We start from the raw sequence: 72,089 nt of genomic DNA, 5'->3' as shown, positions 1-72,089 counted from the left end.
TCTCAAGGAATTAGAAAAACAAGAAAAAACCAAACCCAATATCAGCAGAAGGAGAGAGATAAAAAAGATCAGAACAGAAATAAATGAATTAGAGATTTAAAAAATACAAAAGCAATAAAAATATTGGTTTTTTGAAAACATAAACAAAATTGATAAACCTTTAGATAGACTAATAGAAAAAGATAAAGATGAAAATAAATAAAATCAGAAATAAAAAAGGAGACATTAGAACTGATACCAAAGAAATACAAACGATGATAAGAGACTAATCTGAACAACTATGTTTGCTAACAAACTGAAAAATCTAGAAGAAATGAATACATTTCTGGACACATACAACTTACCAAGGTTGAATCATGAAGAACTAGAAAACCTAAACCAAAAATGAATAATGAGATTGAAGCAGTAATAAAAAGTCTTCCAACAATGAAAACCCCAGGACCAGAGAGCTTCACTGTTAAATGCTACCAAGCATTTCAAGAAGAACTAATACCAATTCTTCCAACGCTCTTCCAAAAAATGAGAAGGGAATACTTGCAAACTCATTCTATGAGGCTAACATCACCCTCGTACCAAAACAGAAAAAAGACACAACAAAAAAAGGAAAACTACAGACCAATATCCCTAATGAATATAGATGTGAAAATACTCAACAAAATACTAGCAAACCAAATTCAATAACACATTAGAAAGATCATGCACCATGATCAAATGAGATTCATCCCAGGGACCCATGGATGGTTTGACATATACAAATCAATAAACCTGATACATCACATTAACAGAATAAAGGGACAAATATGATAATTTCAATAGGTGCAGAAAAAGCATTTAATAAAATACATGACTTCACAACAAAAACACTAACAAATTAGGCTTAAAAGGAACGTACCTTAACACAATAAAGGCCGTATATGACAAACCCATAGCTAATATCATACTTGAACAAAAATTGAAGGCTTTTCCTCTAAGATCTGAAAAGGGACAAGGATGCCCACTTTTCCCACTCTTATTCATCATAGTTCTGGAAGTTCTAGCCAATGCAATAAAGCAAGAGAAAGCAACAAAGGGCACCCAAATCAGACAAGAGGAAGGCAATCTATCTTTATTGGCAGATGGCATGATTATATATATAGAAAACCCTAAAGACACCACCAAAAAATTATTAGAACTAATAAATGGATTCAATATGGTGGAGGATACAAAACAAATGGAAAAAAATCAATAGCATTCCTATATATCAATAATGAAATAGCTGAAAAAAATCAAGAAAGTAATCCCATTCACAATAGCTACCAAAAAAATCAAATACCTATGAGTAAATTTAACCAAGGAGGTGAAAGACTTCTACAATGAAAACTGCAAAATATTGGTCCAAGAAATTAGAGAGAACACAAATACATGGAAAGATATCCCATGTTCACGGGTTGGAAGAATTAACATCATCAAAATGTCCATCTTACCCAAAGCAGTCTATAGCTTCATTGCAATCGCTATCAAAATACCAATGACATTCTTTTTGATAACAACAGTAAATTGTTGCAATTATAGATGCTTGGCACTACTGTATACTGGTAGAACTTATTTTTCTTATCTAGCTGTAATTTGTGTCCATTACCAACCTCTCCTTATACCCCCGTCCCCAGCCACCAGTAACCACAATTCTGCTGTCTACTTCTCAAAGTTCAAATTATTTTATTTATTTATTTGTTTATTTATTTTTTAACTCCCTCATATGAGTGAGAACATGTGGTACTTATCTTTCTGTGCCTGACTTATTTCACTTAACATTTCTTCTAGGCTCGTATGTATTGCCACAAATGACAAAATTTCTTTTTTTTTTTTTTTTTTATGGCTGTGTAGTATTCCATTGTGTGTATCTACCTATATATATATCACATTTTCTTTATCCATTCATCTGTTGATGGACACTTAGGTTGATTCCACATCTTGGCAATTGTGAATAGTGCTGAAATAATCATAGAGGTGAGAATATCTCTTTAGTATGCTAATTTCCTTTTCTTTGGATAAATACCTAGTAGTTGGATTGCTGGATCATGTGGTAGGTCTACATTTATTTTTTTGAGAAACCACCATTCTGTATTTCATAATGGTTGTACTAATTTACATTCCCACCAACAGTGTATAAGAGTTCCCTTTTTTCTGCATCATCACCAGTATTTGTTGTTTTTTGTCCTTAATAATAGCCATTCTAACTGGGGTGGGATGATATCTCATTGTGGTTTTGATACGCATTTTCCTGATGATTGGTGGTGTTGGGCATTTTTTTGTATGCTTGTTGGCCGTTGGTATATCTTCTTTTGAGAAATGTCTATTCAGGTCAATTGCCCATTTTTTAATCAAATTATTGGATTTTTTGCTGTTGAGTTGTTTAAATTCCTTGTATATTCTGCATATTAATTCCTTGCTGGATGAATAGTTTGAAAATATTTTTTCTTATTCTCTTGGTTGCCTCTTTGCTCTGTTGATTGCTTCTTTTGCTATGCAAAGCTTTTTAATTTGATGTAATCCCATATGTCTATTTTTGTTTTTGTTACCTCTGCTTTAGTAGTCTTCTCCACAAAATTTTTGCCCAGACCAATGTCTTGGAGCATTTATGCTGTTTTATTTTACTAGTTTTATAATTTCAGGTCTTACATTTGTCTTTAATTCTGAGTTGATTTGGTTATATGGTGACAGATCAGAGTCTAGTTTCTTTCTCCTGGATGTGAATATCCACTTTTCCCAGCACCATTTATTGAAGAGGCTGTCCTTTCCTCAATGTATGTTCTTGTGACTTTGTCAAAGTTTAATTGACTATAAATATGTGAATTTATTTCTGGGTTCTCTATTCTGTTCCATTAGCCCATGTATCTGTTTACATGCCAGTACCATGCTGTTTTGATCACTATAGCTTTGTAGTATATTTTGAAGTCAGAGGACATAATGCCTCCAGCTTTGTTCTTTTTGCCCAAGATTGCTTTGGCTATTTGGGGTCTTTTGTGAATTTTAGGATTATTTTTCTATCTCTGTGAAGAATGTCAATGGTATTCTGATAGGTATTGCATTGAATCTGTAGATCGCTTTGGGTAGTATAGTCATTTTGACAATATTTGACAATGTTTCTTTGCTGATATTTTTGTTTAGATGTTCTGCCCAATGCTGGGAGAGGGGTATTGAAGTCCCTAGTTTGGGTCTATCACTTCCTTTACATCCAATAATATTTGCTTTATATATTTTTGTGCTCCAATATTAACTGCATATATATTTATAATTAAATTCTCTTTATGTCTTTGACTTTGATAATTTGACTATGATGTGTCTCAGAGAGGACAATTTTGGGTGAAATCTGTTTTGGGATCTTTTATCCTCTTGGATCTAGAAATCTATATCTCTTTCAATATCTGGGAAGTTTTCAGCTGTTATTTCATTAAATAAGTTTTCAATGCCATTTCCCTTCTCTTCTCATTCTGAAACATCCATAATACAGATGTATGGAAAAGCCTGGGGGCTCAGGAAGAGTTATGTCACAGGCGCACAGTCACTGCATATAGCCTTCACTAAAGCAATGCTGAGTGGAAATGTAGGGTTGGAATTGCAGCAGAAAACCCCCACCAACATCATGCCTAGTGGAGCTGTGTGAGTGGGACCTCCGTGGAGACCCCAGAATTGTAGAGCTGCAAGCCTGCAACACCTGTTGTAGAATTATGTCCCCCCAACACTCACTGAAACTTGAATTGTGTCCCCCAAGTTTTATGTATTAGAAACTTGGCCCCTCTGTGACTGTTAATAGGGTGAGAAATCCTATTATTATAATTGAGAGGTGGAGCCTTGAAGAGGTCATTAAAAATGGTGATCAGGGGTGTGGTTCTGAGGTCTTTAACAGAAGAGGAGAGTCTGTCTTTTGCTCTCTCTCTTCTTCTCTGCTTCCACCATCTTGCAATGTGAGACCCCTGGGTCACTGTCACCACCCCCAGAGACTTGGCCTTCTCAGCCTCAGAAACTATAAGCAATCCATTTCATTGTCTTTATAAATCACCCAGTTCCAGGTATTTTGTTATAAGTAACATAAATGGACTAATACACCAGCCTGGGAAAGCTAAAGCATGTCTGGAGACCAGGAAAGTCATAGGAGCAGAGCTGCCTGAAGAGGCCCAGCTCCCACACCAGTGTGCAGAGGACATTAAACATGGAGTCAAGGTACATGATTCTCCAGCTTTGAGATTTGATGCCTGCCCTGCTGGGTTTCAGACTTGTCTGGGACATGTTACCCTATTCTTTTGGCCTATTTCTTTCTTTTTGAATGGGAATATGTATCCTATGTTTGTTCCACCATTAGGGATCTTGAGACTTTGGACTTCTGTGTTGAAACAAGTTAAGACTTTTGGGATGGAATGAATGTATTTACCTGGGAGAAGGACATGAACTTTGGGGCCTGGAGTAGAATGCTGTGGATTGAATTGTGTCCCCCAAAGTCCATGTATTAGAAACTTAATCCCCATTGTGTCAGTGTTAAGAGGGTGAGAAATCCTATTATGGTAATAGAAAGGTGGGGCCTTGAAGAGGTGATTAGATTGTGGGGACCATGCTCTAATAATTGATTAGTCCATTGATGGCTTAATGGTGATCATGGGCATGGTTCGAAGGGTTTAAAAAGAAGGAGTGAAGAGTTAGCTCTCTCTCTGCTTCTGCCATCTGCCATATGACCCCCTGCTTTGTTGTCACTGTCCACCAACAAGACTCTCACCAGATGTGTTCCCTTAACTTTGGACTTCCCAGCCTCTGAAACTATAAGCAATAACTATTACTTCTTTATAAATTACCCAGTTTCAGGTCTTTCTGTTATAAGCAACAGAAACAGACTAATACAAAGACTTTTTTATTTTTGACTGGTAAGAGGATGGCAACCCTTGGCACAGTGTGGTCCGCACCACGCTCAGCCAGTGAGCGCACCAGCCATCCCTATATAGGATCCGAACCCATGGCCTCGGTGCTACCAACACTGCACTCTCCTGAGTGAGGCACGGGGCCGGCCCTACAAAGACTTTTTTTAAAAGAGACTTTTTAGGTCACAGCAAAATTGAGTGAAAGGTACAGATTTCCCATATACCCCCTGCTCCCATACATACATAGCCACCTCCATGATCAACAGCCCCCAACAGAGTAGTTCATTCCTCACACGTGATGAATCAACATTGGCACATCATAATCACCAAAGCCCACAGTTTACATTAGGGTTCACTCTTGATGTTGTACATTCTGTGGGTTTGTATGAATGTATAATCACATGTATCCACCATTATAGTATCATATAGAGTATTTTTACTTCCCTAGAAATTCTGTGTTCTGCTGACTTATCCCTTCCCCTCCCCAATCCCTAGCAGCCACTGATCTTCACTGTCTTCATAGTTTTGCTTTTTCTTTAATGTCATATAACTGGAATCATACAGAGCGCAGCCTTTTCAGATTGGCTTCTTTCACTTAGTATTGTGCATTTATGGTTCCTCCATATCTTTTTGTGGCTTGATAGTTCATTTCTTTGTAGCTCTGAATAATATTCCATTGTGTATATGTACCATGGTTTATTTATCATTTACCTACCAAAGGATATCTTGGTCACTTTTCAAGTTTTTGCAATTATGAATTAAGATGCTACATGTGTGCAGATTTTTGCATGGACATAAGTTTTCAACTCCTTTGGGTAGATACTAAGGAGTACAATTACTGTGTCATATGGTAAGAGAATGTGTAGTTTTTAAAGAAACTGCCAACTGTCTTTCAAAGTGGCTGTACGATTTTTCACTCTAAAGAGAAATGTATGAAAGTTTCTGTTGCTCCACATTCTTGCAAGCATTTGGTGTTGTGTTTTGGCTATTTTAATTGACATGCTGTGGTATTTCCTTGCTGTTTTAATTTGCATTTCTCTGATGACATATCATGTGGAGCATCTTTTCTTATACTTATTTGTCATCTATATATCTCTTTGGTGAGGTGGCTGTTAAGGTTTTTGGCTTATTTTTAAATCAGGTTGTTTGTTTTCTCCTTGTTGAATTTTAAGAGTTCTTCAACATTTTGGATAACAGTTCTTTATCAGATTTGTCTTTTGCAAACATTTTCTTCCAGTCTGTGGCTTGTCTTCTCATTCTCTTGAAATTGTCTTTTGCAGAGCAGAAGTTTTTAATTTTAATAAGGTCTAGCTTACCAATTATTTCTTTCATAGATTGTGCCTTTTATGTGCTAAAAATTGTCACCATACCCAGGGTCATCTAGGTTTACTACTGTGCTACCTTCCAGGAGTCTTATAGTTTTGCATTTACATTTAGATTCATTTTGAGTTACTTTTTGTGAAGGGTGTAAGGTTTGTGTCTAGATTCACTTTTTTTTCTTTGCATGTGCATGTCCAGTAGTTCCAGTGGTGCCCAGTAGGTCATGGATGGTGATGGGTCCAGATAGGCTGAGAAGCACAGAACTGAAAGATGAGTCAGCCTAGTTTACTCCCTTCATCTCGTCTTATTCTTCACAAATTCTGCACCATAGAGACACTGGACAGATGCACCTGAAATGCCAAGCTGAACATGTGTTTTCCTTCCTTCAATCTCTTCAATGTCTCCCCAACTCCCATAAGATAAACTTTCAGTTCTTTAGAGTAGGCACATGGTTTTCCATCATTTGGTCCAATGAACATTTCTAGTCTCATTTCCTGCCCTTTCCCAGCTAGCATGCATTATATGCTCTTCATGCCTGGGTCACACCAGACTGCAGACTGCTGGTGGTTGCCCACCCTCATCCCTGCAACGGCACTTCCCACCTCTCTGCTACCTGCCTCCTTAAGACTAAGCTCAGGATTCCTCTTCTCCAGGCATACATCTCTGATCTCCTAGACTAGCCTATGCTCAGTGTGTGCATGCCCATGACACCTGGGTAGAACTTTCTTAAAGGTTATACTGAAATGTTTGCTTAAATTGATCTCTACTATTAGCCTGAAATATCCCCAAAGGTGAGGATCTTGCTTTGTTTCTCTTTGTACTCGCAGTGCCTAGTCTGTTCATGGTGTATACTCAATTAATATTTGTTGAATTGAAGTGAATCAGTGTATTGAAAGTCCGAGCAAAACGTGGGCTAGAAATCATGCCTCTGAGGGATACATCAAAAAACAGGGCTGGGAGACCTGGGCAGAAATCTAAGATTAGAGTCAGAGATAGCAGGTCAGACAGCTGGATATGGGCAAATTTCAGGGTCTGAAAAAGTTTTTAAGTCAGCATTCAGAAATCCAAGTCAGGTATAAGGTGAGATGCAGCCAGAATAAAAACTAAAAGTTTGGAGTTTAGGACTAGCTTGAGGGAAAAAAACCCCAGAAACCCAACGCCCCCGACCCCCCCCCCCCCCCGCAAACAAAACCAAAAACTAAAAAGTGGAAATGGAGTACAAATTAGGAGCAACACTTCAGAAATCAGAACAGGCAGCTATTTAGTTCATCCAGCTCCCAACCAGGAAACAACCGTCTGTCCTAGAACAAGGACTCTCCTCTGTTCTGCGTCCCGTGGCTTCCCGGTGAGGCGGGGAGGCTGGGCGGGTGCGGCTGGGTCCAGAGTGCGCAGGGGCGGCGAGCACAGGCTGCCCAGCCCTTCAGCTGTGCGTCCTCCCATCTCCCTGCAGGCAGCCCGCTCCCACCGTCCTTTCTACTCTCAATCCTTCCCTCTCTTTTCCTTCCTGCTGCTTTAGTCCCCCCCCCCATCCATTCTTTCTTCTCTTTCTGTGTTTTTTTTTCTATTATTTCTCCCCTTCGTCTTTTCCCTCTTCCTCACTCCCTCTGGGCAGAATATAGATCTGAAAGTTTGTACGAATGTCTTTACCAGAGGAAATTTTATGTTTTGTATTTTTGCTTGAAAGAGTAAATGCCTCCAAATAACTTTTTTTTTTCACTCTTAAAAGATCAGGTAATTAAATTGCTTCATAATCATTTAAATTTACTTAAAACCCGCTATGCTAGAGCTTGAAGAAAAGCAGGCTACTGTGTGGGGGGGTGAAGGGGATGGGTGGGTGCTCTGAGCCTGACCCAGTAACATTGAGAATGCTGGAGTTCAGGTCCCCTCTCTCCCAGCCCATCAAGAAAGACACCACAGGGTAAGAGGTAGGGATAGCACAAAATCCCAAGGAATTCTGGAGGTCCTTTCAGAAAAGTTGTCCCTCAGGAGATAATTGTTCGTGGCTGTCCAAGAGACTTCATCTCCAACTTTCTCAATTGACACGAAACATCCTGGGGATTACATACCTGAGCTTTTATTCACAAAGAGCATCCTTCAGAACTGGTTTCTTCTCGAACAAATTGCCTGAATGCCTCAAGTTACTTTCATTATAGGAAAGATTTAGTATCCAGCAGGGATTATCTTGTTAATAGAAGTAGGTGAGAACTAGGTAATTTCATACCCAGAAACCATGTCAAACAAAAAACTCACTTTTTGAAGGTGATGACCGTGAAGCCCAGAGAGGTAAGTGACTTGTTCACCACCGCATGGCTCATCAGTGGTAGAGCCTAGGCCAGAATCCCATCCCCCATTTTCAGGTTATGATGACAAAGTGCCACTGGGTAATGGGCACATGTGTCAACATCTACAAAATACAGTCTAGTTCATACTCCAAAAGTTGAAGATCAAAGCTAAGAGAGTCAAACATGGGGTTTGCTAGACTTAATTTAAATGAGTGAAGAAATATGATGTAGCTATAACCCACTGCCTTCCATCAAGCAGATGAACTGTAAGAAATACAGCAAGCCTGTGGTAGATGAAGATCACCAAGTACTCATTGTTACAAATTCCTCTCTTGAACCCCAGGATTTGATGAATTCCCTATTTTCCTAGTGCTTTCCAGGAAGAGGAATTCTGTTTAACGATCTACCCAATGCTTATCTTCATGGGATGTGAATAATATCAAGTGCACTGAAGTGCTTCTCATACGCACAGCTTTTGCTCTGCTCTAAGAGGCACTGCCCTGTGACTATTGTGGAAGCTATTGATTCCAAGCACTAAAATACTTCCTATGTCCCCCTCAACTTATTCACAGAAATCAAGCATTTGAGAGCCTGACCAAACAAGATGAACTAGTCCAGTGGTTTTCAAATTTCATTTAACCACAGCCCGTGGTCAAAAGCTGCACAAATGCATATACAGAAGTGAATCAAAAGGTTTTTTAACATGATACTTAACTCTGCACTCTGATACTTCCCTTTCTTTTATATTCTATTTAATTTTATTAAAAATGTTTATCTAGATAGGCATACTAAATTGATTTCATGACTCATTATTGGGGATGTGACCAACAAGTTGAAAAACACTGATTTAATCCAATTCTCTAATTTTATAAATAAACAAAGTAAGGTAAACAGATTTTACCAGTGATTTATCCAAGTGTTGGACCCAAATATGAATAGAATTCTCAATCCAGTTAGTCAAGAGCTGTAAACCTTGGTAGGCAGAAGTTGAAGCATCTAATCTCTTTTTCCCTCAACAGTTAATAATGTCTATTTATGATTTATCTTTTAGAAAGATAGATTTTCCCATAATCTGTTATGGCTAACAGAAAAGATAATTTTAATAATAGTATTAAGAAGTATCAAAGAGGGATAACTCAATCAACAAATATTAACTCCACAAGCATTTATTACGTGCCTAATATGTGCCAGGCACAGTCTAGACCTAGAGATACAAAAGTAAATGAGATAGTGGTGCAATCTTGGATCAGGGTGTACCCACAGGCATGGAAAGAACGGAACAAATTCAATTTATGCTGTGAAGAATTATACAAGACTGGTTGGTCATGTGAAATTGACAGGTATTTAATGAATGCCCATTATGGTGATTGTATTTTCTAAAACTCAACTTGATCTAACAAGTAGACAATTTTGGGGGTGGTGATAATAATTATGAACCTGTCTTAGAAATCTAGGAAGTATGGTTACTATTAATTATACACCCAACTTGAAGAATCATCAATTGCTTCAAGTTTCAAAACTCATTATAAAGTCTTTCCTTATTTTGATCAGATTTTCTAGTTGACAAATTGATGAGTGTTTTCTCTTTCAACTATTCACTGCTAATCAGTCTGTCTATCATGGGGCTTAGTGGTTTCAACTTCAGATTTCGTTTCTCAGCCTTTTTCCTGTTAAGCTACATGCTTTCCTGTCTTAGCTGAAGGTGCTTGACACGTACTTTGCCAGAACATGCAGTGATCTGAACACACCCTTATCCTCAGAGAAAGGACGCCCATTTTTATTTCATAGAAATCATCATGTGTAAGCCAGTGAGATTTTCTGAGGTCTTTTCTCTTTCCCCTCCTCCCTTTCCCCTGTGGGGGAGGGTTGAGTGTCGGGGGAGGAATCTGGGAAGTGTGGTGCCCTCTCGACCTGCTAGATTTTGTTTTCAAAGGTAGCCAGTGGTGCAGGGCAGAAAGGAACAGTTGCCTTGGAGAGAGCCTGGGAGAGGCGGGAGTTACTGGAGGGTAGGTGTCCTGTTCCCTCTTGTTCTGCTAGAGAATTGCTCCCTTTTTCAGATTCCCATGCTTCCTTTCTTCCTGTTGAAAACAAGCCTCCAGAGGCTCCCATTAGAAAATCTGAAGATTGAGGAAGGAAGGCACTTAATCAGGTCGGGTTACCACAATATGATGAAGGAGTTTCCTTTACTTTTCACTTCTTCAGATGATTGGTTGTTTTTTTCTTGATAAATTTTATGAAATTGGGGTGGGTGAAAAAGTGTTAAGGTTCCAGTTAACTTTTTGTAGCTCTTGCTGTGTGACCTGGTCCTCAAGTACTACTGGATTTCAGTAGCTGTTGGAGGCATCTTGAGTCTTTGGTAAAGAAGGATTCTAACCATTCTGTGGAGATTATGCTGCTGTGTGAATAGATAACAGCCAGCAGGCAAAGTTAATGAATGTGACATTTGTGATATCTGTTTGGTGGAGTTTGCACCCCACATTGTAATTGTTATGAGTTCATTCGCTCACCTGTCAAAATCTTCCTTCTTCTCTGTTTGGGTGATAAGACAAAACATTTTATACTAGTTTTTCAATGTCACTTGTCACAGTACCTTCTCTCCTGGCCAATACCTTAGTGCAGGCGAGAAAGAGAATAAATTCCCTAAGTTAAAGGAGGCAAGGAGAAGGGTGGAAGTGGAAACTATGGAAACGGAAAATAACAGGCATTAGGTTAAGACATGAAATCCACAAATTGTGGAAGATTAGTCATAGTGTGATGTATTCTGGACATCTACAAGTGTAAAAATCTACAATTTTTAAAAATTAAGAATAAAGATAAGTACTAAGTGCCACCTCAGGATGAGATCTACCATTATTGTGTCAGACCATGTTCTATCTTGGCTGGGATATGTTTTTTCCCTCTAAAGCATGTATTTGAATCTAAGGATCCTTTTTGATGGTTATCTAACCTAGTTCTATCAATCAGTCCATAGCTGGTAAGTGGGAGATGCTAGTGAGGCATTGTGGTTCAGAATTTTTCCATGCCTTTTTTGGGAGGAGAAATTTTTTCAGGACTCAAATTGCCAGATGTAATTTGATACTTTCTTAGAAAATTATATCCTGTAACTTTGTTCTAGGGTTATAGTCTGCATAGACAGGGGCTGGACACATTGTGGATAGCAGAGCCCGTACTGTCTTCAGTCCAAAAAGTGAGTAGGTTTTATATCAAAAACAGCCTACAACAACCTAAACCTTAATGGCAGGGATTATCTGCTTAAATATTCCTCTATAAAAACCAGCATCATTACAAACAAATATAAGTTTCATAATGATGTGATACATCTATTGAATTCACAGACAGACTTAGTCTCAGAAATGGAAGAAAAACTGAAACTCCAGAGATTAGGAAAAATTTATAGCTATGGTTATTGCACTTTGATGTGTAAGGTATTTTTACTACATCAAGGACAAGTTTATTAATAAGGTGTTGTAATATACAGATTCTTAAATATGTGCATAGTCTTTGACCTAGAAATTTAAATGCCAATGGAAATAATGTAACATGCATGTAAAGCCCTATGCACAAATATATTAATCACATCATTATTTACAATATAAAATGAGTGGGCGGGACCACAGTGTTCATTCAAGGGATGAAATATCTCTTAAAATATGTTTGAGAAAAATGTTAAGTGTAAAAGGTAGGCACACATTTTTATATACAATAATATCAATTTGAGAAATGTGTGCAATCAATAAGGATGTAGAGAAAGACTACAGTCATAAATTTGGGTTTCTTAGGCATTGCCTGTCAGCTGAAGGATAGAGCTGTGTTACCATTGAAAAGGAAAACTATCACAGTGTTAGCAGTCATTGTCTCTTGGAATTGGGACATGATTTCCATTTTCTCTTCATATTTTTATATTTTATAATTTTTTTTTTACCATAAGTGCACATTAATTATATTCTAGATAAGTAATCTATACTACACTAACAGAAAAAAAAAAAATAGCTTGAAATCTTAACACTGAACTGTTTTCTTTTGATTTGATTTTATTCCCATAGAGGTAGAAAGCATTCTATTCTGGAGGTGAGGGGCCAGGTCTTAGTCCCAGCACATAGAACTTCGGGAAGAGCCCTCCACTGTTAAGGGCATTTACTGGGCTTGGTGTTTCTAGGTTACAGTGCCATCTCTGGGACACAGTTGGCATAACTGGTTACCACTACTGGCTGATGTGAAATGCACAGTCATAATTCTGTGATATAGCAGTTACTCATTCACTTACTCCAGGGATGATGATTTGTGAATAAAACTGGGATCATTCCCTCACTGCCTTGGTTCATTAAAATAACTTCCTCACTGGTCTCCTTGCCAAGAGTTTCAGTTCCCTCCTATTCACGCCATAGCAAACTTCACGAGTGATTTCAAGTTCACTGTTCTCCTTTAAATATTACAACGGTTCTCTTTAGCTTGCAGATTAAATTAGCAATTCCTTAGCATGTCATACACATTTAGGCTTCTGTTTCTTGTCTGTATAGCCATCTTCCCTAATTCTCAGCTTTACCAACTACTCCCAGTTTTTTTTTTTTAAATACTACTACTGCCGTTTTATTTATTTTTATTTATTTATTTTTACCGTGACCGGCACTCAGCCAGTGAGTGCACTGGTCAGTCTTATATAGGATCCGAACCCGCGGCGGGAGCGTCGCCGCGCTCCCAGCGCAGCACTCTACCAAGTGCGCCACGGGCTCGGCCCACTACTCCCAATTTTCAGGGGAGCTAATCTCTTTCTCCTCCTTCCTTGTTTCTTCCCTCTCTCCCTTCTGTTCTGCTGGCCTGAAATGGCCTTTGCATTTCTTCATTTGGCTATTTCCTGTGGTTTCTTCCATATTTGGCCCAAAGGTCATTTCATATGAGAAGCTTTTCCCAACTCCAGTAGGCCAGGTGCTCCTTCTCGGTTCTCATAGCACTGTCTCTCATACCCCTTGTTTAACACTTACCATATTGTATTTTACCCCTTACTTCTTCCTGCATCTGACTGTGAGGTCCTTGATGGTAAAGACTCTAGTTCACCTTTCTACCCCTAGCACTTCGCTCACAGGCAAGTGGTGAAAATGCTCAAAAAACATTTCATGAATGAATGAATGAGCATTGGAAAAGGATCACAGATGTTCCCAGTTTTTCTTTTTCTCAATTTCCTTCATCTGTAAAAGGAAGATCCTAAGGTAGATTAAATGGGAGAACATTTAAAAAGTGATTAGCGTAGTACTAGACACATAATAATAAATATTTGTTTTTTACTTTTCTCTTTTTATAATACCTATCTAGTTTCATGTTTTCCATACTGGGTGGCTCATGCCTCACTGATACCAAAGTCTCCACCCAGTCAGTACCTTCCTGTAAATACATAATTAAGCCTTCCTAGTTGATCAATATTTATGCTGATTCCATACGTGTACTGTGACTTTTGTACGAACACCTCACCATCACTCACCACACAAACTCACTCTGCCTCCTTATTAAACGCACATTCAGCATCTCTCTTTCCTTGAACTCAGTCATCTTACTAATCACAGAGAAGCTTAGCGCTGTGGATCTCTAACAAAAGTGTAATCCTCTTTTTAAGAAAATGTTTTTCAGTGGGTCGATCTTATATCAGCACCCCTCTGCTACCTTTCTTAAGCACAATTCAGCTTGTACATGAACAATCTGCTAATGAACAGATTGTACCAGCACATGCCACCTGCCTGCTAACACCTCAGTAATCAATTGCCATCATTATCTGTAAAACAGAGCTTAATGTATAGTGATTTGGATAGTTTTATTGCCTTTTACCTTATTATTTTAAAAACTAATAAGACGTCACAATTTCTTGTTTATTCACTTTCTTGGCAATACACAAAAGCACTGACAAAATCACCACCAGTGTAAACTCAGTTCCTTCAGTGTAAACTCGGTTTCTTCAGTCTACTGTTATTTCAAGTAAGCGGAAATAGAATTTAAAGAAGTTGTCTCAGCAAATTAATTTTTATGATGTGTATTTAATATTCAGTCTATGTTTAAAATATTACAACAATCATTTACACATTTTAATGTTCATGAAAAAAGTGAAAAATGATACCATATTTAGTGACAATAAGTTGGCTTTCTGGGAATGGAATTTTCCCATGTAACATGTAAGTCTAATACTTAGAGTTCATTTATTTGGCTTTCATGGTTGCTGTGAGAAATATATTATGAGCAAAAGTAAATAATTTTTATCCTGTTCTTAATATTGGAATTTCTATTTTGTTCCTTGCTGTATGATTTCTTTTGTTACTGGATTTGTATGTAAGAAATAGTTTTGAATGAAAACACAAACTATCAATCAATAGCTATAATAAAAGGCAATTTTATTTTCAGCAATCTCTCTCACTGATCTGCAATTTCCAAAAGTTTTAACATTCTTCTGAAGTATTACCCTGTATAAAACACCATACTAGAAAAGGCAAAAATGCAGATTAATGCTGGAGTTTTGGAGTTCTCAAAGTTATTAATCTATAAATTCACTTAATTTTGATTCTAAGAAAAATCTTTAAGTTTATTATTTTTTTCAACTTGAGTGTATCAGACATGCCAAGATAAAAAAAAAAATAGAAGTAATGAATGCATCTACCAGATATCACAACATACTGAAAAACTGCATTTCAGCTCTAACAATAGTCAGAATTTTCAGCATACCTAATAATACATTAATGTGATAGGAGAGAGTCTAGAATTGTATTTAGGTATATATGCTAATTTGTAATATTTATTTAATGATTCATTATTTCATTTAGTCAACTTCTATTTACTGAGTGCTAGATTCTGTACAATGATGGGTAACATCAAGTAATCGTAATCCTTACTAGATTATCAAACATTAAAAAAATTGATAACATCAATTATTACGAAGTTTATGCTTGATCAAGTCCTGTCTAGAATAGCTGGTGGCAGTGTAAGTTGACATTCTTGTTGAGAGGGAAATTTGGGAAAACTCTATAAAAAATTATTTGCATATATCCCTTTGCATAGCATCTCCCTTCTAAGATCTGTCCTACAGAAATACTTCAATTTCTGTGTATGAGTGTGTGTATGTTGATTTACGTTTATATTGTGTATATATAGTAGGTATGCAAATGTTCATTGTAGCATTGTTTATGATAGCAAAAACTGGCATCAATCTAACTTTCTGTTAATAAGGGAATAGCTAAAAATGTGTGGTGCAAATTATGAATATCATGCAGGTTTTTGAAAGAGTGAGGTAGATATATATGTACTAACATACAATAATGTTCATGATAACGTGAGAACATCAAATTACAGAAGAGCATAATAGAAAAAATTTAATAACAAAATCTTGGTGCTAAATTCACATTTTAATACCTTGGTTTTGGCTAACTGTAAGAAAAGCAAATCTGCTATCATTGCTTTAAAAACTGGCTATTTTGGATATATGTTTATACTGGATTGCCAATTGTCAATTTTATTTCACCATCACCTACTTTTAAGGTCTTAGAGGAACTGTATTTCCCAGATTTATTTTCTCTGTAACATTTCCAGAATTTATTTTATTTATCTATACCATAATTTCTTTCAAAAATCCTGTAAAGTTAATTTCCATAACTTTATTTTAGTACTGTTTTGGCATGAGAGCAACTTCTCTTGAAATGTAGTTGTTGTCTTGAGTTATATACTTGCATTCTCTTGCTCAGGGTGACAGCTACACAAACTTTTTGAAGATCATTCAAAAGGCTGCTGTATAGGGCAACACCGTTGAACTGCAGACACTTGCTTTTAGGTGCTTGGGAGAATTTGACTGTATTTTTCCCTTTTAAAATGAAGAGTGCGTGCTATGTACTAGATATTCTACAAACACTGGCCATACAGAAATGAGAAAAGCATGGTCCTATTCTCAAGGAACTCACAGGTTAGCAGGCATATGAAAGTAATGTGTTAATTACTGAAGGGAATAGAGAGGGAGAGCTTGCTAAACAAGCAGGTTGGGACAGTGGAAGAGATATCAAGAAACGCTTCTGAGAAGTGGCAATGCTTGAGGTGAGCCTTGAGGGGTGAGTAAGAAAAAGCTAAGCAGATGATGGGAATGGAGGTTTCAGATTAAGAAACTAGGGTGGGGCAGAGTGACAGAGGCATGAGAAAGCATGCGTGTTCTAGGAACTACAAACAGTCCATATGCTTCACTTAAAGAAATAAAAAAGGTCAAAGGCATCCCATGTGCAAATACTCTGACTAATATAAAGAATGATTAATTGTAGTCACTTTTGACAACCCATATGGACCTGCTGCACCTCAGAGGTGACCTAAAGGATCTACTGGATGTGGAATGTTGGCTTATCAAAAGATCCTGACTGCCAAGGAAACAAATACTGGGTTCTCTGTCTCAGTGATCTGGCCTTGAGGGTGTCTCTGTGTTGTGGTGATCAACAGCACACCAACTCTCATGAGGATTCCTGAGGGCTGTCCCAGTGTCATCTCATAAAATAGGACCTGGCCAATGCATGGCAGAAAAAATTCCACTGGTTCTCCATTTTCTACCAAGTTAAATCCAACCCCCTAATGGAATTCATGATCCTCTGCCGTATCCTTGTGGAATTAGATCGATAGAATTTGGTGAGTATGAATAGGTCTTTGGAGTTGAATGAGACTAAGTCTTCGGAGTTAGACAGTCCTGGGTTTGAATTTTAACACTGCTATTGACTTAAGCTCTAACATAAAAACGATGATTTCCCTTAGTTTCAGTGCCTTCATCTATTCCATGGGTATAAATCACTCCTCATGGTATTGTTTTGAGAATTCAATAGGATAATATATTTTGAGTAATTACTGTGGTAACTACCATTTAAAAATGACTGATTATATGATAGTTTTGTAATACCTATTTTGCTTCACACATTTTTTATTATATTTAATTTGACTACTTAATAGTCTTTGGATATATCCCATGTTTTTGGCTTTAATGCATCTGTAATCCCTCTCACACAAAATTCTTCTTGGCCTAGCCCAGATTTCACCATCTTCAAGGAGCCTTCCTCAATTTCCCTAACTGAAATTAATTATTCTTTCCTTATTTCTACGGAAATTGGTACCTCTGGTACAGAAACAACAGCAATAATTTTGTTGAATTTAATCTAGTGGGAAGAGATGGTATTTAATTCTATAATTAAAATGTCTAGAACAATTTCTGGAGTTTAATTGATTTGTTATTTTATAATTAGAATTACTAATAAAATAATGCTTCTAATGAGAAATTCAACCATTAATAAATAAATTAATTATTATGAATTTTAATTTACAGATGAATCCATACTCCTCTATTGTGGACATAACGATAAAGAAGATAATCACCTAGTAACGCAATGGGAAAAGATTTTTCTGAAAATGTGCCTGTCTGTGCTTATGTATGGAATACTACATGTACCAAGAATAAACTGAAACATTTTTTCCTTATCACATATTTTTTAATTGAACAAATATACAAAACATTATTACATTTAGTAATACATGACAATTAGAAATATCTAGTCCAAAAGAGGAAATTTTTTAAAAAATAACTTTTTTTGAACATGTTTATAATATTCTCTATGTCCTTAATGTTTTCCTTTCCCTTCACCTGATAAGACTTTTTTAAAAAGAGAACCCATTTATTCATTTAATAATGCCATTCCCTCAAGTGATTCCACAAGGCAGGAAGTATGACTCAAACTGTATGCCATTATATTTATTTCTTACATCTCTCTCCCTGGGCTTCTGGTTTCATTTTCAAGTCTTAGCATAAGCACTGTATTATCTTTACTTCCCAGACAGATCAGTACCCCGAGTCTTAAGCAGTAAAGGGAGATCTTGGTTTCTGCTTTCTATTTTGTTTGAGATGATGTATGAATTGCATGTGAATGATACTGATGATCTTAGCACAACGAAGAAGCTCCGCTTCACTGATCATTTTGAGAGAGAAAATGAAACGGTTCTGATCTTGTTTTCACACATAGTATGGAGAGAGGCATCCACGAGAGGTAGATCTCCTCTTTAGGAAGCACCTTTAAATCTTTGCATATTGACCAAAAGAAGAAAACAAAAAAATTTATTCTCACAGGTGGTTTCACCTCCTTTTAAAATTTTAACCTATGCTACGTGACTTTTAATCGATGCTATGTGACTGGTTGTTGATCGAACATTAAATCACAATCAGTGTTGATTGTGGCACCAATCTTGTTGCCTACCCCATGGGTTTTTATCAAATTATAGAGTAGTAATATGTAGCAGAATCTTTAATGTGAGTAACTAAAGTAAAGAACGGCTATGACAACTGGCAGCACACATAATTTGGAAAATATTAGAAAATACATAAATAACCCTCTAGCAATGTGATGTTTTAGCCATTTTGTACTTAAACTTCAAAAACCTATTTTTGTGAGATAAACTCTTTTTTTTCCAATTAGGAAATAGCAAAGACCGTGCATCAGACAAAATTGGATCATCTCCATATCTGATGAAGTTAACAGTAATGAAATACTGTCCAGGGCGTCTGAGCAGTGGGTTCAGGGTTTTGTACCACAGCTAGCTGGTTGTGGTCATTTCACTGCTCTATTTTTAGATTCTTTGTCTACAACATGAGAGAACTGGGCAAGAGATTATGTGAGATGCCTCAAATCTTACAACAGTTTTATTCATAAGGGAACAAAAAATAAGCAAGCAGTACTACAATTATTTCCTATCAAAAGGAATAAGCTCTGAAAATAAGTTCATTTCATTTACATTACCTTTCTGGTCACATTATAGTTGCTACCTATATAGTTTACATATTTTACAGAATTAAATAAAACTACCTTGCTAGAATTACTCTTTCCTAAGCCAGCTTTATGCCTACTAAAAATAAACAATCATCTGTGTATGTGTTTCCATTTCATTCATTCAACATAAATAGTAGTACTAAAAAGAGAAACACAACTTGGTAATGAACCTAAATATTTTGTTAATTATTCTTCGTAGAAACTCAAAGCCATATCGCAGAGTTTTAAGACTGGAAATGAATTAGAAGCTCTATGGAGGCAGAAATGATGTCTGTCTTCTTCATCTATATATTGTCAGAGCCAAGATTGGTACTCAACACCTAGAAGCTTCTATAGAAATATTGTTGAATATATGAATAATTACCAAGGTGCTTTTGGAGAATATCTGGTTGCCAAATGAAAGCTCTATGATTTGGGTTAATGAAATTGATTAAACTATATTTCATATATTTTTCTGATATAATTAGCAAGAGTAGGGAAAAAAAATTCCCTGTAAAGGGGAAAAACTAATACTTCCCCTAAGAACTGTTTCTACTGTGTGGTTTTCATAATTTATTTTTCTATTCTAAATTAATTTACAGTTAATGATGTAAATCAATAAAGTGCAATAAAAATTCATATATATGTATATATGTATGTATATTTCCTTTTGATAAACCATTTCAGCAATGCATTCAACTGACGAACTCTTCCCCTGTATTATATTAAGCATGCCTTCAATATTGTATATCTTGAGAAACCATTTGAAGAGATAAATGACTTCAGATATCTATTAATAGAGACTCCATTTTCCTTTTCAATTTTCTTTCAGGAATGTACATTTCATTCGCTTTTTTAACTAGAAAATTTTAATAGAAATATTTCTCTAAAGATAAATATGGCTGGTGAATGCTGACAAGGTTCCTTTTGCAGTGTCTAAAAACAAGGGCATCTTGGTTTACAAGACTGGTTCTGCAGGCCTCAAGACCTCTAAGATTTGCTATATGAGTTATATGCTACTTATTAGACATTATCAAAGAATACATTTTCTTAAAGTTTTGGGGCACATTATTTAAAATGAGAAAGAACTAAAAAAAAAAGGCTTACCTAAAGTGCTTAGCCATATTTGCCTCCAAAAAGATATAATCAGAGAGTGACACTGAAATTAAAATATATGAGTATTTGTTGACTGTTAAAATGCTAAATATAGTACATTATGTATCTTTGATGGATATATTGATGATTACAAGGTGCAAGGTCTCCCTATAGAATACTGAGGAATTAACACTTACTGTTGGGAGTAATGTATGTTACTATATCGTGTTAGTCTGTGCCGAGATGTCATTGGGGATGTAGTTCGGCTTATGTGAATGTCTGGACTCATCACTTGCGTCACTTGAATTTCTGGCCCTACCAAAATACCGCCACTCATCATGGGCCCCATACAACCGTCAGTCATGTTACTGTTGCTCATGTCAGGCATCCCAGGACTGGAAAGTACTCTCTCAGCATAGATTACATTGTGCGTACTGGCTAACTCAGCAGGTACACAAATATTCCCTTGAACATCATAGACAGGTGCCATTACTGTTTCGGTCACTACAACATTGGGTGCAAGCTGAGGGTCAAAAACAATTGTGGTGGGTTGTACGCACTGATCAGTAGTGGTGTAAGTCTCAGTCACTATAAAATCTCCGTGGATCATGGGTTCAGATGCTGCCATTTCTGCTTGGAATTCAGCCTCTGAGAGAGTCATTCCTGAAGATTCATTAACAAAGTAATTAGGTCCGAGCAGAGGGAGGTCAGTGCTGATAGGTATACATGACTGGTGGGAAGGAAATGGTTCAATTTCCATGTCTAAGCAGATTTCAGCAAGAGTCCTAAATTTTGGATCTATAGTTTCCATGCAGCTTTCATCTAAATCATCCACAATCCAACTGCAGCAACCAATAGAGCCCACGGGAGACCCTACTCCCTCATGGTCATAAATGAGCAAGCAGTCGTTGGCTGGTCGGCCTTCATCTTCATCTGCATAAGCATATGCTTTCTACAATTGAAAGAAAAATGGGGAATTAGAAGTTTCTTTTCCCCACAGAAAGAGAAATGCCACGTTCTCACTTATTTGTGGAAGCTAAAAATAAATAAATACGCAAACAAATGGGGGAGTGGGGTTGGGAAGAAGACACAACAATCACAATTCCTTGAACTTGTTAAGACAAGTGAGCAGATATGATGCTGGTGGGGGGAGGGGTGACAGGGAGGAGGGAGGGAGAAATCGGTAAAGGGACACAAAAATCAACTACATCGTATATTGATAAAATAAAATAAAATAAAAAATAAAAAAATAAAATCAACGAAAAAAGGAGTTTTTTTTCCCCCTTAAGATAATTCAAAGAAGAATAACAGCAATGCTTTAGAGACTTCTGATCTAAGATGATTTTATGGAATGAACTGAGAAAAAAACTTGTACTTTTATGTATTTCTAAATAATTGGGGTTTTTCTAGATCAGTATGCATTAATAGTGTATAGAATTTGAAGAATAAATATGATTTTCTCTTATTTGAAATCAAATAATTGATAATATCTATATTTTCTTCAGGTTTTGAATCAAAGATAATGTTTAAATCTTTCAGATTTATAGTCTTTTGTTTCTGAGGTGATCTAGAAATAATAAAATGTATTTAGTTATGTTCAAAATATTTATTTGAGGAGAGATATTTGATCAAGTTGGAATCAAAACATGTGCAAAGATGTAAATATCTTTAAGCCTCAGAGACTTAAGTTGGAAAGTTCAGTGAAGTTTTATGTGGCTTGAGTGAAGAGAGCTGGGATAATCTCCCAAGTTAGGCTTAACAGAAGAAAGGCACTAAAAGGTTATCTACCAGGATTTCTAAATTATTTTTAAAGAAAGAACTTTTAAATAAAATCTTAGATAGGAGCCCAATACGTAGAATGGATGAAAGTGGAACTTCCCTGTTTGAAGGGGATGGGGTGGGAGCAGAGGCCTGCTGGCTCTTTCCTTTTTCTTCACCTGTTATGGTCCTTGAAGGATTCCATGCAATTCCATAGGGCCTGCAGAGCACCATTTGAAATCACCTGTGGTTAGTCTGATCCTCTCTTGATTTTATAAATAAGGTAACTGAAGGCTCAGAGATGGTGAATTGCATGCTTAAGACCCAAACAGTTGTAGGATAAAACCTCAAACCCAATTGTCGCTTTTATACTACATTATGCTGCTTTCCTTCTGCTCTGTACCAGGATCTAATTTCTACCATAGAAAGGCATGATTTTAGGTCTCAAAATCAATTATTCATGAGTTTACTATTACCTTAAGCCTTGGTCGTTTAATATTTTGATTGACACTTTGGTAAGAGGATAATCACCTCCTGCATGGAACACAAGTTAGTTGCTGGGATGGGTGGTGGAGGGGATATAAAGGGATAGGAGAGAAGCACTGGTACAGTTTTGCAGAAGCTTAACCTGAGATCGGGAGGGGCTGGGACTCACCACCTCTGAAATCTAGCACCATTTTAAAACACGTTTTAAGAAGGATGCACAGTTCCCATAGAGAAAGGAGAATGCGTTTTGATTTCATTTGTCTCATTGTACTGATTGTACATGGCGCATAGATTGTAACCAAAGGAAAAAATGGAAAGCACAATTTTACAATTAATGGTACAGCTCTTTTAATATTAGAATGGTTTTTATAAATGATTTAAAAATATTATTTCTATGACACATGTATAATTTGGGCCCATCTGTTGAATAAACTGATTAGTGGTATGGATCATTCATCCAAATAACTGTTACTATTCATGCATAGTCTGTGATAGTACTGAAAACTACCAATTTTAAGATATAGTTTACAATTGCAACAACATCTTCAAAATTTTTTGTAAAGCGCAGTGGTAAAATTCATGTGTGACCATACAGAGTATGAAACAGGCTAATGGAAATATGGGATAAAATAGGCTGCTAATTAAGCAAAGGAGACTCACTAAATGGAAATTCCCAAGAGTATTTATTTACTCTTTATGCTATCCCTTTGGGCCAACCCAATGCCTATGGATCTTGCTGTTTTGGAATGCTCAGACTGATGACGATCCCTTTTCTTAATGAGGGACACTTAGTCAATGGGGCACTGGACAGAGAAGAGGAGACTTAGCCCCTAGGTCCTGATTTATCTTCAAGTTGTAGTGATGCTGAGTTCTCGGGTTTTAACTCCCTTCTTTCCTAGTCCTGTCTTTAAATTTATTTTTTCTCCTTTCTACTGGAGGCACCTGGAGGACATGAGTGCACATATTTTTTGAACTTGATCAGCATTCTCCTGCTTTGCTGTTGCTATAGGAACCAAAGCTGGAAATCAGAAGGAAACAGAAGACAGATAAATGAAAAAAGGGAAGTGCAGCATGAGGAGGGATGCTAGCCTTTTTCACAGTGTGGTAGTAAGATGTTAGGCAACTGAGTACGAAATACTGCTGCAGATTGGCTTTGTGTATTTTAAAGATAAGTGAAATATTTTTTATTCAGGATTTGGATAAACTTAAGAATGACTAAATATATTTAGGTAGAGGCCTACTGCCATTGTTACTATTATTACCATGACTTTTACTATTAGTCAGTCTCAGGACTATTTTATGTGTAACTGTGTGTAAGAGGATTACCTCTGAGAAGTAGCTGTCCAAGAAAGCCATGTTCATGCCGGTGTCTGCGTATTCCCGCAGGGTTCCCATTGTGGAACTTCTCCTCCTCACTGCTCCTCCGGCCATGAGGCCAGCAGCTGTCCCCAGACCTGTATTGAGTTCCACTCCTGATATGCCCCCTTCAACCGTGCCTCCGCCCGCATAGGTGTTGGTGTAGATTTCTGAAAGGAGAGGGTGTTCTTCTATAGTGTTTGAGTTGCCTGCACTGGTTATCCATCTAAAACACGGCTGGCTGCTATCTGCTGGTGCCACCACCACCACTGTCCCCACCCCTGCCACCACCACCCAACAAAGATCAGGTTCTGGAAAGCTAGGCAAGGAGCCATAGGAAATATAATCTGCTGGCTTGGTGACAAAAGTAAATGAATGGTGCCGAGGGAGTCAGCTATCAGAGGAGGCCTTCTCACATTTGCACAAACAAACTTGACCCCTAGACTTGAATGTGTAGAACTTGCAAAGTGAAGCTTGGCCTCTGAGCAGGCACCAGTTCCTGCCATTGCTGCCTCTGGGAAGCCACCCAGCTCATCTGGGAAGGCTTGACTCATTCGGGAACCTTCCAAAGCAAGGCCAGCGGCGTGATGGCAGGAATGGAAACTCGTAGTCCCCATTTGCCTTAGCACTGGATGGAGAGCTGGCTCTCACTGGGATGTTCTGTCACCAGTGTTCTATGCATGGAAAAGAGAAGGCTTGGGATACTAAGGAACCATCACTAAAAAATCTCACTTCTGCTCCAGAATTTGGCAACCTCTCTACTTGTTCAATCACTGCTCAACAGCTGGCTGGGTAAGACACTGGTGAGACAAAACCATGTGTACGTTTAAGAAAATTTCTTCAGTGTGTTATTAGAACACATTTGCTGCTTTTTCTTTTCATCTGTTCTTTTTAAAAACACTTTCTACTATAAGTAATCACTACAACAGCATGCACTGTATGTCAGGCATGATGTATATTTTGTGATACATATACACACATATACCTACATACGTACACATAACCTATATATGTATGTGTTTATATCATACATAATGTGTGTGTGTGTGTGTATACCCATTGACTACTCACAGCAACATTTAAAGTAAGTACTATTAAAAGCCCAGTTTCAAAGATAAGGAAACTAAGGCTCAGAGAGGGTAAGTATCTTGCCCAAGGACTTGTTGCTAGTAAGCAACAGAGATGGGAATCAAACTCAAGCATTCTGGTTCCAGAGTTTGCCTTCTTAATTGCTGAATCATGCTTCACTGCTTATAGCTTAAAATAGAAAAATAAGGCGGCTACTTCAATATGTCCCTTTCCCTCTGATTATACTATTATCTAGGGAGAATGACAAATAATGCTTTTTTTCTATAAGGTACTTTAACATGAGGTTGGTCTGGTTGAATAATTATACACAAACAGATTTTGGTGTCCACTGACCAGAGGAATCCATACGATCCTGTGTATTAGAGGCTGTCATGGGTACACATATATTTGACACATCCTGAAAAGGAAAAACAAAAAAGATTTTTAAAATAACTGCTTCACGTTAAACATTTAAAAACTGACATCTTTTCATTTTTGTCTGGTGTGTAATCGTGAAGACATGCTCAATTTGCACTAAAATCCCATGCTTCTCTGGAAAGTGACGGTCCACTCACCCTGTCCTCAGGATGGCCCCCTTCTATTCTCCAAGACTGTATCACTCCTTCTCCCCCCTCGGGCACAGGAGCAAACCGTGTCCCCAAGCCTTCTGGCTGTCTTCGTTTACAGCAACACATGAGCAGCAACAGGGGTACCACTGCCCAAGCAAGTGACAAAGAAGAGTAAACACGTATTGCTCAACTGAGGAAGTCATTGAATGAATCATTTTTTTTGGTGGCATTATACTTAGTACCAAAGGGATAAATACAAATGTAAGAAAATATCAGTTTTTCCCCTGAAGGATTGAGTATACACATCCAAGTTTATAAACACAAAGCCACCAAATCACATAGAACTTTAGAGCTGGAACGGAGGGAGTTTGAAATCTTGTAATCCAGGTTAGTTACTGACAGATTAGGAAAGTAAGGTCCAATCTTCCCTCTAGTCCAAGACTTCTGAGCCAGTTGGTGGCAGATCCAGGATTCAAATCCAATTTTCTAATTCATAGTCTTTCATGTACATGCACACAAATTTACATATGTGTATGTATACATATATAAATGTGTATCTATATGTATTTTAAGCATATTTATATGTATGTATACACATGCATAAATATGTATACCTCCATGGGCATGCATACATGCCTGGGTACATGAATAAATACATATTTATGCACAGAACATCTCTGTGGATATGGATATGTATTTGCATACCCTTGTACAAACTCATATATATACAAACACCAAAGTATACACACATTTCAGTTACACGACATCATCAAAAATGAGGGTACTTCAGAAAGTTCATGGAAATACAGAATTAAAAGATAATATGAATCCTTCCATGAACTTTTTGAAGTACCCTTGTATGTTATCAAGAGGACTGCATACAGGATTCAGCTGTACGACCTAGAGATAGGACCCTTCTTCAACTCTTATTATATTTACATTTAAAATAAAACAATCAAATATCACTTGCTAAATTTAATTGCACTATTTACATTTATTATTTTAAAGACTTTGTCTATACAATACATATAATGGAAAATTAGAGCTACCACAAAATTTTAACTGTCCAAATGTTTCTGCTAACAGAAAATCTTTCATTTATCATCCTGATAATCACTGGAATTTTACCTTTTAATCCATAATTATAGACATTTCTTAAGTTTTCTAAGATTCTAGAATACACTCGGTTTCGTTCTTTGGGTTCACTCTGATTGTTACACTTTCCTAATTCCCTAGCACAACGTTGCATTTTGCTGAATTATATTTAACAACATTGAATTTAATTATAGGTACAGAAGAGAATATGCAAGCTGCTATATGAGCTTTAATTTCATTTAAACAGTTAACTTGGCAATTTTACCATCTGTACTATGAACAATGAAAGGTCAAATTATAGCTTTCCAGAGAAGTTTCTGGAAAAGGACTCAAACTAGAATTGGTAGCCTCTAGGTAACTGCTCCACTCATACTATGTATCTGTGAATTGAGATGTGTGCTAGGTCGTTCACCAAGGTGGGCATGAGCTCTGTCTGACAAAGGTGCATCTAACATATGAAATGTTTTTAGCACATACCAAATACATTTACGGTGTGCATAATCTCATTGGGAACTAACATCAAAAGTCTTAATTTGAGGCCCTTTGGGAATATAAGATTTTGGCTAAGACCTCTCTCCCCACTATGACACCTCCCCTCTCCCTGATAATAGACCGTGGGCTTCTTCTTTGAAAACAAGTGTCCATAGGGCTATTCCCTTCCTATTCTACAATCAGCTTAACAACTCTCATGCTTTCTTTGCTTGGGTCAGGAAAAGTCATGAAATTTTGAGTGCTGGTCTGATGGAAGCGAGCTGATACGGGGTTTTTAACCCTGAACTGCTCATCTACCTCAACAGAGAGTTTGAACGTGCCAATACTTGGGTCTTATCTTGAGTAGGGCCCAGGCACCAGTAATTTTTAAAGACCTCCAAGTGATTCTTATGCACAGCTGGATTGAGAACCATTAACAAAGGTTAGCTGATACCTCTGCTCAATTGCTGTAGAATCAAATTCTGGGAAAATATCTCTAATATCATTTTGAGAATCACTCATGATCTTTGTGTAGCCTTGAAAACTCAAAGATTATTTTAAGAAAGCAAGCTTGCCCAAAAGTCAATTGTTATTTTTTTATACCTTGAAATGATAATGTTTTAATTTGTGCTCATCCAATCAAACATACAAACAGTTCCACAAGTTTAATCCTCTAATTTGAGAACCCAGATTTTGATTCCCATGAAATCTAAGTACTGCAGGGGCAACCTCAAATGCGTGAAGTATCTCTCCTCTGAGGAGCTGTTTTAATACATAGTATAGTGAGAGGAAGACCCTGTTTTGAAATTTTTGCTTGGGAACCTTGCCATTCCTGTGACCGTGGTCTTAGTTCACACACTCATCCAGAGCCCAGAGGTTAATTCGCGCTCTTCTTTCTGCTTCCTACTACATCAGAGTGAGCAAGTCACCTGAGCTCCCAAGTCCTCATTGACTTTCATTGCCTGTGGACTGAAGCCCAGAACACCCAGTGCACCATGAACATCCCTCCACTCTCGCTTGCAGCCTACCTTTCAGCCTCTCCACCTCCAGAATGTGCTATGCCTTTCTGTCCCTCTCCCCTGTTTGTTTGTGTTGTTCCTTTGTCCTAGATTGCCTATTGGATTTCCCTACACAACATCCTCCTTCTAAGAAAACCCTCAGTTTTCAGGGTCCATTGCAAAATCCACTTCTTCCAAAAAGATTTTCCCAACTTCCCGCTTTGACTTAATTGCTTCTGCCTCTCTACTCTTAAAGCACGTTGATGAAATTTTCATTATAGGATTTATTTTGTGCTTTCCTATAATGTATTTAATGATTTGCATGTTTCTCATCTGTGAACCCTCATTAACCCTAGATCTTCTTAATTATCATTATTGAATTAGTACCTCCTCTTATCAGTCCCATTGTTTTCAAGGGCACACAAAAATTGCCATATATACCAAAAAGAAATGGCCAAATGAACTGAGTCATCCCAATGAGCCTGGTCACAGTCCTATTTTGGAAAACTGCCAAAAAGAAAGATTTGATTTGGTACTTACAAAGTAGCAGTAAGAGGCCCAGAATGATCAAGCCAATTCCTGCTGGTCCAAGACCAACATTTGAAGCCACAATTTCGTCCTCAGTGACAGGCCCATATATGACATTAGTAACATCCCCAGTGTAGATGCCTGTGGTACTAGATTGCAAGCACACCTGGTCATTATCACAATCACAGGCAACTAACTGTAACATCTGTGGCAATTCACATGCCCTGTTATAGCTGTCCTTCACTATGATTGGGACTTCATAAAGTCCTGGAGATAAAGGCTGCTCAGTCATAAGGATTGCAGAGGTAGCTGAAAAGGAAGGGAAGAAACAGAAAATAAATTACAGTTCATTGAGGGTAACCCTTCCTAATACCCAGGACTAATCTAGAGCCTAATTTTTTCATGCTTATTCATAAAGCACCCTGTACTTTTATATATATATATTTATAATTAACTGTTCGATACTGCTCAGGCTGGATTGTTATTTCTACAAAGCAGGCAGGGACCCTGTTGCTTCTTTCCAGAGCAACAGTAATTGGCATATAAGACACAGTCTAAATATTTGTCCAAAGAGTGAAAAATATTGAGCTGAAAGGAAATATTGGATGTCTTCTATTTAGGATTTCAGCTTACAAATACACCTTTAAGACTGTTGTTTATCTCCAAAATTATTGCCCCCATTCAAAATTATTCCAATAGCGGGCCGACCCCGTGGCGCACCCGGGAGAGGGCGGCGCTGGGAGCGCGGCGGCAATCTGGCCGCGGGTTTGGATCCTATATAGGGATGGCCGGTGCACTCACTGGTGAGCGCGGTGCTGCCAGTCACAAAAAAGACAAAAAAAAAAAAAAAAAAAAAAAAAAAATTATTCCAATAGCTGTTATTTTCCTAATTCTTTGTGCTACCATTGCTTATCCATTTTTATAGAAAATATTGCTTAAAACATTGGCTGAAACTTATTTATCTACCCAAGGGTGGATTTAGAGATTAAATTTACACCTAAAACCATGAATGATAATTGATTACTTCATAACACTCAATATTGTTATTATGGTTTATTACCTTCAGTTAGCTATATGACACACCAGCTACATCTACCAAAATCTAACCCGTGCATAAAGAATCGAACAAGACAATGTCACAGTACACTAGGTGAAGTTCATTCTGTTCTTTAACACCAATATCACAACAGGGCTTAGGAATATTATCTCCAGTGTGGCTATATTTTTTACTGGTAAATCTATAATATTACTTGAACACCTTTATCAACCTCCATAGAACATTTTTTCTTATATGCTTACTCATAATATCTAGGATCTGAATGAGGAAATTAGTGGTTAGCAATTATTATTTAAGAATGGCATATTCAGCTTTATATGGGAAAGTGAACTCAGAGTTTTCTTGATTTTAGTAGAATTGCTTTGATGTATTTAGCTTTAAGAAAATATGAAAGTGTGTCTGTTGAAAAAAGCTAAAAAGAGTTGATGATAAAATAGAAGTTGCTTAATTTTCTCCTTTGACCAATTCTTAATCGGTGGCATTTTTTCTGGCGTCATTTTAGGGTCTCTTCATTCTATGAATGGAGAAGCTTGGTGGCCTCAGAGAAGAGAGAAGTATTTCATCTCACCTTAGGCTCCACAGTCTGATCCTTACCCCATGAAGTCTTTCCTATTGCCTCAAATGATTTTAGATTAGGAAGCTGTCTTAGCCCAGATGAGGTCCTCTCATAGCATGTTTTCTATCATTTATTTAACATTTCCGAAAAAAGAACCCAAGATAGATAAAATGTTATGTTGCCTGAAATTTACTTTTTGTTGTTATCAATGTCAGGCATTTATTTTTATGTAGGTATGGTCAGGACATATACACCTACTACTTTGGGATCTGTTTTTCACTTTACTTTCTTTGGTTTATGTATTCTTTTGTATCTAAATACTTTGCAGAATTCTAACTTTAATGGCTATATCTTAATAATACCACATCTAAATAATATGTACCCATGTTTGCTTAATCATTCCTCTAATATTGGAAATTTGTATTTAAATTTTTACCCTTAAAAATAATTCTGAACTCATAGGTCTTCAAAAAACAATTTTATTAATCTTACACGCTCCTAAGTGAGTAGAAAATGTATAAATGTATTTTCAGAGGCATTTGTGTAACTTGCCTGAAATTATTCAGTCTAGAGAACTGTGACATCCCTATTGAGTTAGTCAAGGGTTTTATTTATTTCAGACTGATCAAATATTGGTTTAGCATCCTGCCCATATAAAATGAGGGATAAACTGGTATTTATATACTAGTATTTGTGATTGCAGTACTGGTGAAACATTTTGACTTTTATTTTATTTCAATTTTTCCCCAAATATCGTAAGTGAAAGTTTTTTCTTTATTTTTATAGCAGTTTTAGTTTTACAGTGAAATTGAGCAGAAAGTATGGATAGTTCCCATACCCTCCCCCACCCACTACACAGTTTCTCCTACTATTGACATGTTATATTAATGTGGTACATTTGTTACAGTTATGACTCATTATTGATATACTATTATTAACTTAATTTTATATTAGGGTTCCCACTTTGTACTGTACAGTTCTATGGGTTTTGCCCATAATGTGCATAATGTCATGTATTAAGCATTACAGTATCATACAGAATAGTTTGATAAAAATACTCTGTGCTCCACATGAAATTTTTTTTATTAATGTAAATATGCCAAGAATTATGGAAACAGAGATAGCATTACTAAATGACTTGACTAATTATTTGGTAATCGTTTCACTTTTGGACTTAAGAGTATGAGCACGTTTACATTCCACTTACCATTTATTGATCTGATATCCCACATGTCAGCTGTCCCTGGTGGCTGATCAGCAACACAGAAGGTAAAGGGGGACCCATAGGAATGATCGCTAACAAATATAAGGACTGATGCGGAGGAAATGCAGATGCTTCTTTTTTCTGGAAAAATCTCTGGACAGTAATTGTTGACATCAGGAACCTCGACACATATGGTTCCCGTAGCCGTTTTCCCAGAGCCATCTGAAACAGTAGTGTCATGGGTGTTAGCATAAATGGTGTCAGGGGAAAATTCTTTCTAATAACCTGTGATGATGCCACAGCATATGGGAACAGTAGGAATGATTCATGAAGCATGACAGGTTCTTGCCTCCTTCAACAACCTGAAGTCACTCATGCATTAGCATGCGACCTTCCAGTCACACTGGCTTCTTTAAAGTTCTTCAAACAAGTTTTTTCCTAACTCCGAACTCTCGTGCATTTTGTTCCCTCTTCCTAAAATGTTTTCATCCTCATTTCATTCTGCTAATTCCTGCACATCCTAAAATGGAAAATTAAATGTCCTTCCTCAGAGAAGGTTTACTGCTTTCTCTTTTCACCCTGTCCCCATAAATCAGACTCCCACATGATCTTATAGCCTTCTATTCAGGATGCTTATTGAGCCCTGTATTTGCAGAAATAACCACAATGGAAATTAATAATTATTTGTTTATGTTTTTCTTTCTGTTTTCTCTGTTGATTTTAATTCTGTCCATTAGTTGCTATTTCTCTCTAAAATGGCACTTTTGAAAACAAATGTAAATTTATTAATTTTTTTTAATACTCCATTTGAAACACATTTTTGTTTAGTGTAATTTACTAGAAAGGGCAGGGAACTAAGAGTTAGGAGTCTGAGCTTTTAGTCAACTTTTCTAATCTATTTTCTGTCACAGTGAATAAAGAATTGTTTTTACCCTGCAAGGAGCCTTAGTTTCTCATTTGTAAACTAGAACATTATCCTTTCTAGGGTACTTTATACTTTACTAGGTCATTTTCTGAGAAGTTAATAAACTTCTTTTTGAGATGTTTTCTGTATGCCTACATGGTGAAATTATTGAGTTAATTGAATGATGATAAGCCGAAAGCCTATTCACACGCTAAATCATTTTGTATTGTATGTTCTTATATCCTATTCAGCACCGGACTTTCTAGACAAAAGAGTCTATTTTATTTCGTCTCTCATTAGAGAGACATCAGGTTATCTCCAGATTGTTTTATTTGTCATTCTCTGGTACTCTGTGGATTTCTTATGGCCTTGCAACATGGCAAGCAAAGCTCTAGCTTCTGCTTACAGCATTTGCTTCCTGGTGGAGTTTACTGTACATAGAGCTCTGCCTCTTCACCCGAGGGCCATGCCAGTGCAGATCCTCTGTGCCAGTGCAGATACTCTGCTTGGAAAGCTCTGTGCCAGTGCAGATACTTTGCTTTGGCGAATAAACAAGGAGCCCTGTTTTTAATTTTCTCTTGGTACATTTTGATAACACTTTTTCTTTTCATTCACTTGAAATGACTAATTTTTTATCCTAGTTTTTGAAGATTTTCATCTATGACTGAAAGGCAAACATAGGGTGCAATCAACATGGTTTTCTGGAATATTGATAATAAATAAGACAATATTATTTATATAACTGACTCAGATGTTAAAAGTGACACCCGCAACATGAGGACCAGAATGTATGGACTGTAATTGCTTGGGCTTTATCATGGTTTCTTTTTCATCTTTTGCTGTTCATTTATCTTTCACTTCGTTTGGCTACTGTAAAAGTCAGATATAAACTTCATGCAAACCCACAGTATCTATCTGTTTTTCTTCTTTCCTGGTTACTGACCTTTCTCTGTTGTTTTGTTCTGTAGCAGCTGGTTTCCTAGGCAAGGCTTCAGAGAATCATTAACTATTGATAAACAAAGTCCTGCTGCTGCTCACCAAGAGGAATGCTTTATAGATTTTCCCACATGAGAAGTGGCTCAATTACGAGTTAATTCCATGCATCTATCTGCACTTTTAATTTGGATCTTGCATTTGGAATAACTTTGTGCTTTCATAGGCAATGTGTCTAATCAAGCAACACTCACACAGGCCTCTCACTGTAGCTCAGTCTTAGTGCCTCTAAAATAACTATACTCTTGTGGACACTGCCTCCCCCACAGGTGATCCCAAAATGAACTTTGTGCCCAGCTTGTAGCTCTTATTTAAGTAAACATTCCTAACATACTCTACAAGTGGGATCAGTCATACCCAAGAGATTAGGTCATAAACCGAAACTAAATTTTTACATATTTTAACTTTTATGTTTTATGATGTAAGCTACATACATTTTTTTTTTGAAGTAGGAGAAATAAATTAAGGCTTAAGTGTAAATTATGGTTATAATTATAATTAAGTTTGGTTCTTAAAATAAGGTGTTTAGAACTTTTCATAAGTCTTGCACTAAGTGACATATTTTGAGGACTCAAATATCAACATTATAATAATGTTTATAATATTTAATATAATAGTACTAATATTAAAATACTCCAAATAAACTTTCTTACCATCTATAGCCAGGATCTCTGCTGTGTATATCCCATTGGTAATATATTTTGACTTCTTATCAAATTCCCTAGAAAATTGTATCTCACCAGTCCTTGAATCAACTTTTAACCAGTTGCCTGCATCATGTCCTATGATATACCTGTTTTTAAATAAATAAGCTCATCATTAAATAAATAAGCTTTTATAAAAGTTAGTACTTAAGTCACATAAGAGCTACAATGTGGTTAACATATATTGCCATATATTGTGTGTGTGCTTTATAGTGATAATTGTCTTGGTTTATAAATACGTACATATTAATAAAAATCCAATGTTAAATATATTCATATACAGGTTCAAAACAGATTTTAAAAATTTCATCATTCTTACTTTTCTATGTCTTCGTATAATTGTTAATAAAAATGTGTGAGGTTTATTTATTAAATCAGAGTAATATTCTTTATTCACCTCATTGTTGGTCTGTTCAGGGGCTTGTTCAGCTTGTCTATCTAAGTCTTGTTATAGATAATTAATTTGAAGTGGTTAACCTAATTGGAAGAAGTTCTGGTCTCTGAACCAGACATGATTTCAAGTCTTCATTTCGTTTGTCAGACATCCTTTTTCCCCACTCCATACTGACAGACTTCATAATTTTTGCTGTCTGTCAACTTGTTAGCTGACTAACTAATTAAGACAGTTAACATTAAAATAATTTATAAGTCAACTGACTTTTTTAACTCCAAAAATATTGGGAGAAAGAAAAGGAGAGAGAGAGAAGGGAAAGATGTAGAGAAGACCTATATATTTCACTGTAGATATTTTCAGAGTATTTTATATAGTTCTCATTCATGTATAATCTGTGTACCTAGTGCCCCTAATACCTACCTTTCAGTTTCTCCTGTTCTGACTTTCTTTATGCTTATCAAATTTCTAAACACCTGTGTTTTAGCTTCTTCCATTGTTTTTTCCTCTTAGGTTAAGCAGAGGATTGAATTTAGTCTCAAAGTCATAGATAACACAGATTTTAAGAATATAAGCAGTGACTCATCTTTTATGATGTTTTATTGTCTACGTTATGGTTTAATCAGCCCAGGTCCAGGGAAGTACAACTGACCACAAAGATCAGAGACTTCACAGAGTAATTTAGGTAGCTCTTTGATCTTACAATTGCTCCCTGGGCACAATTAATGTTATAACCAGTTGGAGACCTTATATTCTCTAAAGCACTATTAAAATTCTAAGAATATTTCAAACGCTGTAATAGTCTTCTAAAACAAATAAACAAAACAAACAAGCAAACAAGAAAGCAAAGCAAAACTCCAAAAGTACTACAATTCACATAAAATAGCATATACTACATGAATCAACACTGAACAAAACCATGCCACGTTAACATGAACAAAGTATTTGTAGTACCTGACATTTGTTGCAGGATTTCCTGTGTCCAAATCTATGGCTGTGTATGTGCCAAGCACATAATTCAGTAAAGAATCTCCTTTTATTCCTTCTTGCAGATTAAAAGTCATAGAACTTGGATGAAATGTGGGTCCTTCTCTCACATTAACAATCTGTATTCTCACAGGGGTTGAGTGCATTCGAAATTGAGAAGCAACTGAGTGGTGAAATTCAGCTTGGTTTTTAACTCCAATACTAAGATGAATATTAGGCACTTGTTCGTAATCCAGCATCTGAAATGATAGAAAGGAAAACACTCTGAAACAGCAAAAGACTCTCTTTTGATAGAATAGGAAGCCATGGTAAGCAAGCCACGCACTAGATAAAGTCTAGGAGCCATGCAATTCAGATTTTGAATTGAAAAAATTTCACTTATTAATGCATTTGGTATTTTAGACATATTATTCTCTATCTTTTGGCATAATCAGGTATGTAGGTTGCTATGGTTCGAATGTCCCCCCAAGCTCATGTTGGAGCTTGGTGCCCACTGTAACAATGTTAAGAAGGTGGGAAACTCAGTTATGGTACTTGAAAGGGTGGGCCTTTAAGGGATGATTGGATTGTGAGGACTATGCCCTTGTGATGGATTAATTCATTCATGAATTAATGGGTTATCAGGGAATAGAATGGTGGCTTTATAAGGAGAGCAAGTGAGCATGTAAAAATGCTCTTGTGATTCTTGCCACGTGATAATCTGCATTGTCATGGACTCTGCTGAGTGCCCCCACCAAGAAAAAAGTCCTCACCAAATGTGGACCCCTGGACCTTGGACTTCCCAGCCCCCAAAACTGTAAGAAATAATTTTATTTTCTCATAAACTACCAGTTTCAGTGTAAGCAATAGAAAAAATGCACTAATACATTGGTCATTTAAGCCTGCAACTTTTAATTGGAATCAAATTTTAGAGTTTGGGACTTTTTATATAAAAAACCTTGAAATAAATAATGATTTTCTTTCCAAATGGGGTGTTTATGAAAAAAAAAAAATTAGAATGAAATAAAAAATATCCACAACTATTGAGTGAATAAATAGGACACAGATTTTCTTTGTAGAATTTACATTTGAGAATCTCTTGAAAGTATAATCAACAGAATAAAGAAGTCAATGTAATTCAACCTGTAATTATGTTTTTAAATGATGCAAACAACTTCTAAAGAATTCGTGATTATTATAGTCAGCCCTAAACTGTAATTTAATTGCGTTGGGTCTGGTGGACAAGCAGCCTCCTTTGCAGGGCACAGTCAAATAAGTAAATACTTGGCCCAGAGAAAAGTCACCTTTGAAATGGGTTTCCTGGATAAAAGATGAATAGAATCTTTTGATCCATAATGGTTGATGTGGTGACACGAAAAGTCTAAGGTGAAAAAGCAGTTGTAGAAAAGGGAGTACAATGTCTGTTTAGATGCTGAAACATTAGAAGTGTTCTGGAAGCTAATGTAATCATCATTTGCTACACATATTACCTGCAACAGAAGGCAAGATATCAATGCCTTATCAGCAGGATTCTGAGATAAATCTCTGCTTCTGGGGGAAATTCCATGACATCCTAAGTGTTTTCTTAGATTTTAGAGTTAAATTCTTTAGAAGAGCTGATAAGACAGAAATATTCTCAGAAATTCACTTGGGTTCCTGTTCGGAGGTAACTCAGCTGCCTCACTGGAATTTCAGCTAAACCTTCTGAGGTTTAGAATTTTAATTGCTTTGATACATCAGTTCACAGTTGTCCATATAATATCAAGTCCACTGGTCCACGTAATGGACAAGTCAACATGATACCTAGCACAGAGGTGAGTATGAATTATGTACTAAAAACTGAATTTTCAATAGGAAGAGATCCCTTTTCTACAACTCAATTTTTATTTTTTAGAATTCCATGCTACTTCAAATAAATAAAAAAATCTAATAACCTCTATTCTTTTTGTTTGTTTGTTTGACTGGTAAGGGGATTGCAACCACTGGCAAGGTGTTGTCTGCACCACGCTCAGCCAGTGAGTGCACCGGCCATCTCTATATAGGATCTGAACCCACGGCTTCGATGCTACCAGCACTGCACTCTCCCGAGTGAGTCATGGGGCTGGCCCTAAGAACCTCTATTCTGACACAGAAATTTCCTGGGGTTTTTGTATGTATACACGCAATAGCACTCTATAGATACACATTAATATGTGTCTAAAGGTCTTTCACTTATAGGAATTCACAGAATCTAGGGACAGGAGATTGGTTGACAGCCAATCTTCCCTCTAGCAGGGAGGATTACAAAAGGCAAATAGAGGAAAGGCACAAAGTCACTCATTCATTCTTTGCAAGAGCGGCCCTTTACCAACGATTTTATTATTGTGTCTAGAGGGCAGGGGTCTGCAAAGAGCAATAAAAACAATGGTTTGCCCTGGAGTCTCTTCTTGGAATGAATTGAGAGGCTGGAAAAACTCAATTTGTCCACAATCGAGGGGTAACTCTTAACAAGGATACATAGATGTGTGTTAGAGCAGGTAGGGCCTAGCCTGTGGAGATCTAGAGTGAGGCTCACGAAGATCTCAAAATGAAGATGAACCATCCAGAAATGGATTTGTCTTCCGGAAAGTTTTTGTTTCAATGAATTTTAGTACGGATGCTAAGCTAGATTTGCACACCCAGGTTTTTTTTTTTTTTTGTCTAATTTGATATAGCACTGTTAATTCTAGGAGGACACTGATTCATTCTAGAACTGAAAATAAAACAGGGAGGAGCTTAGAAGTATACATCCAAAAGGAATACGTGATAGCAGTTTTTCCATGTCAGGCAACTGAAAAATGGTTAAATATCTGCCCGAATGTGTATATTTTGCTTTCCAAGAAGGAATATTTTCTGGTACAAATGTGTCTGAAATAGACCAGCAGGGCACACACAGCTGGAAAGGAGTTTCAGAGGTGAACAGACTCGAAATAAAAAACTCAGGGTGCTAGTCATTTCCTAAGACCTGTTTTACTGGCCCCCAATTACACGGTGAGGCACAGATGTGGCAGTTAAATATGACTTTGGAATCAGAGATGTGGCTGGTTCCTGTTTGAGTCGTTCACCATCTGGGGGAACTGAAAAAGTTAGTTCCCTCTTTGGTTCTGTTTCACTTTCTTTAAAAAAGAAATCACTCTTCCTAGAGTTGTGAGGATTAAATGAGGTATTATGTGTAAAGCCTGTATACACACAATAGAACACAATAGCTGGTGTTTAGTGATTGCATAATAAACATTAGTTAGAATTATTATAAAAATAGAGAACCAATACTTCTTTGTTAGAATTCCAATCGGGTAGTATTTGGCTTTTCTCTGTGTATATACATATACCCATTTATATTTATGTCTTTTGTTAGTATTTCCATACACATTTCTCAATAAATACCAAAGGAAGATTATTATCGAAAGAGAGATTCTTGATTTTCTGAGAGATTTTCTCTCGTTAAACTATAAGTTCCTTGAGAACAGGGGCCATGTCTCATTCTCCATATTGTCAGCATATGGCAATTCTCAATCAATTTTTGTTTAATTGAATCATTTGTAATGTCCTTAGACTAAAGAAACGGTTAGATAGAGCTTAGTCAAAAGCCTATTCCCGAGGGACCAGTTTCCATCAGTTAAGTAGAGGATTTAATGAAAATGGAGAGGGACACGGGAGCATTAGCGACTAATGCATTTGGAATGAGTGTCTGACCACCGGCTGTTGAAAATGCCAAAGCCTGGGAAAATTACATGTATGTTCTCCATAATAGATAGTTCTTTTGGCTATGTACTATTAAGATTTCAAATTTCATTTTAATTAACTTTTCATATTATTTTGATGTTTTTAAGCATTTTTTTTCTTGTTTTCTTAAGGGACTTGGAAAGTTATTATCCAGGAAAAACAGGCAGATGCTTTGTTTACACAATATCTAATACTACCTTGACAAATTTTTCATAAAATCAACTAAGTTTTTTGGGCAATTGAGTAAGTACACCTTTAAAAAATATATAGCTATCACAGAAGACACATTATATAAGTCATAGACAGTGCATTGCCTGCTCTGTTAATATGGTCTTTTATTTTTCATTTTTATAACTTTGTGGAGAAATTATGAATTATGCTACCAAGTTTAGTGACTTCCATTTGGCTGGGATTTACACCATTAGTTTCAGGTAAACATCATTGTCAACACTATCTTCAAAGTTTTATGAGTCTCTCCTATCTTCTGGACACTGGGCCAAGTGCTTAGGATAGAAAAATATTAGAGACGAGTTGTTTATGTGCAAAATTCTTAGTATTATTTTAGTAGTAGTAGTTTCATAAATTAATATACCAGATGATTTCAGTGTGCATGGTTGTGTTTTGATGGTAAAGTAGCAATACTTTAAAAACTGCTCCAGAGACTTGAGAAAAGACAAGAGAAAGCCTCAGTGAATAAATAATACATTTTCATCAGGTAAAGACTAAATGGCTTTCTAATATGCTATCCAAAAAAATTTCACAATCACTTGAATAGATAAAAGTAGTGACAGAACTGAGTAACTCCAATCACGCTGTGTGCCAAGCTAAATGTGTGTGTGTCAGTGTTTATTTTTATAGGTGTAAGTGTTGCTTATATTGTGAGTCCCAATTTACTTTGAGAAAAAATAATAATGTTCCCCTTATTACATTAATGTTGATTTAAATCCTATTGCCTTGTGGTTTTATTTGTTTCTAATTTGTAAATTTTTAGATTTGATTGTTGCCATGAAGTAAAAGCAAGTATTTTAAGAAAAATTATCTATATGAAAAAGTCAAACCCTGTAGTTCAGTATTCAGTGTTCTCACCAGAGCTCCCCTTCGTGAATACTCCACTAACAGCCCCACCAAGTTGCTCACCATGCCCTGAACAGGCTTCTCGTTTTCTCACGTCTGAGTGTTTGCTCATTTTATGACTCACATTAGCAATCTCAGTTGTAAGATCTTGCTTAAACCTTCCCCACAAAAAACCTTTTCAGGCAAATCTAGCCCAGCAGGACCTCACCTTCTCTTACCTCATTAATTATTTCATATTTCACTCATTTGCAATTAATTATACTTTACATCATAGCATCTATACTACTATTTATTATATTGTTAACTCTCACATATTATCTAATTTGGAGGTGCTTACCTTACCTTCCCAACTAGATATTGGGCACTGTGAGAACAAAACAGCATATTTTTCTTGGAAATAAATATTGTGTTTCTGGGCAGGAGGGCTTAGATCGACATAACACTTTCCTTAGGATGCTTGTCAATATAAGCAGTATTCAAGGTTACGGTGTACTTTTTCAAAGGTAGATTCTATCTCTAAGAGTCACTTAAAACTTTTTTGGAAGAAAATATACAGAGTCCATACAGTACCTTGACGACTTTCAAAATGCCTTCATTGGTTTGGGGGTCTGTTTGAATATCAAACCAATTCCCCTCATTTCCCGAGAGAATTAAATATTTTGCCAACCAATTATCGGTGCCTTCTTCATCAAGATCAGTTGCTTGTAATCGTATTAGTTCTGAACTTAAACAATTCTCTTCAATACTTGCTGAGTACTGAAATGACATAGATCAATTTTATAACCAATGAATTTTCAAAAGAAGGATATTTACTAATACATAATCATCACTTAAAATACTAACAACAAACTATGTCAGTGATTTTTGCACCATTATTAAATGTCATACACCCAATCAAAAATACAAGAATAAAATGATTTTAAGATAGTAAAACTGATTTTCATGTGCTGTATGTGAAATCAAGGTCAAACTGGCACTTTATTTTTCTTGCTTATTTTTAATTTCTTTTACTCCTTTTTTTTAGACATGGGATCAGATTTTTTTTTTTTTTTTTTTTTTTTGGTAAAGGACCAGATAGTAAATATATTAGGCTTTTCTCTATATGAGAACCTGTGTTGCAACTGTAGTCGGCCCTCCGAATTGTGGGTTCCACATGCATGGATTTAACCAACTGTCGATTGATAGTATTTGGGAAAAAAAATTCAATCTGTACTAACATGTACAAATCTTTTTTTCTGGTCATTATTCCCTAAACAATACAGTATAACAGCTATTTATACAGCATTTACATTGTGTTAGGTATTATAAGTAACCTAGAAATGATTTAAAGTACACAGGATAATGTGCAAACATTATGCCTTTTTATATCAGAGACTTTGAGCATCTGCTGATTTTGGTATCCGTGGGAGGTCCTAGAACCAATCTCCTGTGGATACTGAGGGAGGACTGTATTCGTCTTTGTTTTGCAGCACAAAACAGCCAGAGCCATAGACAGCATGTAAAGAAATGAGCATGGCTGTGTTCCAATAAAACATATATTTACCAAAACAGGCAGCAAGCCAGATTTAGCCATGCTATTTTGGATTTTATGCTGTTTTTTGCTTAAAGATAAAAATGGAAGTTGAGAATGTTTGGGACTCTGGCAGAATTAGTTCAGCAAATTATGAGGCATATACAAATACATCAGTGGTTCTATGTTATTCCCATAGTTATAGCAACACATTTCCAAATTTCTGTGAATAGAGTATGTGGAGTAGATAGATCATTGCTTTCACAGAGGTCTGCTTGGAATAGTGAGTCAAAGATAAACACACAATATGAAGGTGTTAGAAGAAATTCCAAGGTTTATACAGCAAAACTGAATACATCCATCCATGTAACTGAAATGGGATCATGAACTAGCAGGAAAGCAAATCAATTATTGACACTTATGGAAAAAGGATTATGAGTAGCAACTTACCGAAGTTTTCTCTAAAGTGGGGAAATTATCGTTGACATCTAAAACCTTGATTCTACAGTCACACTCGGAAGACAGTCCATCGGCAGCTCCATCCCGATCTGAGCCCCTCACAAGTAGGTTGTACATACTGTGTTGCTTAATGAAGATGAAGAAGAATTGTAAGCCTTAGGTCTTGTCTTGAATAAAATCCAACACAATCCAATGCTGCTCTTTCTCTTTGTTTTGTATACATATCAAATGAAATCTATACAATTGAGCTTTTAATTTTCATCAAAACTGATTGGATTAGTTTTCCTTCCTTCCTTTTACATTGGAATAAGGACACACATGAATCATTTTATCTTCATCTTTTCAAAATTGAATTCTTTATTTCTTATGATTCATTCATAGGAGGTTTTACCTCTCTGTCAAGGAAACTGGACAGCGTGCGGACTTCTCCTGTGTACCTGTTCACCATGAACATAGGTGCACCTGCCGGCTCCTGGGAGATGATCTTGTACGCAATTTTAGAATTCAGGTGATTTTCTTCATCTGCATCTGTGGCACTTAACTTTACTACCAGTGCATCTAGAAATGAAGATGAAGGGGGAGAATGGTTGGGACTCTGGTAGAATTAATTCAGCAAATCATTAGGTATAAGAAGAAAGAGTGGTTGGCCTCCTGAATTCTCTCTGTTCGAATCCATGAAAATCTATTACCATAACTTTCAGCTGTACCAGTGATTACAAAAATAGTGATTCTATAAGATCTTTTACTGTTTATAGAATACTTTCATTCCTTAAATAATTAAATGGTAAATTAGTTGCAAAATATAGCTCTTTTTAATGTATGAAAAAGTTCAATACATTTTTTAATCATAAAGCCGAAGAAACCTATTTTACCAGTTTTGTTTTTGCCATGGTCTTGTGAAATATTCTAAAATGCTTAATTAGAAGACTGTAGCTTAATTAAATTCAATGTTGTAATTACTTATTGAGTACCTATATTCTTAATTGTAACTCATCCAGTAAGCAGATAATTACTATTGTTTGCATTGGAAGATAACAGCACTTTACCAAACAGCCAAAACAATATAATTATTGAAAAGGTGATTTGTCCATAGGAATATAAGAAGTTCTTAATTATTTATAGGGACAAAGAACAGGCACCCTAGGCCAATCCCCAAGGACATCAGTCCACAGGGCCGATATTCCAAAGTTGTCAGGTCCCTGGCATTCTTTTGCTTCCAGACAGGTCTCAAAGTGAAAAACTCTAGCACAGAGAACCAGGAGCCCCTCGAATAAAAAGTGCTAGGGTTCAAGGAATTGGTAGTTTATGAAAGTGCACCCTGGCCTTGTAGCCGTGTGTTCAAAAACTATCTTCACATAAGGAAGAATTCACAAAGCTGGTAATCAACAACCAAAAGGACTTGGTTGTGCGTTTCACCTTCTCTTCCTTTACCAAGGTTGTCCTGAAATATATTATTGAGAAAGCAAAGGTGGACTTTGGATTCCCTTTCTCTGCTTTGCTTCTCTTAGGCAAAACCTTCTCTTTGCCTCTATGTCCTCCCAGCCTATGTCAAAAAAAAAAAAAAAGAAAAGAAAAGAAAAGAAACCCCCCCACACAAAACATTTTCTGTTTATCTGCCATTCTTCTGAAATTTAAACTTATTTTTTGTATTATTTTCTCCTAAATGTATGCAGAGGCATATGGACAGACATAGGCTTGAAAGAGAAAGGGATATTGCAGGGCTGGGGAAGAAAGAGGCAGAAGGCAAAGACAGAGGAGAGAGAGGGAAGCAGCAACATAGGGAAAGCATAAGAACAGGAAGGAAAGAAGTTCAGGAGAACGAATACAAAGAAGAAAACGGTATTAGAGTTAGAAATGAAATTAAGCAAGATGGAAAGAAGTGAAAAAAATGAGAGAGCACAATGCAACTTGCTGTGTAGACTGTGAAGACTGATGCTTGCTCTCAGTGCTTGGTCTGATGGGTGTAGCTGCGTCTGCATCTCTACCTTGTGTGGTTCAGCCAAGGATTTTAAGGAATAGACCAGAACAGAGCCTTTTAAAAAAACATTCATGGTTTCTTCCTCAGTTTGCTCACTTGGATTAAAGTTAATTGTGAGCCTGTAACAGTCTCTGAGAAAGGTGCTAATAAGCACCTTCTACATCACACGTACAGTATAAGAATCTTCCCCAAGTAAGAGGATATTTAGCATTTAGATATGATTTTTTTTCTATCTCAGTTATGTTAGAATTTGTGGGGTTTGTTCAAAATACAAGTTTGTCTTTTTCTGTTCTTTAAATTACCTGTATTTCAATCTTCTAAAGCTTTGACCAAGAGAAACAGACATGGAATAATGCAGAGAAGGAATGTCCTTCTACTCACTAGCGTCACTGTTTTCTTCAATGCTGGTGGTGTACACGTTTTGTGTAAAGACCGGAGGGTTATCATTTATGTCCATAACTTTGACTCTAAGCTCAAGAGGCCTTTCTAAATCTTCTCCCCGTGAATTCAGAGCCCGGCAATAGATCTGTGGAAAATTGAAAACAAACCTGTCTTTTTCCACCAAAGGAAATTAAATACCATGAAATTAAATTACATGCCTGAAAATATATCTGAAAATATGCAAAGAAACAATTTTTACAGGGAATTCAGACTATATTACAGTTTAGTAATTTAAATACCATCAAAGCACTTGATTGTGTGCACGTGCCATACACCAGAGAATCCTGAATTATAAACTTATATTTTCATGCTCTTTCCATCCCTGCAGGACTTTCATTTGGTTTCATCTACTGCGTTTTATCAAAAGTAAGTCATAGTGATGAGATGATATTTTTTAAAGGGAAGAAAAATAATATAAATAAATGAAACATACTGCTCTGACTTACCAAGAAGAGTGGAGTGATCTCTCTGTCCACCACTGAAGTGATGTTAATTTCCCCAGTGCGAGGGTTAATGGTGAACACGCCATAAGGTGGTCGATCAATCCCTACCCCAGAGATTCGATATGTAATCTTCTGGTTCACTTCACAGTCTGAGCGAATCTATGAGGAAAATGGCTAGGATTGTGATCTCATTTAGAGAAAATCATGAACTTCAGAGTGTGGTGAAATGAGAAGGAAATGACTTTCATAGCCAGACGGGCTTTGAATTGAAACCCGGCACCAGCATGACTTAGTCCTGTATGATCCTGGAAAACTCACTTAACTTCACCAGCACCATTTCATAGTGGGGGCAATACCACCTATGCCATAGGCCGTTGTGGGGATTGTATGAGGTAACATATATATAGCCCCAGCCTAATGTATATGTGCATTTGGCATATACACACTTGATGCTAGATTATTATTATTAACCATACATTGTTCAAGTCACTGATTTTTGTTTTTTTTTTGCATCTAAAGAGTTTGACAAAAGATAAAAATTACTATTTCTTTAAAGAAAATTTGTGTCATATTAATATGTACCCTGCCTAGACTTGGGTCTGAGATTTAGTCAAAGTCGTAGATAAATTGAGAAAATCAGAAGAGAAATATGGAATTTAGAGATAGTGGTAATAACTTTAGAAATTTAAACCTATTGTATCATTTTCCTGCTGAATAGATTTTTGGCAAATATTCTGCCATATTCATTTTGTTTTAATAGTTTTATATTTATTGCTGATAAACTTAAACTAATACAGTTTAAATTTTGAAATCTCACCTATATACTAAAGATAAGAACATTCAGTAAAATATTGATTTGTTACCCAAACATCTGTAATTAAATTGCACAGATGGAGATACAACTTTGGTGAGGTGAGCTCTAATCTAAAGATCCTTTATACATAGAAGAATAACCCACCCCCCAATGCATAGAAAAAGAAAAGAATATACAATATGAGTGAGATAACATAAAGCTACAGCTATGAGTTAAATTTAAATAGTAAATTAAAAGTTTCCCCCAAATTTGAAAACTTCTGAGAGAGAATAAATCCCTTTTCTTGAGCTGAGGTTGTACATTTAACATCATTTCTGATACTTACTATATTTTTAATGCAAACTGTGAGTAAGGAATTCTGGTAGATAACTCTACTGTTGATTTCCTTAGTGGCTCAAGGCCAAGATGCCCAGACAGAGCTAGAGAAGCTGTTAATGTGAATCCTATCCTTCGTAGGTCAAATTATTACACATTCTTCTTTTAACTTCCCTTTCTCATTGATAGCCATTATTTGTGAAGGTCTTTTCAGACTCTCCTAGTTTTTGTATTAGAGATCTGGTGGAAACTTTTGACACTGTTCTACTTTCTTAAAGTTCATTAGTCAAGAGCAGTAAACGCTTGACTTTCTGGAGGGTCAGTCTTCAGACTATCACTATGTAAATACATTCCCTATCACATATACAGGCAATAATGAACACAACACAAATGGATGGACGTAGCCCAGTTGGGCTGGAGATCTACATTTTTCTTCTAAGATCACTTGCCACTCCCCTGCTCTGTGTTGGCCCTCAGAACATGATCTTCAAATCAGTGGCTCAGCAATGTGAGCAAATGACTACATGCCATCCTCTTAAGTTACTGTGAGCTGTGAAGCCTGCAAATCCTGGAAATATTTGAGAATCTTCCTGCCGTGCAAAAGCATTTGTTATCAGCTTGTTTTGTCACTTACTCTGGCAATTGGATTCCTCTTCGAATTGTCTTCTCCTTCTCGACAGGCTGTGGCAAACTTGACCCACTCTCGTTTTTGTCTTCTGACAGTTTGCCATTTTGTAGTGCCGTTTTCAATGTCTAATTCTTTCACCTTAAGCAAAATGTTCACGTTTCTTAGAGTGTTAGCACAATTGTACTTAGGACATTTATTTAACATTGTAAGGTGCATCCAGAAGAAACAGTGGTATCAAATTTAAGGAACAAAGAAAGTTTTTACTAATTTGCAACTCTACATAGCTATAGCTTGGTCACCCCCAGCTACTACTTTGGAGTCATCTTACTTCTCACTGTGATTCTAATGAAACAAATTTTATTAGCTATGTGTGGAGCTCATGTTGTGCTAGACTACGTAAGATGCTGTAGTTTTTTCTTTCTTCAATCCATCCTCACCAGATGGGGGCCTTGTCTACCTCACCCTTCATTGAACTCTGACCAGACTTTACAGTCTTGAGAGTTCAAAGATCACCACTGTTCCATGTGAATGAATCCCATACAAAATGAGAAGTTGTGCTGGTGACTTATGCTCACCCAAAAGAGGGAAGGGATTTTTATCTTCTGTTGATGACACTACTGTGGTTAAACATTCAAATATGCAGGATTCAAATTGCAGGATTAGAGTAATATTATTAACTAAATTGATAGTACCTGCAGTGATCCAATGGACAAATATAGGTTCTCAATGTTGTACATTTGTATCTCTGCTTGCCATATGTTTTTTCTTTTGTAGTCTTATGCTTCTATTGTTGGTTGATCTAAAGAATTTCATACTATTAAAGAATTTAGGAATGTTGCTATATGCACAGACATTTGTATGAATGTATAAACATATACATCTGTATATTTATTTTTGTAAATCCTAATATGCTTATTGAAATATGGGCAATTATATGTTTATTTAAGCTAAGGCTTCATTTAACAACCTTTTTGGGGGAAGAAAATATTCCATTGAATGAAACTTAACTTTTCTAGAACCAGTGCATTTATATTCCCCAACCCCCATTTGTATACAACTTCCTGAGATGTAGCACATATTCCCTACTTTGGCAATAGAGATTAGAAAAGTAATTTATTTTTTCCAATGATTTAATATGATCATAACAAAACATGACTACTATGATAAAATGAAGCTGCAGCAGAGATAGAAGTCAGTAGCTTTATTTCCTGAGTTCCACCCCAAATGGCACTAGAGTCTCTGTTTTCTATTTAGTTGGGTTACATGTTTATTTTATTGTTGCATGTTTCCCTCACAGACAGACCATCGGTGATCTTTTTTGCTGATGTAAGTGTCTAAAAAATCCTCTTCCCATTCTAAAGTATTACTTTGCTTCTTTTGCTTTCCATTGGTTGGGAAATGTATAAACAAGCTACTAGTATAGTTTGATAAATAGGAATTACTGAGATAATGAATAATGAGCTGTCACAACCATGCCCTAAAGGCATGGAAATTTGGGATTATGAGTTTTACCATTGCTATTTCAGTTTGGCAGAAGTTCTTTCTCTCAACTTTTACTTGGATGATTATGATTTCTAATATATGATGCATTACAAAACCCACTTTTAATTTTAAATCGAGAAAATAGTTTTATTATACATTACCTCAACAATAAATTCACTGTTTACTTCCAGCACCACCTGTTAGAGAAGATACAACATTAGCATAAACTTGCATAATATAGAGGAAGCAGTGTCATAAAACCATTGATAATATTCTTATATTAATTCAATTTCTTAATATACATTTTGTTAATAATATGGAATAAACATGGCTAATAAAAAGAAACTTTTTGCCTTCCTAAGGCTTTTAACTTTCGGGAAGACAAACACGAACTCGACAGCAAGGCAGATTTGGATACCTGCTACCACACAGTCCCAGATGATGGGCTCAATGAAAGCGTACAGCAGAATGAGTGTTGGGAAGTGAATACTGGGAAGGCTTCCTAGGAGAGTAGAGATGTGAACGAGCTCTGCAGGAGAACATTTCTGCCAGAATAGAACAAAAACACAGCTGTAAAGGCTCTAAGCTTCTGAGGGTGTTACAGAAATGGTAAATATTATTGGCTGGAAGGTAATACTAAGGATTCATGGGAAACAACGTTTGGGGGAAGATCTTGAAGTGCTTTATACACCAGGCTAAGGAGTTTGGACTTAATCGGGTAGAGACTAGTCATAACAAAACCGTTGTCTTTAAGACATGTCATTGATGTGAAGGGAAGATTGCGAGGGAAAGCACCTGAAGTCAAGACACTTAGGAATGAGCAATTGATTGGGTAAGGCATAGTTAGAATGTGAACCCAGGTGATGGAGTAGCACTGGAAAAGGAGGGAAAATAAGGATATTATTAAAGAACTGATAGGGACAGAGACTGTAGGGTGCACGGGGAAGAAGATTCAGACCACTCTGGTGATTTTGGCTCCACTTTCTGGGAGGATAGAAATGCTGTTAGTAGAAACAGAAAATTCCGCAGGAGAGTATCACTGCATGGAGATGATGACTTAAGTTTGTTTTAGTTTCAATGTACTTCTAATATTTGAGATAGATAAAAAAAATCTGAAAAAGTGGAATTTTTCCAAACATTAGTATTATTTGAAGAATATGATGATACAAAATGAAACAATTTAAGAAAATAAATGAAGTAAGCAGGGAACAGAATCTTGTGGAAAATGCTTGTATTTGTTCAGGGGAGAAAAAGAAGTCTAAAAGCAGAAGGATCTGATGGGCAAAGAGAATTAGAGGGGTTGAGGGACCAGGGTTGTGGGTGTAGAGCAGATTCTGTCAGTGTGAGAAGAATAAGTACGATGGAGGATTAGAAAGGAGGCAAGGAAGGTCGGAAGAATGCAGTGAAGAGAGAAAACCATTTTGAGGTGTAATCAGAGGAAAATTATGCACATACCTATTCCATAGCTTTGTGAAGTTGAGGTGAGCAAGAGTGAGAGGGGCTGGAGGAGACCGTCAAAGGTCTCTAAGAGTCTGTGGCAGGGAAGGTGACAGGAAGCCAACTAAATGCCATGAGTCAGAAATGAGTGGTAGGTCTGCCTAGCATTCTTGCATCAGGAAACACCTGAGCTCAGAATATTAGAGATGCTGAAAATAAACTATTATTCCAGAGCTGATGAAGAGTGTGTGGACAGGTGAAATGAGGAAGGAAGAATAGGAGGTGTAGCCCCCCTTCTGTGCCTTCTCTAAGCAGAACTGGGCAGCCTGGGCATGGGAGGAACAGGAGGAACGTGACAGCTGTCCCAGCATTGGGGGTTGTCCTCAAGGTGGAATGGAGACTTAGAAAGGAGATAACATTCTGTTCAGAACTCTAGTTGGTCAGGGAGCAGAGTAAAACCAGGGAGGTCCTCTGAACTGAGAGGCTAAAGAGAGACGGGGACAGGTGGAGTGGGTGCCAAGGAGATTCTGCTGGTGTGAGGGGCTAGGAAGGAATGGAAGGTGTAGGTGGGGGCTTCGGAATGACAGCTGAGTCCAGAAAGGGGAAAAAAAGGAATGAGAAATTTGACAGTGGGGCATCATGTCTCCTTTTAACTTATTTTCTTCCTCCCATGTAATTTTATTAGACATCCACAAAATGGCTAGACCTGGAGAAGAAAATCAATATGTAATAGAAAATGGTCTTATTTAGTTGCATTGGATGTTTTATTTTATAACAAATATTGCCTTTTGGGGGTAAGATATTCCTTTTGTTAGAAAAATAGATGATTCTGGAAGGTATAAGAAAAAGTAAAAATCACACAGAATCTCGCTACCTGAAGATTGGCAAAATTGTTTGAGTCTTTATTCACAAACCCAGACTTACACGAACTGTAATTTTTTTAACCAAAAAGAAACCATACATGTAATTTTATAATTTGCTTTTTGCACTCAACGATTATCATGGTAAAGTCCCATGTCAATTATTAAACTTTCCATGTCAATTACTACATGGAGACATACATTTTGGTGGTTGCCTTATGTACCACTTTAATAGCTGCCTTCTCATTCTGGTCACTGGGGCATGAGGGTAACTGAGAACCAGTGCATTCTGCAGTTTAGTGCTGCAGACTAACTCTAACATGGGATTCTCAGGCATCGGCCTTCAGTGGGAGGTTAACTGGAAATTCTGCCTTGGTGGATGCCAGAAGGCTGGTGACCTTGGCAAGTGAGCCCATTTTTAGCAAAAATCTCCCCTTCGCCTTCAGCTGTACATTTGTCACTCTTTTCTCCCTCTCCTTCTTCACTTCTCCTCTTCTCTTTCTTTCTTCTCATTGATATTCTCTTCCACCTGTTCCTTTCTCCCTTCCTAACATTGTCTTAGGTCCGATAGAAAACCACAGTAGCAACACAGTGTTGCTTATCTCACCCATCTCGGTGAGGACAAGCCGAGCTGTGGAATCTCAGAGCTATAACCATCCCAATAACAATTTTAACTTGAAGGTAGTAATAGTGGGACCTGTATGGGGGTTTTGCTCATAATGCAATCAGAGATGTGGCAGGTAATTTGAAGACTATTGTTTTTAGTAATTGTTTAGTGGAATGCATTCCCACCATGGTTTCTGCCTGCTTACAACAAGCCTACAAGGTTGTTATTGTATCTGTGCAGTGTAGAAACAGAAACTGACAATGGACTCAAACCACCATTGTACTGATAGTTTTATTTACTCAACACCTACCTAAAGCTTCTTTTGAATCATTTGATATTATTTTACCAAATTGTTCTGATTTTCACTTGAATTTTAGTATTGCATAATTGTGGCCCCTGGCTCTGGGTAAATATTGATGTTTGTGTTGACTACTCCTAATATCATCTTGTAGAGGTCTTCAAAAGTTTTTGCTCATGTAACTCTAAAACATTTTTGAAAAAACAGTTGCTTCCTCAAATCTTTCTATAGTGGCAGCTGAGCCTTTCATCACAAAGTTGAAAGGTTGCAAAGGATAAAATTTAGGAATATTATAAATGTTGATTTTTAAAAAATAAATTAATAAAAATAAAAGTTATATCATTTTTAACTGTAACCAACAAGTCTAAATGTCATTGTTATCTGATGCCCAGTGTCACCCATTAATGGGTACAAAGCTACAGGTAAATAGGAAGAACAAGCTCTAGTGTTCTAGGCTAACGAGAGGTAACATAACTGTAGTGTATATTTCTAAATAGCTAGAAAAGAGGGTCTTGACTATAATCACCACAAAGGAAAGGTAAATGTTCAGGGGCTAGACATGCTATCCACCCTAAGTGAGTCATTGTACAGCATATGTGTGTATTCAAACAACACACTGTACCCCACAAAGATGTATTAGTAAATGGTAAAATATTTTGAATTAAAAAATAATAAATTAAAAACCCCAAATATTTACAATTAAATTTTAAAATTAAAAAAATAGATAAATAAGTTCTTTAACAGATGGGAATATATTTCAGTTCTATTTCTGCTTGAACTTCTGTATCTTATTTCCTTTGGTGAACCATCCTCTCCATAGATTTATGCTACTGGATATTTTTAAGGTTTTAATATATTTTAAGTCTTTTATTGGAAGTCTTTGATACTTCTCCATAACAAAAATATATATAATAATAGAAATTTTATTTTATCAAAATTTCTATAATTGTAAGGCTCTAAGTGTTAAAAAACAAATTCTTCTGGATTGGATTAGCTTTACAATTATAATTCGCAGCACAATTGAGCAAACAACATTGAGCAAACAACATGCAAATATGGAAATTTTGAAGTGACATAATTAATTATAGAAAGGAAAACTTTATTAGAAATGTAATTACAAAGAGATGGATGAACTTTTTAAAACACTAGTTTATACCTATTACTTACTAGTAGAATTAAACAAGTTTCAGCACCAATTCTACTTTGCTTGGTTTTGTCTTTCAGTTCTAAGTACTGAGAAAATTTGTTCACTTAGGTAGATAATATAGAATTTTTTTTTAAGTAGCAGAGTCTTTAAATTCTTTAACCTTATTCTGAAGTACATTACTTAAATCTATATAGTAACTATATTAAAAATGATTTTTAATGACCAATTAGCTGAAAACTCTATTAGTTCTTTTTAAATTTTGCTGAAAACAAATAATCGAAATGATTTGCAAAAGGATTTATTTCAAGCTTTACAGTCAATTCTCTTTCTCAATACTGACATCAATATTTTGAATTATTCCTTAGTTTAGTGGCCCAAATATTTTTACAATCCATTGCAGTGCAACAAAGTAAGTGAATAGAATTGAAAGATAACACGACTCTTTCCATGAACTCTTTGAAGTATGCTCATTTTGCCATGGGTGAGAGGTGTGACCTTTTTTTAAGTGGGATTTTGGAAAGGAGAACTAGCTTGGATACCTCAGATTGAGTTACATGCTCACGTAGATGGACTCAAGGAAAGAATATATATGTGGAAGCTAAGAATCTGAAAAATGATGCCTTTAAAACTATGCATTTGCACCCTTCAAAGTGCTCATGCATTTCAGTGATAATATGTGCCCCAATTTGAAGACTATTGTTATAGTGGCAATTAAGCTGGTATCAAGTTTCTTAAATGGGTGTGCATTTCTAAGTCAAATAATTTATAACCCAAAGTGAATGTGTAGCCTTAAATTATGGTTTGACTTTATAAAAAGCAATGTAGTTTAGAGACAAATTCTTTACAGTTTGCTGAGTATGAGGCTTGGCTCTATTGTTTACCAGCAGGTTGACTTTGGACAAATCCCATAGCCTCTTCCTATTTCAGGCTCTGATCTCAATAGGATCGCAAATGTGAAAGTGACAGGCACAGCAAATGCTCAATACATTTGCAAAAAAGAAGGGAGAAAGAAGAATTTTCTTTTGTGCTTTTGAGGGTGTGTGCATAGTGCCCCCGACCTATAAAAGTACTAGCCAATCATTTTTAAAGACTTGAAGTTAACCACATCAACCAGATTTGTCTTTAGTTTAAAGAGATAAAGTGTTTTGAGTTCATTTTACTTTGCTTCTGTCCTCTCTCCAGAGTCCAGCTCAACTGAAGAATGACAATGATTCGAGGTAGCCCTAAGAAATTTTGAGTATAAGCTCCTTCCTGTCCTTTCTCTGTCTCTGACATTATTTCTTTTAGGCCAGGGCAGTTGCAATGCCAGATCCCAGGGTTCTTGTCTAGCAGAACTATGTTGTGTCTGATGGAGACCTCCGTGGAACACTTCTGGTATTTCTGCTCCCTGCTCAGCTGGCTCTACTAGTATCTGAGCTCTCCAAATCCTGTCACTTTATGTGCAGGTCTCTCTGAAGGAACTCAAGTGGTGTTACTCTGGCTGTATAAAATGAGCCCTGTCAGGAGGCTCCTCACTTTCCAAGAAATACCTGTAAATGGGTGGTTTGGAAGAAACATGAAAAGTCATCATCCCCCTAAACTGCACAAAGTAGCATAACTCCATGAACCTCAGTAAAACTATAAAGAAGAGTTATGAGCTCCTGGGTAATTGCAGAAATTCCTTGCCTATGAAAGTCACCTTTTCAGAGCATATGTGAGCCAGGCATCATCCTCTGATGTGGCTTGGCCTGAGAGCCTGGCTAAAAGACACCCACGCAAGATGGAGATTGCTGAGCCGGTGGTCACAATGGTAGAATACTAGAAAAGGTAATACCAAGACATCTTGGAAGGGGAAACATGCTGAGGTCTAATGGTATAGCTAGGGGCTTCATGTGAGCTTCTGAGATTGCAGTTTTTGGGATGTGATATTTGACTCTCAAAAAAATAGGCTAAAATCACTAATTACTCAAAAAGTGAGCAAGCGAGTAACTGGTAAATCTAGTATGAACAGCCATACAGATACATTAAGGGAAAAGGTGTGCATACAATTCAAATTTACAATATAATTGTCACTTTTCCTCTTTGCTTTGTGTAGCCTGACTCTGTTGAACATAAAATTATCGATACCCTTAAAACAAAGAAAAAAAAATGGAGTTAGAGGCACTACTGTTGAGGGAGCAAAAATAATCTGGCGAGAAGTGTGGTATCCTCAATGTATTATAGTCTCTGTGGGCCTGGTTAATGAGAGCATTTCCTGTCTTCCCTTTATCTTTGGCTATCCTTATAATAAATTGCATCAATGGAAGGAAGTTGAACAAGACTTTTTCTGGCAATATGAAAGTGCCTAGGAAACTAGAATGGATGTGTCTGTGCTAATCGCTGAGAATACAATGAATAGTAAGACAGTTCCTGCCTAGAAAGGGCAACATGTTAAAAGGGGAAGGGGAGCAAGCAGATACAGGAAGGTATTAGACACTGTGAAAGAATCATGTATAAAGGACCTTGGCCCAAAGGGGGAAAAGAGTCAATTGTGGCATAGTTGAATGAGTTTTGGTCTTGTAGTATTGGGTTCAAATCATGACTGCCCCAATTATGGGCTGATTGACTCATTTATTCTCTGAACATATTTTTATTTGTTAAATGAAGATACTTTTATTTACCTTTCAGGATTTTTGCAATAAGTTGAAATAACTTTATTAACTGTAGAATGTTTCGTTGGTGTGAGGCGTTGGAATAGCAGACCCAACCCCAGAGAACCAACATCTCCTTGTCTCAATTTGAAACACTCAAGCTCAGTTTGAAGCTTGCTTGTCATATTCAAGTTGCCTATCAATGGGACTTGGTAAAGATAAGCTGGAAACTAATTGCATTCTTTCACTGAAAACTTTTCATTGACAAAATATGTGACAGGCACTGTTCTCTGTGTGCAAGACAAGTTCTGACCAGTTTTGATGCATACATTCTAAGGGGGGATAATAGAACATACAATATTCTACTGCCATCTACATTTTAGCAAATTGCAGATATTTTTCTGGGCCTTGCTTTGTCTTTTAACGTTTGTTTTGTCTTTCAACACAATATGATCATTCCATAAAAGCTGTGTGGAATCTAAGTCATTACATGCGCTTATTGCCATAGAAGTACTAGAATACATACTATTCTCTTACATACTGGGTGTGCTTAAAGTAGGAACTACTGAACAAGGCTGTTTTTCATTCCTCCAACTTACCTTTTTGAAGTCAGTTTTGAAGTCATTCGCACATCTAGACCAACTTATTAATAAGCAGTTCTCTCCTGAATAATACTTATAAAAATTATTGAGTAAAGCGATCCTCCTAGGGATATGGTGGGGATGCCAAGTTTAAGCCTAATTATACCACTTTTGTTTATAATTGAAGGTACATGAATTAATGGCATTTTAGTTTGTAAGCTATATAATTTCCTGGTAGGAAGGAAGGGCAGACATTTCTCATGCAAGTAATATCTGAAGGTTTCACTCTAGTCACTCTTTCCAGACACCTGTCATCAGAGCTGCTTTCCATGAATGAAAAATCCCATCGGCCATCCCGTTTGGAAGAGGGAAGGAAACACCACTGCCGCTCAAACAATGATTTCATTGCTCTATGAAGAAAACCTCCCTGGATACTTGAGAACTAGAAAGTAGTCATCAAACTATGTACTCAGGAGCCAGAAGTTCTCCAAAAATAAGTATCTTAAAAAAAGGGAAAGCATCATAGCGTCTCAAGAGCAGTGAAATATTTTCAGGGCAGTATGTATTTTTTATCCTACAACTCTATAGGTAGAAATTATTGAGAAAACTATACTAAAGTTATAGGTTGTGATATGGTAATACTACTCGATATCTCTTGGAATATAAAACTTTTTGGTGAAGTTCCCACAATGGACTCTGCAGGAATTTGAAGGCAAAAACATGCATTTGTCCACTTGGTTTAAAATGTATTTAGTAATTCCTTAGCCACTTACATTAACAAAACAATAATAGAGATGAGATTTGCTTCCATGTAATCTTTGGTGTAATAAAGACATCATTACTTTCTGTGATAAGCAGTACTAAATCCAATCATTTAATGCTATTTAGGGTATTCTGTTTAGTACAAATAAAAAAAATCAGATAAGGTATTTTCCCCCATCACTGTATGTATGGAAATTTGCCTGACAAAATATACATATTAGAATGACATTTTTTTGTGTGTGAGAACTAAGTTAAGCGGCTAGGTTAGTTCTAAATATGCTTTTAAATTTTGATGCCTGTTTTCAGTCCTCAAAAAGATCATATTCATATGCTTAACCACCTACTGACTTGCCTTTCCAAGAATCAGAATAATTAATAGAAGTGTTTACATCTCATATGTAAGCACAAATGGTTACCATATTCAGACAAAAATCATTACCTGATAAATGGCTTTTTATGATCTTATCGACTTAATAAAATATTGGCTTCTTCCAGCTAATAACTGTTTTTCCTTAAGTGAGTCCCCCCTAATAACACTTATACAATCCATAGCATTACTTAAATTTGACTGATACTCCAGTCAAATTTATGACAATAATATTCATAAGCCAGAACAAACTTCTATTACATATGTATTCAGCAGAGATAATTATAGAACTGCAGAGTTTCTACAGTGGAAGAAGCATAGTGACATCATGTCTAACCACGCATTCTCACACAGGGTACAATGGAGCCCTGAGAAGTTAAATGCTTTCTCCAAAGTTACACATCCACTTTGGAGGGCAGCTGTGACTCAAATCTGGGACTTCTGAATTCGATGTTGATTGAATCTCTACATTCCCATCCATTTTATAGCCCAAGAACATCATGAACGTCCTTAGGAAGAGAATGCCAAAGGACTCATGTGATAAAATAAAATGCCCTATTGTAACCTAGAGTTTTGGGTACCTTTTATTGGCTAAGTCAGTCAAAACTGTGTTTAAAGTACTCTTTGTGGTTGAGATGTGGCTGACACAAAGACCCCATAAGTCTCTGAGAGGCTGCCACACCCTCATTAGTGTAAGCAGCTATGATGCCCCAGAGAGTCTTTGATTTAGTTAATGAAACAGGGGCAGAGTTCAAGTTCAGGAAATTAAAGACAAGTAGGTATGCCTATTTTCCCATAATATCTATAACATCAGATTGATTCTTAAAGATTTCTTGCATTTGTTTAGGTCTCGAAACATGCTAGAAGCCTCTACTTCTCAATTCCAGATATTATAATTGATGTCTTAAGGGATCTACTAGAAATGCATAAAGAGCTTAAGTCTATTACAATTACCATGAAATGTCAAACACAAATAATTCAGTATCAGTGAGGAGTGGGAGAATTAAATATCAAAAACACTAAAATTCCAAGGAAAATAAATCAATACTACCAAAAAGAGATCCTGAGAATCTGAAAAATAATACTCTTTCAAGATCAAGGAGAAGAATAATTAACTCTTTAATTAAACAGTATTATAAAACATGCCTGTGCAGAGAGCAACAGGAGGCAAAATTCAGTACTCAGAAGCTGTCTCTAAATTGACACATGCAGTTTCCTTACAGAAAACAAAAGATTTATCTGAATCAAAGCATGGAGATACCCCACAGGAGAAGTGTAACAAGAAGGACATAGTTATAATTTACTATTTTAATTAAAAACCGAGTCAGATTCTTGCCTCTTGTTCCTTTAGTAGCTTTTATTTTATTTAGTAAATAAAAAATGATCATTATAAGAGGGGGTCGCACTTCTATTTGTTGTTTTTCAGTTTAAAAATATTTTCATAAATGGTCTTGTTTATTAATCTGTCTTCTAAGCCTGGAGAATGGAATGTTCTACCGCCGTTCTCATGTTCCCTTCCGACCTTGGGCTGTGTGCCCTTTGGCAGTGTTGGACTCTTGCACTGCTTTTGAAGTTCACAGAAACATGAATTCTGGAAGAACGGCACTCACTGTGCCAACGGCAGAGTGATGTGTTCCTATCTCCCCCAGCCTGGCTCTGTCTTTTAGAACTGATGTTCAGATGAGTGTGGTATAATGCCACCAGCCTGAGAAGAGGATAGGGATCATTTTCCAAGCTTATGTCGTAGCACCACTCCCAGGAGACTGAGATGCAGCTCCTGGGAGACTGAGGTGCAGCCAACTCTAGGCTATTTGCCTTAATTTACTTTGGAAAAAATGTATAATTTTCTAACAATTCCCTTGCCTTGTCTTTCCACTTATTTTTTCTTAACTGTTTTTGACCAAATTGTTCTGTCATTTGATCATCAGTAGACTTAAACATAACCTAAACTAGCTTAGATGATTCTTTAAATAAATTTTTCCAATTTAATTGACAATAGTTTGGTGAATCGACCAATCTGATCTTTGTTCCTCTATGGACCTGGAATTCGAAGCTGCGTTACCTCTTTCAAAATTAATATACTCGCTATGCATGGTGCCTAACTGAAAACCACTTCACAGCTTGGGCATCCAAGGGTTGGAGGAAAGTAATATAATATACAACACGCCATGTTTAATTCAAATAAGTAGATGATTTAAGGGTTTTCTTTGAGAAAAAAAAAAAAACATTACAGAGAAATAACTGTTTAAAAGAAATAGGCTTGATCAAATTTGCTTCCCTTCAAATTTAGAACCCATATGTACTAAGAATTTTCACAGCAATATGTCTGATTTAAGTAAAAGAAAACAGAAAAAAAAAATTATTTACAATTACAAATTTTAAAATTGTCCTAGCATTTAATCTGAGTTAGATCATGTCTCTGAGGCCACCAAAATCTAATTCAATCACATTCTCACCCTGCTTCTCTATGGCATTCAGTCTCTCAAGGCATGGAGAGTCTTTTGAAATCAACAGATGCTGAACTCCCAGAACTGTCTTTTCAGGAAATTAAAAATGGAACAAATTCCATGTAGAAAGTCCAATAGCTGATAGAAGAGACAAGACTTCAAGGCTGCATTCCTTCCCAGGCCCTTAAGTTCTACTCACCATAAGAATGATCAAAAGACAAATGTTTCTGAAAAGGAGCCAATCCATTCTTCTGAGTTGCTCTTGCACACAAAGCCCTGTGAGATTCAATTTTAGTCCTAGCCTTCTGGGTCTTGAATCCAGCTCTGCAGCAAGATGTGCTCCGAGATGCCCTTTTAGGAGGGCATGAGTGATAACTGTGGTGCTCTGTGGGCAGAGGGATGAGGATATTCTATAATGACTCTGTTTCCCCACCCCAAACTCCTGGGCTGATCTGGAAGGCTAGCATTGTTTGGGTCCTGGGTAAGAACTTGGACACACCTTGATTCTTATTGCAATGAAACCCTTTGTTGGACACCAAAGAAAAATCTCACAGAGTGAGGGCAAGATTTATAGGGAAGATACCCAATGAATAATAAATTACTCACAACATGAAAAATAATTAAAATGCTAGGGCCTATCATCATGGTGAATAAAATTAGAAGGCTTCTTCTTACTGCCAACATTGTAAAAGCAAAATTACATAGACTGACAACACAGACACACACACGTCTACTATAGAACCAACTTCAAGGAATGACACTTTTAGCAGCGAGCATTGTTAAAAGGCACCAGGCCTAAAGCATGGCATAGAAAGATCGATAGAATAATGAAACTCTCATCTCTTAATTCAGGAGGTTCCTGCTTCCTTCTTTAGGAAGTCCTGTGGTTGAACTGCACTCTCAGTTTTAAAGATGCTCTGAAATAACATGGTTAAGATGAAGAACCTCAGATTTAACTTGTACCAGTATGTTTGCTTCCATATTTTGGCACCTTCTGTCCTACAACTGAATCTCTATGATACAATATTCGTAAAACACAGTTCTGAAAATACAGTACAGTTTTCTTATTCCTCATGGCATTTCCACTGATAAAAAAGTACGTAACATGGGTAAGGAATATCTTTAAACCATCATGACTTTTATTAAAGAGAAGCTGAAGTTAGAGAACTTAAGGGAAAAAGACCAGAGCAGCAAGCAGCATCTGGATATTTTTGAATATCCTTTTTTTTTCTTTCCCTATCTCTTTCCCTTTGTTAGTATGGGTTTAGCATAGGGTTTAGAGTCTCCCCATGAAAAAATTGTAGGCTGGGATCAACATCAACAAATATAAAAAGAAAATGCAGTCAAATGTTTCCTAATTGATAGTACATATTGGTTAGAGAACTTCAAAAGGAGACAGCATCTTGTCTCCACTACCCCATCACTGTAATTCAGAAACAAGGCAGAATCTAGTAATAGAATGTATTCTAAATAGCACTTGGTCTCTTGAGAAACTTAATTTAGTATTTTTGGAAGTACAGGAAAGTCTAGGCAAGTAGAGGGCTGGCACAATATTCTAAAATGAAGAGAAATGAATTATATGTTGAAGATATTTATTAGAAAGAGAGAAGGAAATTATATTTAAACAATGGGGAAAAAATGGTTACATACAGGCAGTATTTGAAGCTATCTGCCCAATCCAAACCTTAAATTTGGGGGTATCTGTGTAATTCCAAAATATATAAAGTATAAAGGGACCAAATAATGCATATGTTTGATATCATTTTTAAAAATACATCTTCAGGTGGTGCCTGAGGTTATTTTAACTGGTGGGTACTACCCAGAAAGAACTTTAAGAAAAGCATTTCTAGTCAGACTCCTGCCTGCAACATCTCAACAAATGTCTCTCAAGGGACAAAAAAAAATTGACTTGAAATTGGTGCTACTTTGTAATTAATTTCAGTGTGTTTTAATAGTAGAATGAGTGTTTTGGATTGGCATGGCATTTCGGGGAGACACTCTAGAATGCTAACACATTTGCTGGATGATAAATGAACTCACTATTCATTGTATGCTGGGAAGGCAAGAGTTATGAAAAACTATGCTTGAATAAATGATCATTTAAAAAATCATTTTTTTTTAATTTCAAAATTTAATTGTGGGGTATAGTACATTATTTCAATACATGTATATATCTGTACAATTATTCACTTAGCGTAGATAACACATCCATCCCCTAAACATTTATCTTTTCTTTGTGATAATTATGGTCAAGATTCTGTTTTGTAACTTTTTAAATCACTTTTCATTTTCACAAATATACATATATATATATATATTTGGTCCAGAGGTTTGAAATGCGACAATTATATTGACCACAGAAAATTTTTCGTTGATATCTAGGTCAGATGAATTGTTTTTCCTTGTGAGATGTATCCTCTGTCAATAGTAAAGTGAGCTTTGGGCTCTTGGAACACAGCAGAAATTTCCCTCCTCAATATGTGGGAAGTACAAACAGTCCAGCTGCTCGGGGTCATTTTCATAAGACAGGGTTGTGAGAAGAGGTTCTCTCCAACTCAGCCTACCAAGACCTTTTCATTAGCTGTATAACCTTATCGTGGTCTTGTTTTTATCTTCGTACAAAGCATTTGACTTTTGTTGGAATAAAAGAAGACAGTGAGAATTTGACAGTATTAGTGAGTGGGGATATTTCTTGGCTAACAACTTGATGTATATTTCTATTCCTGGAGACATCACAAACAGCTGTGGAGATGGTTTAAGGGAAATTTAATATGTAATACTGTTTAAGGTTTGAATCATAGAAACACAGGAGGAGAATATAAAATGTCTCAAATCAATGGAATTTCAGGCTTAAGAAAATGTAGCTGACATGTTCTTTCTATGTGACAGCCAGTTTATCATGGCCCTTGCATATAAAATCCTTTTCGGCGTCTGCATCAAAAGGGAAATTTGAGAAGATGGTGAAGAATATATAGAAGCGTCAGTGTTTCCAGTACTATGCTCTGGGGCCATCAACCAAAAATAAGTGTGGGAGACCTTGGATTGCATTGGGCCACTACAGAACAGTAGGGAATGGGAGAAGGCATCAGGAATGTTTTAGTGGATTTATGGTTCTAAATAATGGGTCAGTCACAGCGTAAGAAGGGATCAGGGAGAAGTCAGTGTCTGTCATGACGATTTTATTTCTGTCACTACTTTCAAGCAGGCTCAGAGGCAACCAATAAAGTGTATTACACTAACATGTATCATATGGGGAGTTGATCATCGTTTAGCTAACTGAGGAAATTTATTTTTGTTTTACTTCAGTTAATGTTGAATTAGAATCATTTGATTTTCCTAAGAGAATTAATGAAACAAGTCTAGATCCCTATGTAACGTTGCTTTTCACAAGAGGAATACAACATTCTCTATTGCTGTGTCTGTAAAAGATATTTTACAAAGGTTTCCACACTTTGTTTATACTGAGTAGTTGATTTCTTCTGATATATAAGATTTTCTATCTACCTGAATACTATTCATAGGAAGAGTTTTAAAGAAAAGAAACAATAACCAGTAGAAATAGGTACTAGACCATATAGGTGGATTCCTCCAGCTTTCCCCATTTGAAACCCTTGACTTCAATGGTACCCAGAATTTTAATTGAAGATTATTATCATAAGTAACAGGATATCCATTTGCAGGAGAATGAAACTAGACCCATACCATATACTAAAATCAACTCAAAATGGATTAAAGAATTAAATATTCACACTGAAACAATAAAACTTCTTAAAGAAAACATAGGAGAAACAGTTCAGGAAGTAGGACTGGGCACAGACTTCATGAATATGGCCCCCAAAGCATGGGCAACCACAGGAAAAATAAACAAATGGGATTATATCAAACTAAAGAGCTTCTGCACAGCAAAAGAAACAATTAACAGAATTAAAAGACGACCAACAGAGTGGGAGAAAATATTTGCAAAATATACATCTGACAAAGGATTAATATCCAGAGTACACAAGGAACTCAAACAACTTTACGACAAAAAGCAATAACCCAATTAAAAAATGGGCAAAAGAGCTAAATAGGCATTTCTCAAAGGAAGATATGTGAATGGCCAATAGACACATGAAAAAATGCTCAACATCACTCAGCATTCAGGAAATGCAAATCAAAACCACGCTGAGATACCATCTCACCCTAGTTAGGATGGCTAATATCCAAAAGACTGTGAATGATAAATGCTGGTGAGGTTGTGGAGAAAAAGGAACTCTCATACACTGTTGGTGGGACTGCAAAATGGTGCAGCCTCTATGGAAAATGGTATGGAGGTTCCTCAAACAATTGCAGAGAGATCTACCATATGACCCAGCTGTCCCACTGTTGGGAATATACCCAGAGGGATGGAAATCATCAAGTCGAAGGTATACCTGCTCCCCAATGTTCATTGCAGCACTCTTTACAATAGCTAAGAGTTGGAACCAGCCCAGATGTCCATCATCAGATGAGTGGATACAGAAAATGTGGTACATCTACACAATGGAATACTACTCAGCTATAAAAAAGAATGAAATAACTGCCATTTGCAACAACATGGATGAACCTAGAATTATATTAAGTGAAACGAGTCAGGCACAGAAAGAGAAATACCACATGTTCTCACTTATTTGTGGGAGCTAAAAATAAATAAATAAATAAATACACAAATAAACTGGGGGGAGGGAAGGAAGAAGACACAACAATTGCAATTTCTTGAAGTTGATACGACGAGTGAACAGATATGAGGTTGTTGGGGGGGGGCAAGAGGCAGGAGGGAGGGAGGTGTTGGTAATGGGCCACAATAATCAACCACACTGTATATTGATAAAATAAAATTAAATTAAAAATAAAGAAGATTATTATCATAAGCAAATTTAAAGGATTCTGCAATAACTAAAAAGTAACCACTTGAAGCTCCATCACCTTGTTTTTACTTATTCCTGGGGAAAGTTGTAGGAATCATCTTCAAGTAGAACCCCTGAAGACAAAGCTTAGTTGTGGTTCTGAGGTTGGGCAGAGAAAGAACAACTACTTCTGTTTTTCTTGAGGAGTACCAGTCGTTATAGAAACAGAGCATGCAGTATTAATACTTACAGATAACACAGAGACCTCATGTAATCCATTTTCTCCTCCCTTCCTTCCCTCCCACCTATGTTACAGTGATAGCCTGGAGAGCCTGTGCAGTTTATTAGTGCCAGAGACAGGGCAAGAATTTCATCTCCTGTTTCAGTCAACTTATATAAATACCAAGCCATTTTTCAGTATTAGCTACATATGTGAAGTCCAAACAGTTGATGGCTGAATGTTATAACCTTTAAAAAAGTTTGCATACTTTAGAATTTACTATGAGCAGAATTTCTTTAGTAAGTTCATTATAGTATTTATCTTTGATGTCAAACTAATGGCCTTTCATTTGCTCAGATGGAAGTGTACATTGAATTTTAGGGATGTTCTTGATATTTAGTTATTATTCTTGTGCTTTTGTAATATTGTCCAAGGTAGCAAGACATTTTCATTCCACACATCACACCTATGAAGAACACAGTGAGAGCTTTAACACTTGTATTTTTCAAAGTAATGCCATAGGAGGCAGCTAATTCAATATATATCAGTACAAGTTCTTTTTGAAAAAAAGAAGTCTATACAGGCAGAGACACTATGGAAGTGATGTTAGGGCAAAGTTTTCCATCAAATTATCATAGTACAGGCTTACTAATGTGCATTATTTAAATATCCAAGGGAAGCTCTATTTCTTGAGAGCAGGTGTTAGAAGAAAGGAAATTTTAAAAAATATCTATGGTCCTATACTATGTCAAATGCAGTACAAGTAGTTTCTACAGCTGACTCAAGCAAAAGGGTTTTCATTTGCTTGGGCCTAGGAGGATGGACAAAAGGTCAACAAGGCTTGACTTGGTTTTGACCTAGAGTGGTTGCTGTGAATACATCTTACTGTTCACCAACCGCACTGAAGATAAACATCCTGTCCCCTCATTAAAGCCAGTTTATGTAAGGCAACAAGGGGCCAGCCAACCAGGTTATTTAGTGGGTGTTAGAAATCATGGAGATTAAACGTCAGTTTCCTAAAGTGTTATGTTAATACCATAAGGATGATGTTAGTATACACCCTGAAATCATACTTACACTCTGAAAGAGATGCCTAGTTGATTATCTCTGTGTCTTTGCATCACTGGTGTGGGATGGATTTCAAATAAGTGGAGAAAGAACAGCGTGGCTTCTAGCTCTGTATTAATTAAAGTGTATTACTTACATACTTATTACATACCTGCTACATACTTATCCTGGAAAATGTCATCTTAGTCTGCCTCCTGACTCCCGACCATGACAGTGACGGCCATTCCACAGTGTGATAATTACTTAGATGTCACTCTGGCTGCTTCGACAGCACTGGTAATGCTTCTCTTTGGCAAAGCTATAAATGTGTATATGGTTCACCTTTGATGTTCTTTGTGCACCTGACAGACTTGAATATGGTATCTGGGCAGCTCAGGTTTTTGGGGGAAGAAATCCAGGAATAGGAATGTAAAAAGGTAGGCAGTGCTTTTTCCAAATATATTTCTTAGACTAGTATATAGAAAATGTAGGTTTCTTGGCTCCAGGTTGATTGAATCAGAATTTCTGGGGATGGGACCTAGAATTGGCCATTCCTAATATGCTCTCCAGGTAATTCTGGGGTTGCTGGCTGAAGTTTGAGAACTATTGAGTCAGGATAATTACTTAGTCTTCTGGGTGGACCAGAGAGAAGTGGCACCAGGAAAACAAAGACATTTGATAAGATTAGCAGTTCTTCATGGCTAAGGGTGGGGTGGGGGATGGTATTGGCCATTTGTATTTCTTTTTATATGAAATGTTTACTCCCTCTTCCTTTTTCTCCATTGTGTTACCGATGTCTTTATTATTGATTATAAACACTCTTCATATATTAAGAGAAATTAGTCTCTGTCATATGTGTTGGAATTATTTTTTTACTTAATATTTTTCTTTTTTGAGTTTCTTTTGAATTTTTTTTCTTTTGCAATTGAGAATATGTTTTTACATAGAGTAGGCTACGATAAACAATTCTGCTTCCTGTGTTAGCTTCCTACTGTTGCTGTAAAAAATTACTACAAAAGTAGTGAATGAAAGCAACATAAGTATGTTATGTCACTGTTCTGGAGGTCAGAAGTCTGAAATGAGTCTTACGGGCTAAGATAAAGGTGTCAGTGGGACTTTAGGGGGGAGAATCTAGAATCTGTTTCTTTACCTTTTCCAGCTTGAAGAGGCCCCTTTCATACTTTGGCTCATGACCCATTCCATCAATCACATCATCTCCGCCTCCGTTCTCACCTCTCCTGTCCATCAGTTTTCTTTTACCAACACCAATACCAAAAGCATTGTCCGACTTCTAGATTTTAGCCAGTTTGCAGGATGGGTATTGTGTCTCATTTGCATTTCCCTTTAGTGTTGTGTTGAGTATCTTTGCATATGTTTATTGACCATTTGCATTTTTTTAAAAAAAAAACTACATATTTAAGTTAAAAGCATGTTAAAGTTTTTTTTTTTTCCTATTTTTTAATTGTATTGTTCTCTTTGCTTAAAGTTTTTTTAGTTCTCTGCATTATGCATATCTATGTGTCATTCTTGGTTACATGCATTACAAATATTTTTAATCCATTCTGTGGCTTGTTCTTTAAATTTTTAAATTGTATCTTATAATGAGTAGAAATTCTTAATTTTAAAAATCATTTATCAATCCTTTCTTTTATGGTCAGTGCTCTTTTATTTGCTTAAGAAAGCATTTTGCGTACCTATAATATATTACATATAAGCCTGTAAATAACCTGGAGTGATTTTTGCAGATGGTATAGGATTGAGTTGTCTTTTACATGAATACCTTACTGTTCCAGCACATTCCTTGAAAACAGTATGCTTTCCACACTGCTCTTCAGTACTAGCTATATAAATCTAAATGTATGAATAAAATAAATTATATACAAATAAAATGTAAATAAAATATTAAAAATATAAATAAAAACAAAAATTTCATAAAGTGGGTATCTTTTTCTAGGTATGCACACTCTCTCTTTTTTTCTTTTGCTGATTTGTTTATTCTTGTGTCAGTGCTAAGTCATTTTAATTACATAGCTTTGTAGTAAATCCTGATATCTGATAGAGAACGTTCTCCCACTTTGTTCAGTTCAAGAATGTTTTGGCTATTCTTGGCCAATTGCATTTCTTGTGCATTTAGGACAGCTAGCTGTTTCACAGACTGGGATTTTGATTAGGATTGCATAATAGGTTTAAATAAATTGGGAAGAATTGTCAAATTAAATTTTGAGTCATTTATTGGAATACACAAACAAAGAACATCTCTTTTTTTTAGCTTTTATTTAATACAATTTTATTATGTTTTGCTGTTAAAGTTTTTATAGAGACCTCTTTCGTGCTTATTCCTTGATATCTGCGATTTCTTTGATGTTAGTACAAATAACATATTTTCTTTAATTACATTTTCTTGCATATAGAGATACAATTGATTTTGGCCTTCTGATTTTTATATTCAGTAATTTTGTTAAACCTGTACTTTTAACTTGAATAATACATCTGAAGATTCTTTTGATATTTAACTACATAATCATTTAGTCTGGCAATGATGATAGTTTTCTTTTTTCTTTCTTTCTTCCCAATCCCTATAACCTTTCCCCCTACTTTTTGTGCCATTAGTACTACATTAAAGAATATGTGATACAGCATCATTTTTATTTCTTTATTTCAAAAAGAAAGGTTTTAATATGATGCCATTAAGTATACTATTTGTTTTCTGAATTTCAAAGATATTTTGTGTAAGGTAAAGGAAATCTTCTACTCATAATTTGCTAAGAATGTTTATCATGAACACATGCTGCATTAAGCAACCATGTTCTATATATATTGAGAAGATTATACAATTTTTCTCACTAACTCTGTTACTATGTGTATTACATAAATTGAGTTTTCTAATGTTATCCTAATCTTGTATTTTCTGTTATAACCCCGGATTTGGTCACCATTATTCCTGACATATTTCTGGATTTAGTTTATGACTATTCTGTTTAGGAAGTTTCCATCCATGTTATTTTCCTTTCTTAAACTAATCTTGTCAGATTTTTGTTATCAGTGTTATTCCAGCCTTGTGAACTGGGTATTGTGCAATCTTATTCTCTTATCTAGAAGAGACGTGTAAGATTAAAGTAATTTTTTTCTTGAAAGTTTGGTTCTGGAGACAGTTTCAGTAAATTGCATTTTTTTCTATGAATTTGTTTGCTTCACCTAAATCTTTTAATTGATTGCCAAGAAGTTGTTTCTAATATCCTTTTATTATTTTCTTAATATCTGTGGAATCTACAACTATGTCCTATTTTTAAAATCTCTGGTATTTTTTATTTATGCTTTCTTTTTTTTTTTTTTGATCAGTCTCACCATCTATGTGAATTTTATCAGATTTGTAGTTGTTTATAGTTATATGCCTGACCATTTTAATATCTATATTCTTTTTAGATCTCCTTCTGCTTTTTGTTGTTTCTGCTGGTTTTTACTCCTGAAGTGAGGTTGGATTGGTCTCTGGGTTAGATGGATTGTGCTGTCATAGTCCTTTCCTCATGCCTCTAAATCCTGCCCTATATCCAAAAATTTCTATAGGGTTTAGTTACGGAAAATGAAGGTCATACCTTTAGGGAGATTGATCTTCAGCTTTCCCTCCTCTGCTAATCAGTGATGTGAAACTGGTTTCCCATAACAATGTTCTCTGATAATTTTACAGTTTGCTTACATCTCTAGATTTTGAAGGATGTGTTACTTAATTTTAGAAAAATCTTTACTCTTTTCTTGTCTATTTGGGCTGCTATCATAAAAATATCAAAGGCAGGGTAGCTTGTATGGACAATAGAAACTTATTTCTCACAGTTCTGGAGTCCAAGATTAAGGCATCAGCAGATTGTGTGTCTGGTGAGGTCCCACTTCCTGGCTCACAGATGGCTTCTTCTCACTGTATCGTCACATGGTGAAAGGGGTGACTGAACTCCCTCCGGTCTGTTTTATAAGGGCACTGATCCCCTTCATGAGGGTCCTGCCCTCATGACTAATCATCTTGCAGAGATCCCATCTCTGAAAACCATCACCTTGGGGTTAAGATTTCAACATACGAACTTTTGAATTTTGGGGGGACACAAACATCCACACAAGAACAACTCTGAAAGAGACCTGGAGAAATATTCACTTGCTCTAGATCCTCCTAGTTTTGACACAAATTTTAATATACTTAGCCAACATTCTTTGTGTTATGTGTGTGTTTTGGGCAGAGGGGATGGTAACTGTTTTAAAATTCTCATTAAAGATGGGTTATTTCCTATCTTTATTCTATATAATTGCTTTATTTGTTTCCATAGAGCCAAGTAGAGTAAAAATATCTCCACTCTGCCATCATTTACTAAAAGTCCCTAACGTCTTTATTTTTACCATCTTTGTTAATTTTTATTGGGTAGTAGTTACAATATATTTTTATTTTCTTAGATCATCCCTAATTATGGCTTCTAGTTTGTCAATAGTCATACAATTATATTCTGTACCTATAGCTAAGGTAAATGTGCTATGCCACTGTGGTATATTGAAACGCATAAAGATTTAGATCTGGTTCAAATTTCAGGAGTTGTGCTATCTTGGGTTGTTTGTAAGAGTGAATTAATTAAGCTCTCTACAATTTCCTCATCTATTTTCCTGTCTGGCAGATTTTGGAAGATTAAACTGGAGAGGATTATATAAAGAAAGTAGCATGCAGTACAACTCTTTGAGTGGTATTCTTCCTTTCAAAATTTCTAGAGGAGTGCTTATATCTTTAACATACTTGCTATTTATTAAAACTTATAGTATTAGGTACAGATCTAAGTTATTTCTCTATACATTAATATCTAATATTTAGTGGTAGACATTAAATATAATTTTTCTATCTTGTTTGCTACTCTAGTTCATAACATACAATAGCTCACAGTTTTTTACCCGTATTTGAAATTTTATTCTATTTCATTGGATTTCAATCTCTATTTTGATTTTAATGACTTTTTAAATACATTATACATCTTTTAAAAATCTGGTTATTATCCTTTCTTCACAAACAATAATGTTGTTGTAGAAGAAAGGCTTTTAGGCTGTTAATGATAAGAGTGTTGCAAAAAGAAGCCCAGCCAGAAGGCTCCTAAGGTTTTCCCAAGGAAGACTGAGCTCATCTAATCATGGGACCTATTAGTTACCTCACTGGGCTTCCCTTCCCCCATTGCAAGGTTTATATTCCAGTTTTTCAGGCTCACATTTATTTTTGTCCTTATACTGAAAGCAGGTTAATTTTCTTGGTGATAAATTCTCAATAATCTAGTTTATATATAAGATGATGTATAAAGCAGAATACTGATCTATTAATTTGCATTAGTAACTTTTTCCATGGGGAATGACTGTAAAGTTCATATCCTCTCTACCAAGGATACCCTTTATTTGCCCTAGCAATCAAGGTTGTAGTCCCCAAATTACTTATTGGTCATGAATAGAGAGCAAAGATGGATAGACATTTTGACATACCCTTCATTCAAGCAGCACAAGTATATAGTGAAACATTATCACCCCAAGAGAGGGAACACCTCTTTTTACACTCTAGAGAACACCATGTTAAAAAGGCTCATTACCTTTGCATATATTTAATTTCTTCTGTTAGGTGATTTTTATATTTTGTTTTTATTTGTCAGTCTCACAGAGTTGTGGGAGCACATTACTATTGCTACTGTGATCTTTGTTATGTGAAAGAAAGACACATTTTTGTCTCAATTTTAGAGTCCTTCCCCCCACCTTTGGATTCTTTTAAAATATTTGTAAAATGTTTACTTATATTTGAAAATAAAGTATTTTTCTTTTAGTTTACCCCATAGTGCTAACTAAACACTAGTTACATCTAAATTTTTATATATCTCATCTTTTCCTGAAATATATTTAAGACAATTGGCCAGGACACATTTTACAATCTAATGAAATTAAATCATTCTGTCCCTCAGTTTTAAAAAGCATCATCACACCCAAGAACAAGTCAGAACAAGAAGTTCTATTTGTAATGGTAGGAATTTGACAGGCAATATGATGTAACCAAGGGGCTCAGTTCTCATGTACACTGTCAGTGCAAGGATAGATTTTAGAACAACTTGAGTAGTGAATGAACTGCACTTATTCGTGTGTTCAACAAATAATTATTGAGTTTCTGCTTGTTGTGTGTGCTGACCTCTGTGTATCACACATTAATCCAAAATTTGTTATTTAATTACTTGCATAGCCAACTAACGACAAGATAAGTTTTTGGTGTGCCTTTTGAAAATAAGCTAACTATAAGAACGTGTCTCAGAGACTGAGTTAATTGGCATGATATTGTTGGCAACAAGCTATTAAAATGTTGGGGTTATGTCTATAAAAAATGATAACTTTAATGAACTCATAGACTTTCTTCCTGGAGGTAAATAGTTATCAAAACCAATTATCTATTCAGGTCATTCCTAGGTTTGTAACAGTAAAGACAAGTCATGTGTTATAGGA

General features: G+C 36.2%; 1 protein-coding gene across 1 annotated transcript; it reads right to left on the bottom strand.

Moving 5' to 3' along the window:
• Window positions 1-20,560: 20,560 nt before the first annotated feature.
• DSG4 (desmoglein 4) lies at window positions 20,561-66,849 on the bottom strand. Its single transcript, XM_063076633.1, has 16 exons — window positions 66,754-66,849; window positions 48,518-48,553; window positions 46,881-47,012; window positions 45,121-45,276; window positions 44,615-44,759; window positions 42,647-42,813; window positions 42,247-42,381; window positions 40,857-41,042; window positions 35,460-35,731; window positions 34,064-34,203; window positions 31,517-31,735; window positions 28,709-29,005; window positions 25,611-25,750; window positions 25,390-25,453; window positions 23,938-24,137; window positions 20,561-21,319 (listed from the first exon to the last, which is right to left on the bottom strand). The coding sequence occupies exons 1-16, from the start codon at window positions 66,847-66,849 to the stop codon at window positions 20,561-20,563; spliced, it is 3,144 nt and encodes a 1,047-aa protein (XP_062932703.1).
• Window positions 66,850-72,089: the final 5,240 nt, after the last annotated feature.

Source organism: Cynocephalus volans, chromosome 13 (assembly GCF_027409185.1).
Source record: "Cynocephalus volans isolate mCynVol1 chromosome 13, mCynVol1.pri, whole genome shotgun sequence".
NCBI classification, from domain to species: Eukaryota; Metazoa; Chordata; class Mammalia; order Dermoptera; family Cynocephalidae; genus Cynocephalus; species Cynocephalus volans.
This window is presented reverse-complemented; position numbering and strand designations above follow the sequence as displayed.

What these genes read in the sequence shown, in the direction of transcription:
- DSG4 (XM_063076633.1), bottom strand. Translation starts at nt 66,849, where the DNA reads ATGGACAGGAGAGGTGAGAACGGAGGCGGAGATGATGTGATTGATGGA. An exon ending in AGATCACTCCACTCTTCTTG is followed by an intron (nt 44,760 to 45,120) that starts GTAAGTCAGAGC and finishes AATTTTCCACAG; the next exon opens with ATCTATTGCCGGGCTCTGAA. An exon ending in GGATCGTATGGATTCCTCTG is followed by an intron (nt 24,138 to 25,389) that starts GTCAGTGGACAC and finishes CTCTCCTTTCAG; the next exon opens with AAATCTACACCAACACCTAT.